Source organism: Papaver somniferum, chromosome 5, assembly GCF_003573695.1.
Source record: "Papaver somniferum cultivar HN1 chromosome 5, ASM357369v1, whole genome shotgun sequence".
Classification (NCBI taxonomy): Eukaryota; Viridiplantae; Streptophyta; class Magnoliopsida; order Ranunculales; family Papaveraceae; genus Papaver; species Papaver somniferum.
Window position 1 is genome coordinate 94,377,716 of NC_039362.1, and position 72,089 is coordinate 94,449,804.

Below are 72,089 nucleotides of genomic sequence, written 5' to 3' on the forward strand. Positions count from 1 at the left end.
TGTAATGTAGGAGTGGGTAACCGATTAATTAAGTATACTGCAGCTTCAAATGCATGATCCCAAAACTGAGTTGGTACTTTAGCATGAGACATTAATGTAAGTCCAGTATCAACAACATGTCGATGCTTTCTCTCAACAGCACCGTTTTGTTCGTGTGTGTGAGGACACGATACCCTGTGCTCAATCCCAAACCAAGCAAAATATTTTTCTAGTTTCTGAAATTCTCCTCCCCAATCAGACTGAACAACCTTAGTGGTGCACGAAAACATGTTTTCTACCATTGCTTTGAACTGCTCAAAAATTCGAAAACATCTTATTTGAAAGTAATCGAGTAAATCCAAAAATACTTAGAATAATCATCAATAAATATAACGTAATACTTAGAACCAGACATTGAGATAGTAGGTGAAGGTCCCCAAACGTATGTAAAAATTAAATCAAGAGGATCTTGAGAGATGGATTGAGTCATTCTTAATGTTTGTCGATGACTTTTACCCAACTGAAAAGCTTCACAAAACTCTGATTTCCTACTGTTACTCACAGGTAACTTATTCTTATTTAAAACTTATTGAACTATTTTGTAGGTCGGATTCCCCAACCGGCGATGCCAAACTTCTTGTGTTGTTCTCTCCCCAACTCCTATGAATACCTTCCTTGATTGACTAGATGATACTGATGTAGGAAGGTGATATAAACCATCTTTACTCTTGCCTGCTAGTAGAACTTTCCATGATGTACGATCCTGTATATAGAAAACATCAGGATGAAACTCAAAGTAAGCATCATTATCTCGAGTAAATTGTCGAACCGATAATAAATTTTTCTTTAACATAGAAACATGAAGCATATTATTGAGCTTGAAAGAACATGATGATGTATCGAAAGAGGAAGACCCAATGTGAGTAATTTGCAAACCTGTTCCATTCCCAACAGTGACAACATCATTGCCATTGTATTCGGCTCGGTTCTGGATGTTTCTTAAATCATGAGTTACATGATGGGTCGCGCCAGAGTCAGGGTACCACGACGGATCCGCGTAGTTATATGTAGGAGCAGGACCATGAGTAGTTATGTTGGCTGTAGCTTGGTCATTGCGGTAACATTCACCGTATCGGTTGTAGAACTGTGCAGCAATATGACCATATCGATTGCATATCTGACATACAACTGCAGAGGAAGTTGAAGGATGATAACCACCATAGTTTCCAGCACGTCCGCGTCCGCGTCCACGTCCACGACCATTGTGATGACCTCCACGGTTGTTTGTAAAGTTCTGGTTCCGATTCTGTGACTGGACAGCAGCAACTGCAGGTGGTTGTCGTTGAGTGTTGTTAGCAGCAGGAGATGCTAACTCAGCTATATACTGATCTGCCAAACGAATCAGCAAACAAGACCGGTTCAGATCGAGTAGTCATAGCAGTAACGAATGGACCATATTCGGTACCAAGTCCATTGAGAACATACAAGACAAGTTGTGAATCATAAATAGGTTGTCCAATAGCAGCTAGACTATCAGCAAAAAATTTCATTTTTGTTAGATAATCAAGGATATTCAAGGCTCCCTTCTTGGTGTTCACCAACTGCATCTGGAGCTGCATCATACGGGCCTGCGATTTTGAAGCAAATATCTTTTCCAGTCGTTCCCACGCCTCTTGAGAGGTCTTCACTCCAAGCATCTGAGTGTGTACACTTTGTGACAGAGAAGATATGATACCGCTGAGCAGCAGTTGATCCTTTTGCTGCCAGGTTAAGAACGATGGATTAGGACTTTGAATGGTTTCTTTTGAACCTTGTACCGTTGTTGTAATTGTTGCAGGAGGACAGGAATGGGTTCCATCGAGAAAACCTGTGTAGTCATGACCTCAGACAAAGGCCATCATTTGTGACTTCCATAGCAGATGATTGGTATCATCCAACTTGATAGTTAGAACATGATTGAAGTTGAAGGAGGAAGCCATTTGACAGAAAAGAAAAAAAAAACTTAAAAAACAATGGATCTCAAAAGTTTAAACCCCTGGCTATCTGGATACCATATCAAAGTAAAGACACAGCTAATTGTTCTCCCTTGGATAAATGGGAGAGAAGCAAGATTCTCTATTTATATTACAGTAGGATACAAAGCTATAGAAAAATGCATTTACACATAATTACATGGAATGGGAAACAAGAATATTTTCCTTAATATCAGCATAATCTTGTTTCCATATCTCGGCTAGGTTTCCTGTTGTGGTTTGGATCTCTTAACTGTAGATGTCGACACAATATCCTTGACCTGTGCCTTAGCTGTAGATGTCGACATAATATCCTTGACCCGTGCCTTAGCTGTAGATGTCGACATAATATCTTTGACATCCACTACCATAAAGGCAAAGATAAGGAAGGCAACAACTACTACTTATAGAGTTTGGCACTTCCACAGTCCTACTCAAAAATAATGCTACGTTTACCGGGAGGAAATCCTGCGGTTCCTCCCGCGTGAAACAAAAAATTGATGGGCTCCACCACTAAGCCTGAACCCCTGCCGCAGGCTCACCAGAAGTTTTGTTTCATGCCGGAGGAACTGCAGGCGGTAAACGTAGCATCACTCCCTACTCAATACTATAATCAAGTGTTCCTTTTATGGACTTGACAATCATGACTGTCTCGATCAAACTTCAAACAGTTAGTCAGGAACAAAGAGTTTCACTTGAGAAAGGGCTCTCCTTGTTTGAGGAACCAAGTTTAGTTCTGTGCTTCATACTTTGAGACGTGTGCTCATTTAAATTACCATTTGTTCTGCACAGCAAGGTCCTACTACTTTGGTACAATAGTTGTAAACACGGGGAATCAACAGCCACTGTGGGATATGAACCAAGGTCTTGCACTTCCAAGATGTAATGATTCTCAAGCAACTACATGGCTACTACGAGGATAGGAAAAAAGTTGCTTGGATAAGAAAATTTAGAGATATCAAGATCAGCTCGATGTGTGAGATTCTAATGAAATTAACACTTAACAATTGGAACTGCAAGCAGTGTTAACTGAAATTCAGCATGTCTAAATATCTCTTACTGGTTCAATTTGAAGAAGCAAAATACAGCTACGAATTTCTGTGACTAAACGTCGAGCTCTAGAGATACAGATGGCTTAAGAATTAAAGCTCGTAAAAAAACGCTGGTCAAGCATGTCAACTATCACATCGAGGGGTAAATACAGACAACATGACTATGTTTGGATCGTAAAGAAATTCAGCGAGAGACAAGACATTCATTAAAGAATACCACGTGGAGGTCTTGTTAACACTTTTTGGTTGTTGGTCATTTACATGACAAAAAAAAGATAAAAAAAATAAATAAAAAGATTTCATGCCTAAATTTCATCTCCCATCTCCAAGGTCTTATCAAACACTTTTTGTTTAAATTAAGATACAAAAGACAATGTGGACTTAGACATGGGGTCGTGAAGAAAGTCTTATTTAGACTTTCTCCTTTACCCCAATTTAGGCATGCCATCTTTATAGTGGGAATTTTATAAATATTCTTTGCATTTATTTATGGCATCCACCCTTACATTGGGTATGAAAATTTGGTGGACAACGTCTTAAATCCTAGACCCCTTGCATTGGAAATGCTCTTATAAGATAAAAACCGAATGTGTAACTCAACCTAGGTTCTCAAAAATATAATCTATTTTTCTTTGCCAATCTCCATAAAGAAAGAGGAGATATATTTTACCAAAGCAAAGGTCATAATCTCCATGTTCTTGCACATTGGTAACATCAAAATTGTATTTCTAAGGCCAAACACTATGGTGTCCTATTTCTCTATCCTATCCCTCAAATGTAGGGCAAAAACTCAAAACCCAACCACTATGGTCTCCCATATCCATACTTGAGTAGGGATATTCCTTCCCTACTTGGCAAAGTGGATCAGATCTGATCTGCCTTGTAGGGAGTTTCCGTGTAAAAAAACCTTTTACGGAAACTCAGTAACCGTTGGGCAGTTGATACAGCTATTGAGTTTCCGTAGCATTTTACACGGAAACTGATTTTCCGTTTTCGATACATTTATTTGTTTGACCTTTTTTATTTTACACCTCTCTCATATCCCATCCTAACCATCCCTCATTCACAACGGCTCTATCTTCTCCACCGTCGGATCCCAACGATCATTTTTCAAAATCCTCTATAAATACAACTCTAATTCTCTATTCAAATCACCCCAAATCAATTGATTTCTTATTTCTCTTCTTCTTACTATACTTCTTTGATTTTTATCTTTATCTTCTACTACTCAAGTTCTTACATTTTAGTTTGATTCAAAATGGTTAATAATTTTGTGCAACGGGAAGGGATTGATCTTACTAATGCATTTATTTACGTGAGTTGTGATGAAATTGTGGGTGCGCAACAAAAAACATCTTTATTTTGGATGCGTATTCACCAAGTTTTTTCGAACGCAATGGGAATCCTAATGGAAGAGATTGGGGTGCCTTAAAAACAAAGATGAAATCAATCAAAAAAGATGTCAGAGAATTCGTGTCTATTCTTAACGCTATATATCGGCAAACCAACAACGGTGCGTCACACGAAGATTTGTTAAGTTCTATTAATTTGTTAAGTTTTTCCATATACTTGGTGATACTAGTAATAAACTTAATTTTTCTTACATAATATTTCAGACAAAAGATGGTCGAGAGCAATTTCAGGAACAAACATGACAACCATAAGTATGATGCATGTTATGAAATGTTCAGAGAAAAGGTCCCTGGATTTAGTTATGAACTCACTGTTGCCCAAAATAGTGAGTTTTTTAATAATCATCGTAACTTTGTATCGGTTGAAGATGGTACGAAAGTTCTGGATAACAGAGAGACTCATTGGAATTACAAGTATAATGCCCGTCCTATAGGAACGCAAAAAGCAAAAATGCAAGCTAGACAGAAGAAAGATCTCGAGCAAGGTATATTTAGAGAAGGTGATGAAGGAACATCTTCGGTTAAGATGGAAGAAGATTAGATCTATCAACATAGTGCAAATATTTTGGAGTATCTTAAGAAAATAAGATCAAGGAAGGAAGAAATGAGAGTGGAACAAGAATCCCAATACCAAACAATTTGGACGTCTACTCAACAACCGAGTTATCAAATGGAAGAGCAACTCAATTTGCAAAATCTCCAACAACAAACTTATCAAATGCATCAACAACAAATGCATTTTGATCAAGATAATGCAATAATGTCTATGGACTTTAGTAAGTTTGCTCCCAACGAAAAAAAATATTATCGACGCATGCAAAATGATATTTTGAAGAGGATGAATATAGTCCGCATTGAAGATTCCGAAGATGATGATGTAATCCATCCCTAATTGTTTTATCTTTTATCGAGTTTAATTTTTTAATTTCTAGTCTAGGTTTAAATTAAAAGTGTTGTCATAAATTTCTAGTTAGTAAAGTTGTTAATTTAATTAAAAAAGTGTTATCTAAATTAATTTAGTTGTTATTTGAATTAAAGAAAGGTTTGAATTTTGAGTAATCAACGGTTCAATTTTCAAATTAATATTTTTTAATTAATAGAGCCGTTATATTTTTTTGTCTATATAATGGCTTTGTATTCATTATCTATAAAACACAAAACCAATTCTACTTATATTTCTTCCTTCCTTCTAAAAATCTAACCATGCATCCACCAAACCTACCGTACACACTAAAGGAGGATACCGATTTGATATGCACTCTTTGCAGAGTTATGAGGATTCGTCGAACAACCTTAGTAGAAACTGGGAATCATTTTTGGTCACATGTATGGAGAATGTTCGTATTGCGTTTTAACGGTAATAATAATAGTAGAATGTATCCGAGTTTACGATGTCAAGCACAGACAATTATAAACAATTGCAAGACATTCAGGAGGTGTTTATAAAATAACAATAACGACAGAGATGGCGCGATGAATGAATTTATCCAAATAAGAAGGTATTTGTTCATCCATTTCGAAGCTAATCAAATGTTAATATTGAAATCCCTGCAGTTAGTTTGAATCGATATTTGTTATACTAATTTATCACCTGCGGTATGTTGAGGTTTAATGTAATACTATAGTTTTATAATTAATAATTTATTTTAATTAAACTAATATCATTAATAACTTGAAATAGAAATTACAAATGATCATTCGATTAAAGCGTGTAGGCCGGAACACGTTACATGTTATTATTTTTCCTGGTGCAAGATTCAACGATCAATGCCGCTTCAAATGATAAAACGGCTCTCCTCTCCAAGATTTATATGCATCCTGTGCCGCGAACATGTCTCCTCCATGTCTAGCGAGAAACTCATTGTATTTGAGCCATAATTTCTTAACATGATTCGTCCTTGAATAAACGTGGGCTGATTCATAATTATAGCGTGGTTGCTTGGACTTATCACACGTCTGTTTAACGAAAGGACCCCAACCAACTTGAGTCCCAAAAATAATTTCATGTTGTTAATCTTCAGGAAGATCCTTGAAAATGTAATAATTTCTAACCCATTCGGTCTCTTCCTCAACATCCTTATCTTTCTCTCGGTTGGAACTGTTCTTGACCTCGTTTCTTTCCCTTAAGTTTCTCTTCATAATTTGTTGCAGCTGATGACGATGAAATGCTTTCTTTTGTAATCTTTTGTTCGCTTATTTTCTGTATCTCTTCCCATTGAAGCAATTGATTTGGTTTTTCGCTTGCATATTCTAAGAATCTCCTCGATTGAATTGGTTGTTGATGATGGAGTTGCCATTGTTGATGATTGAATTGGTTGTTTAACTTTGATTTTCACCTCAAATATTTTGGGTTATCTTCCTTATATAGGAAAAATTCCAACCTTTATGTTGCACTTAACGGATATATTTCTTAGAACTCGAGCCCAACAGCTATATTTCTTAGAACCCGCGCCCAACGGCTATATTTATTAGAACTCGCGCCCAACGGCTTTTCCTATAAAAATATACTAATTGAAAACATTTTGACTTACTAACAACAAACTCAAATCATTCTCAAATATAAAACTGAATCATGTATTCTAACAGTTCGAGTAGAAACAAAAAACAAATTGTACGTGTCGAAGAAAAAGAGGTTTGTCTATGTTGTTTCATGGATAACCATAGTCTGCTTCAATGCCCATGGTTATATACAAAATATCCACAACGAGGTTGCACCGGCACTAGGAAGGTAAAGGAGTCTATACCGGAGAAGATAGGGTATTTGGAATGTGAGTACGCTAACTGTCCGGGAGAAGCACAATGCTTGGAGGAAGCAATGAAAGATGCAATCAAACAAGAAAAAGTTGACAATCTCTGCAAGAACTTTAAACTAAAAGGAAAGGTGGAGTCTGAATGCACCAAGGGGATTCCATGTCATACTCAGGGTTGTAATTTCTTTATGGAAATACACTGTCTAGTGCAAAGAAAACATATGAAAAAAGTCACTGGAATGCCCTGAATGTCAGACGGTGGAATGGGATGAATAGGTGTTGTTTATGTTCTAGTTTAATCAAGAGTTTGAATATGAATTGATGTAATGTGCTTTTTGATAATTAGTATGTGTTGTTGTTCTTATAAGAGTTTAAATTTGATGAACATGATGTAATGTGATTATAAAATAATTGATAATACTTATTTTCATATTCGTATGATTCACGATTACATTGAGCACGTGCAACAATCATTTAAACCAATAGGCGACTGTATTGGACGAGTTATGTCTCGTGAGGGTATATAGAGAGATATACCCACAAAACCTATCATTATTTAAATTGTTTACTCTTCATCTGAATCTTAAGATGATGAATCTTCAAAGGGGGACGGGTTATACTCTGCGAATTCGTTTTTCAACATCACATAGCAGTCATAAAATCTAAAAATATTCCCTTCTTTTTTTCGTAAAACTCCAAAGCCGCTTGCTCCTACAACAAAAGAAAACAATATCAATTTTATAATTAAATTATTCAACAATTCAGTACACATACACATACTTGGTAGGTAGGTAAGTTTCTTACGATTTCCGAAGGTACTGGAGCCCCTAATAGGTATAAGGTTCTTTGTATCGTTACATATTCTTTCACGTCAGTAGTGATAATGTCTAATCTCGTTTTCAGAGACTTAGTTGTTCGTTCATTCGGATTCCCGGTATGTATAGTAAACCTTTGTAGCAACTTCTCCCATATGTTTGTGTTATTTGCTTGTTCATCTTATTCTTCATTCTCTAGATTAACATCGACCCATAAACTAACAATCAATTCATCATCCGCCGGATTATAACCCACCATAATTAAGAAAAAAAAGTGTTGTTTTGTAAATAATAATTTGGACGAAAGAAGTTTTTATTTTTGTAGATGGAGAAGAGAGTTGGTCGAACTAATATATTCATTGGTAAACCATATGTGATCTATTTATACATGGTCATTATACATATCCATATATTGTACAAAGAGATTTCACGGATAAATATACATATCCATATACTGTACAAAGAGATTTAACGGATAAGTATACATATCCATATACTTTACAAAAATATTTAAATGATTTCACTTGTAATCTTAATTGTAAAAGAAATAACCATCAAATAAAAACGTATTCATTGGCACACATAATTGAAACCCAAAAATAATTTAAAGTCCCTCTTACATATGCATGTAGCATTCGAACTTTTAAACCCAACAGTGAAAGGCTTATCATACATCCTCTGACTCAACATCATCATCATCATACAAATCCTCATCATCGTACGTAGCCTCCTCGTCATCGTCCTCATCATCGTCCTCATTGTCATCTCCATCAAGTTCATATTCGTCTTCTACATGTTCGTCTCCATAAACATGTTCAGCTGCATGTTCAAAGTCATCTGGGATTTGATCATTGTAATCTCCATAATAATCAAATGCACCATCCTCGTTTTGACCAGAAACAACTTCTTCTTCTAAATCTGTATCATCATAATCTCCATCTGATGATCGAAGTACCACGTATTCCATATCTGTACCCTCGAAACTATACAAGTCCGCTTTCTGGCCTCCTCTACCAGGATGCGCAGCAATGTGCTTGACAAGATCCGTTCTTAGTTGTAGGTGCATTTCTAGGTTTTTCAGAGTTGACATAAATACACGATCGTTATTGGTAGGTTCCGAAATCGGAAAAGGAACAACTCTGCCCCAATCCGCATCCCGACTGTTTAGGTTCAAGTCAGATTGTGTCCAATACTTACACGGTGATCCGAAAATTCTGAACTTACCTTGAAGCACACCAAAAGAACGCTCGACATCCTTTATTTTAGTCATTTGATACTTGTTGAATCTCATATACTCGAGAATGTCCAATGTCTGACTGAAATCTTGTACAATTGTAGTCAACTTTGGATAGATACCATCGGCTAAGAAATAACCCATATTGTATTGGTGACTATTGATGATATAATTGCATGGAGGTGCTACACCCTTTAGAAAGTTATCAAAAAGGGGTGAGTGTTCCAACACATTCAAATCGTTGTTTGATCCAGGCATTCCATAAAAACATGCCAAAACCACAAATCGTATAATGCCACCACCTCTAATACCAGACTACTATGTTTCTCTTTAACCCGGTAAGTTCCTTTCCAAGCTATCAGAAAATTCTTCCATGACCATTGCATATAATCAACACTACCAAGCATTCCAGGAAAACCTCGTTCTGCATTCTCCGCTAGAAACTTCTGAACATCTTCAGGAGTGGGTTCTGTTAGAGCATTGCTCGGTCGAACTCGCATGCGTTGCTATCTCAATCATGTTTGTCAATGTTAGTGATCAAATTATATGTCTTGATTTCTAGCATACTTATGACTTAGTCTCGGTCTACGATAGTTAGGAACAGTTGAGCTCCATACTCTATGGCGATTATCTTGCAAAGACGAAGAACTACTCAAGGAACCAGTGGAACTTCATCCGACTAAAAGGTATGTGGAGACTTGAACTCATCTTGTCACTCAAAAGTCTATCTACTGTATCTCTTACTCTTGAGACATAAGTCGTATAAGTACGATAGTTTTCATACATACACATTTGCTATTTCGAGACGAGTTTACTCGCCTATCTTTTTCTCGAAATACGTGTTTCAATCTTGAAAATAGCTTTGATGATGATAGTCGATTCTTTATGTCTAACGACTGTTATAACATTATAGGAGAATGTTTCAATATTGAAATGTAGAGTTGAGAATATGTAACCACCTACGGATGTAAGCATACAGTGTGTTCGCACATTAGTGTATAAATCCATGTTCCGGAAACCAAGTGCGTGCATATGTGAGCATGTGGTATTGGTGAAGGACACAGGTTGGGTACACGTACTCGTACGCGTACTGGCGGAAGTTCACGTCCGTGAATTTCTGCTGAGTTTGGAGTTTAGGAACTCAAAACCAGTCACCTTAGGTACGCGTACCCGTACCCATTCCCGCGGAACTTTTCACCCGAAATATTCTGGTGAATTTGGAAACTAAAACCAACTCAAAATCCGGTTGATAAGGTATGCATACCCGTACGCGTACCCAAGCTGGTTATTTCTCAAATCGGTAGTTCATGGATTTAAAACAATAAATTATAAGGAATGCAATCTTTGCAAACCGTGGCTATATTGTGCATGAATTGATTCAAATGAATCAAACCGATGTTGTTTCAATTGTGTCTATGTATAAAGACCTAAGCAATTAAACAACTCTTGAACTAGTTCTTATGAGTCATTTGAACTAGTTATGAGAAAGATGAATACGATTAATATGAAAGCACTCATATGGCTAACCATTGGTCAACCATTTGTGAACCAACCAATGTACACGTTTAGGTATGGTTACTCAAACCTAAATGAATACATTTCATTTGTGTGTGTGACAAGCTAAGTTTCGATCTAGCGGTTGAAAGATATTAGCTTGGATAAATCAGTTTTTTCATCTAACGATGATTATTGAATGCTTTGTTACCAAGGTAATAACTTAGATTGCAAACCCTGATTTGAAAACTATATAAGGAGACGTCTAGCAACTGTGCAAAAATAATCCCCACATCTCCTGTGTGATACTAGTTGGTTTGATAGAGTCGATTCTCCTTTAATCGTAGGTTTCTTCTCGAGACCCTGTCGATTAACGACTTAAAGACTTCATTGGGATTGTGAAGCCAGATGAAACTACTTCTTTTGTAGTTGAGCGATCTGATCTTGCCATTTTCTATCGTACGAGTTCAATTGAATAATTGACTTGAGATTATATCACCGATAGGGAAATAAAAAGAAATCACAAACAAAACTTTTATCAATTGGTTATTGTTCACCTTGATTTTTATCAAAAGACAGAACAAAAATTTTAGGTTTATCTGTTGGAGACAGATTTATCTATCCTTGTAGACTTTTCTGTGTGATACATATTTGTCTATTAAATTCTTCGAATTCGAGTCGTAGCAACTCTTGGTTGTGGGTGAGATCAACTAAGGGAATCAAGTGTGTAGTATCCTGCTGGGATCAGAGACGTAAATAGCGCAATTGTACCTTGAATCAGTGTAAGGGTTCAACTACAGTCCAGGCCAAAGTTAATTTGTAGTAGGCTAGTGTCTGTAGCGGCTTAATACAGTGTGGTGTTCAATCTGGACTAGGTCCCGAGGTTTCTATTCCGTATTATATTTTTTTATCTAATTGAAATATCACAGGTTGTGCGTTGTATCGATCAATAGTGAAATCCAACCTTTGGTTGTTGATTGGAAATTGATTGATCCTTGGATATTGGTCTTTGGTACCATCCAAGTTTATCTCTATTGTATTTAATCGAGACTCGCAGTTTGCTTGAGTAAGATTTAAATCAAGAGATAAAGATATTAAATCCTTGATATACTTTTTATTAAGATTGAGTCTGAATGTCTAGTTGACTCTCTTAAAAGTATATTAGAGTTAGTCCATACATATTGCTAACCGAAATATTGGGTGAGGTTGTTTGACCCCTGCTTTTTCAGGTTCATGCAAATATGTTTCTCCAAAAGTCATACAAATGGTGTGGAAAAATCTTTTTAGATAATAATATATTGTAGTGGTACCCAAGTGTAATAATCAACAATATCATCTACCATACTTTTGCATAAACATTTCATCACGACAACTAATTTCATATGCGGAGAATGCCCTATGGTACCGGTTGCATCCGGACGTTGATGCCATTCTGGATCCACTTCAAGCAATTTTCCTAACAATTTCTCGAATAATTCTTCCCTCATGCCTAGACGTTGTTTGAATTGTCTCGAGGTATAACCAGTTCCAGGTGTAAAATAATCATTCATCTTTTTCGCATCATGCCACACTCGATCACAAGTTATTACACTACGTGTCTATACCTCCCTAGGCACCGGTTGTCGAATAACATGTAACAATCATCCAAACAAAGTTGTGTTAACATTATTAAAGCTTCCTCTTATTCATCACTATAAGTATCCAAATAGATTTCATATTTAACTCTCGCATAAGCACGCATTAGACTCATTATGTACCTTTGCAAACAACAAACATAGTATCAATTTGTCTATACAATACATACATACGAGTCAATAAATGTAATACATCGATAAAATCACAAACAACAAACATAGTTTACAAACATTTCCTGCAACATAAATCAAGACGCGCAATAAGTAATAATAATGGATTTTTCACTAAATCTATGTTTTAATTATATTATTGATTGAATAGCATACTACATACCTAACCAACCTTATATCAACAATTTCATCAAAATCAAAATCACATTAATTTTAAACTCTAAGATATCACCTTTGATGATTTAATGGATGAAATTCAAATTACCTAAGAGTAATGATCAAACCCTTTTAATTTAAGCCAAAGAATCGCAATGAATCACTATGAAAATCGAAAGGGGATAAAATAGGTTTGAAAGGGTTTTGAAAGGTGGAAAAAATAGAGAAGAAGGTGAAATGGGAAATCCATGTGGTTGCTGGATACTTATGTTTATAAAACGGAAAATCAGTAGCCATTTTCGTCAACTCGGTGACTTGACTTATACGGAAACTCAGTAGTTGTATATCACTATTCATATGCAAACTGAGTTTCCGTGTCATGTAGGGAAGGGATAAAAGGGAACCATATTGAGGTTTCCTTCCGTGTGATTTCTCTTCCCTTTATTTGAGGGATAAGGAAGGTATGCCTTGCACCATAATGCTTGGCCTAAGGATAATGGGAAACACCCAACACCACCACCACCTCACACATTTTCCTGTGAATACTCTAATATCAAATGAATTGAGTGGATTCAAAACTATGAGCTTAATAGTAAACTAATGCCAAAACTGGTACTTATTACCAAGGGACACCGTGCCGTCCCTGACCTAGTAGAGCAACATTTTGACCATGCTATGTTACACTTTCTCCCAACATTTAGTCCATCCTAAAACCTAAGAAATTGATTTCCTTCTTAATATTTCTAGGATAATTTTGAAAGAGCATACTAAGTAAGACCAAAACTACTAGTTTATTCCCAAAGATTAGAAAAATTAATCATATATTTTGCATCACTGATGTTAAGAATCCTCGAGCCTAACTAACCTCGAAAAACCGGCCTGCAAGGATAGGATTGTCCAAAGCTCATTAAGCACACGACCTAGGTTACCCTAGGCGATGTGAGACTATTTAACAACTGACACTTCATTCATCAAATAGATTCAAATTTGAAATTTTGAAATTTGCAATTTTTCCAATCACCTCAAAAAAATCAAAGAGGTTTAACATAAAATGAAAAAAGAAAATCTGGGTATAACTTGAAATGGAGATCTAAGCAAACCCAGAAGATGAACATGTATCACAGAAAGAAGGGAAAGAGAGTACCTTTTTGGGGGAAAGAGATAAATGTTTTACTGTCACAATCTTTTGCACAACGGAAAGCTCGATTTTGAAGAACATATCAGCAGCTCTAACTTTGATATTCATACTTGGGTCATGTTGTGGTTATTGTTGTTCGCCAATCAACATCCCGCATAATTTCAACTAACCTAATATTTTTTAAACAAAGTTTTAGAATCCTTCTAGATATTTTGAACAAAAAATCTTCATCAAAAACATTTCCACAACAATTTTCTCTTCTCAACAAAAACTGTAGCCGACTTTTTTTTTCTTCTAAAAAAACCTTTCATTCTTTTTTTCCCACTAGAAATCCTTGTTTTCTTAGGACCCAATCAGTAGTTTTTTTTTTCTTCATCACATTTTTATTTTAACATTGGAAACACTTTCAAAATACACAATTTTTTTCCCTTTTTCATTTGAAGAACCCTTGTTTGCCATATACACAAAAATCTCTCTTCTTTTTCAGAATTTCTCTTCTTCACCAAATACACCCAAGGTTTTTGTTATTTCTTTATGCCGACTGAAATAATTTTTTCTCATCAGATAAATCAAAACTTTCTTCTTAAAATTATCAAAATAATCTTTCTTAACTCACAAGAAACAAATATTTTTTTTTCATTCTTTATCATTGCCTGAGGATCACCTGACTCTTGATGCCAAAATCATGGGGTGTCCTAATTTTACCTCCTAAAATATTACCCACTATTATGGATGTAAGGGTTAAATGCATAACTAAACTAATAAAGTGATATGGATAGAAGGGCATGTGTCATTTTTTCATGTAAAAAAAGAAGGCATGGAAATAAAACTAACAAGAAACACCTAGGGTATGTAGGAGATTGACATTTGACATCAAATTCGTTTAAAAGTAAGTAAATCCAACTAAACATGTGCTTGGAAGGAAGACTTAATTCAAGCTCTAGATTCATCTCAGTAAGCACAAGCCTATGTTCAATATATATATATCCTTTAAAAAAAGGGGGTGTCAAAAACACATCACAATCAAGAAGAATAAAAAATGATAAACTTACAAAGTAAAGATCATAACCAGATTTGGATGGAATGGCTATCCAAGATGAAGCTCTTTGGTTCAACTCTTGATCTTCAGGTTCAGGTTCAAGATTTAGATCCTACAAGCACACACCATATATGAGTCTTCCCTAAGAGATGTCTCCTTGCATAAGACCCTAATCATGATGCTTCAGGAACCTGGATTATTAGAATTATAATTCATTTTGCTTAAATCAACGTTATGATCCATATGACAAGAAATGACAGATTGTACATATTGGTTTTTCAGTAGAAAAAAATATATACAATAAAAGAGATACCAAAACTCTGATTGTATTTCATCAACAAATTAAAACTGCCTATTGTAGGCTACAAAGTATAAACCTGAAAGACCACTATAACTCATACATGCATAATGCACTTACATAATTCTAGCACACCAGTAAGACTCCTAAGTTATATGGACCACTTCCCACAACAACATTAAACATGCTTAATGTTTGCAATCCTAAATATTAGGAATATACCAACACTTTGTTAAAGACAAAATCTTTAACAGATAGCATTAATATTTTGAATTATATCTAACATCTTCCAGCAATTCAAAATATCTTCATAATCATCATTTTCAAAATCAACAACATCTTTAGTTGTTAGTCACCATCATCATCATCATCGTGATCATCACGGTCACCATTATCATCATTGTTAGCCAATCAACATCCCACATAAATTCGACTACGTAATATTTTTGAACAAAATTTTAGAGTCCCTCTAAATATTTTTGAACGAAAAATGAAGTTTTTCTAAGAAACCTTTTTTTTTCCTACTTTTTTTTTCCCGAAAATAAATATCAGTGCATCCACTGAAATATTCGTTTGCAAATAAATATCAAGCAATTATTGAATCTATATGGGACAATTCGATACAAATATCTGAAATGGTACATTCTTGAAGCAAATTTGAAATCTACCTCAATCAATAACAAAAGTTACGTTCGCATCAAACAGAGATGACGATTTCATTGAAATCTAAAAAGTCATTATATAATCATTAAGAAGCAGAACAAAAAAAAAGAAGTAGGCACAAGTCGAAATTGCTTCTTCTCCTATTAAAAACCCCATTTACAACTTCCTTTGCAATGAGAGCCAAGCAAGCTCTTTCCCCCAGATCCATTAAGAGTTCATGATTGTCTTTTGAGGAAAGTGTAAACAACCTCCACAACAGTGACAGTCTTGCTTCAGGCAGGCTCAGTATAAATATCAGCAACACCAATAACATGTTCATAATTCTCTAAGAAGATCTTAAACGTACTCTACTTCTTCATACAGTCGAACCTCGATAAACGAATGTTCGATAAATGAATAACCTCGCCAAATGAATAATTTTCTCCGGTCCCGACTTGGGCCAAGGGGATAAATGAATAACCTCGCTTAACGCGTTAATGAATAAAAAAAATCGAATCCTTAAAGGCCCTATAGAATATAAACGAGTAATTGCTAAATGTCATATAATATATATATATATATGAGAATAAAATAATATACATAATTAGTAAATTTTACATAAAAATATATATAAAATAAACTAAAATGTGAAGTTAATTCTTCACCTGTGGTTGATTGTTTTTCTCTTTCACCCAAACCAAAATGCACCGCATCCTTAATTTTATGTAATGCTTGCATAATTTCTGGAATATTTTGCTCACGTTGTAGCAATTAATTTTTTATGGTGATCATCACTTGAAAGGCATCTCTGAATGACATATTTGTTATGATGTTACTATCATTTGGTTCAGGATCATTCTCATCATATACTACTGACTCAATAATTCTTCGTCTATTGGAGATTCAATAATTGCATCATTTTCGTTAGGATAGTTTAAAAGATGTTCGACGTCCATCACATTTTTATAACTTAAATTAAAAATGACACCAGTTAATCCGTGGTTATTTTTATTCTATGACCATTGGATTATTGATAAGAATTTTGACTAATACCCTTTAGGTAAATTTGTAGATCTTCCCTTATATGTTTTAACTTCTTAGTTAAGAAAATACCGTCTAAATAAATAAATATTCATTTATCGATAAGTGAATAATATATTCATTTATCGATAAATAAATAACCCCGCTAAACGAATATTTTTTTTGAGTCCCGATGGCATTCATTTATCGAGGTTTAACTGTAAATCAAGCCGCTAATACGTTTAAAAATACTCTGTTCTCTTCTTTCTAATCTTCTTATTGCTTGTATGTATTACTATCTCTCAATAATTTTCTACATCTCTTTGTTGTTCCCTTTATCTCTTCCTTTCTCTAGCTAGTATTTCTTTCTATTTTGGATGTTTGAGTCTTTTTTTTCCCTACTGGAAACCCTTGTTTTCCTAAAACCCAATTAGTTTCTCTTCAACACATTTTTGTTTTCTCACTGGAAACCCTTGTCTTCCAAATTTTTTTCTTGTCACTTGAGAAACCCTTGTTTTCCATATACACGAAAATCTTTTTTCTTTGTCAAACTTTTTCTTGTTCACCAAATAAACCCAATGTTTTTCTTGTTTGTTTTTTTACACTCTTTGAAACAATTTTTATAAACATCACTTTTGCTCACCAAATAAATCAAAACTTTCGTCTAAAATAAAATTTTCGAAAGAATTTTTCTTAACTAAAAAAGAAAAGAGTAAACATTTTTTTCAATATTGCCCGAGGTCTTGAATAAAGTATGATTCCGTAAATTTTTGAAAATACTTGGCTGATAGCCCATGTATTCAATACATCTTGAATCAAGTCTGATACGCCTATTGGTTATGCACAAAAAAAAAAGTCCACAAACTTTTTGACAAGCCTCAACGTCGGGAACTGATACAAGTACAAACTGAAAATAAATCGGTTATCTTCCTTTTGCTTTGTTTAGATTTCCCCCCACATATTTATGTATGTATATCTAACTGATATAAAAGAAGCATTACTAGTAATAATAATAACTAAATAACTAATATAAATGAAAGAGGCATTATTTGAATGGGTTACTGAAAATGTGTGGCTAGATATTTGGTGGATTCAACCATCTTTTCCATCAAGTTTTATGAAACTTTATTGAGGTATTTGTAGAATTACAATATATAGTCGCACATCAAGTTTTATGAAACTTAATTGAGGTATTTGTAGGATTTCAAAATATAATTGTACGTAGCCTTTAAGTAAAATACTTATTTATATGCTTGGGCCAGGTAGCACATACAATATGTGAGGCCTTATAAAACAATGGTGATAAATAACTTAGGGAAGGGACGGTAAGATGATGGTCTGTTTAGTGCAACTCAGTTGAGCCTGGTAGAATTAGCCATAAACTATAGTAGATCAAATACATTGGCTACATGAAAATGTTTAGTAAACAACTCTTACTTTCATTGTTACGTACTTTACCAATTTGGTCACTTTTACTCTGATAAAAAGTTTAATTCAACCACTAAGATAAATCCTCCTGACATCTTTTTTTATACATTTTAGTTATCCGACGAAACTGATGTGTATTATTTTGTAACAAAAAAACCAAATGTTTTACATTTTGGTTGTATGTGCAACACCGAATACATGTTGTGGATTTATTGCATGAAACTTTTGATGTTACAGGTTAATGTACTTTTGTGTTTTAGAAGCGAAGATACATTGATAGAAGTTAGTTGGTGGGTATTTGGTGCGTGGATATATAATGTGCAGTGCTTTCAAAGTCATGATTTTTCCACAATAAATATCTTAGTGTGTACATGAATCAGATGCTTACATCGGTTCAAAATTATTCGGTGGATTTTGAGGTTTTTGAACGGAGCACCAGGTGCATCCGAATTGTTGCACAACTGAAACATGACTAAAAAGCAGATAGAATGTGTTGGCTGACCCGTATGCAATTCGTGTCTGCCGCAAGCACGGAAGAAAAGGGTGGTATTATGATTAAAACAGTTGGTACGAAAACTAGCGTTGCCCAACGAAAAGATGTCTCTGCTTCTATATAAATAACTTACTTTGTATATATGTACTACATCCTTTTGAGTAGGTAGATTTTTTACTCAATTTTCTCAAGTCTTGACCTTGAGAACGTTATTAGGTAACACTTCCAAATTTACTTTGAATGCACTCCAACCTTGTAAATAAGAGTTATATTTGAATTGAATTGTATTAAAATACAACAAAGTTTTTGTTTTGATATAAAATTTTACTTTATGTGATCGACAATAGATGTTTTGGTCGAGTATTTGTTGGTTGACTCATCGTTCGACTGTTAGAACGGCAGGGTAATAACGCGTGCATCTAGACTAGTTTGTATAACATGGTTCGATCTTTTTCAAACTGATACGCAAATCAACATGTAGAAAGAGGTTACTTGGCTATCATGACCTTTTATTTATTCTACTTTTTTAAAAAGCATTAAAATATCATACACGACCTTATTAACTCGTGACTAAGAATGACTCAGATTTGGACGGGACTCTACGAGTGATAAACGCATTTATGTGTCTGATTAGTCTCATATTTATATATTGTTAGTTCTCAATTTTGTACTCAATTTGTGTTTTTAATTCTACCTTGTTTGGATTTTGATTGAAACTCACTTCTCCATTCTAGGTTGTTGTGGGTATTGTTGTGTTAGATACAAGAACAACGGGGGAATTGAGTTTTTTCTTTCGAATCTCATTTTGTTTCGATTTGTTTTTGAATTGCTTTGATGTTTTGAGCTACCCCCCTAGGTTGTTGGTTGGTATTGTTGTTCTAGATACAACAACAATTGTGGTTTTGAAGTTTGCTTCTTTCTTAATCCTGCTGTCCCCTCTAGTTTGCGTTTTTAATTTGGTGTGTCCCGAAATTTAATCGTTTAATAAGTTGCTTGTTATCCAATAATGATCGGGTCTGTGGATTTGTGTTTGACAATCCGTTTTTTTTTTCCAGTATCCCATTGTTGATTGGGTTTGGTTAAGCCTGTCTTTAATTAGTATACTGTTAATGTCCATCTATTGCTTAATCTTGGATTTTGATCCAAGTGAATGATTCTTAGTAAATTTGTTGTACCCCAATGACGATTGGGTTTGTGATTTTGTGTTTGTCAGTTCAATATCTTGTCTTTGCTTCCAAATGTTAAATTGGTTTGGTTTCTTGCCCATTTTAGTAGTGCTTTTAAAGTGTTTGATGATAGTCCTGAACTATAAGTTGTTGCTGTTTGACCTGCATCCCAATGATTAATTGGGTTTTCCTATATTTTCCAATAGTCCTTGTTGGCTGTCCCTTTCCTTTTAGAAATCCTAATTTCAAGTTAATCCTTTGATTTAAAAACCAATATAAATCCATTTTTGGCTCATTTTCTTCACTTTGTGTTGTGGAGTTCTAGGGCCTTTGTTTTTTAAAATTATTAATCGGAAACCTAGAGAGGTTGGTAATCTTCAGTATTTTTAGGTATGATAATGTATGTTCAAGTGTGTGTGCACTCGTTCACTTTTTTAAAGAAAAATCTTAAAACCAGGCTAATTCCTTTTGGTGTATTTTATGAAACAAGAGTATGTGCACTTGTTTAAAGGAAGAAACCGTTAAAATTTAAAACTTGATTTATCTGTCTCTGTCCATTGATTAGTTGGGTCTCCTGCCATGGAGATTGGTCGTGCTTCTTTAGGAAATTCTTAGGAATGGGTTGTTGATATGGGCATGTTCCAAGTATACATGCTCTCTATCTTATCTTTCTTGAGTTTTTATCTTCTTGGTTATCTTTGAATTGAGGGGTATCTCCCTAGCTTCCTTAGTGTATGGAATCCGCCGTTCTATCTTTTAATCAATCTCAGTATTTATCTCCTTTGGCCTCTCAGAAGGATGGTTTGGTAACCTATAAATAGTGATCCTTGGCTCTCTTCCTATAGGCTCGTATTTGTTGTTTGTTTCAGATATGGTTGGATTATATGTCAAAAGAGTTGAAGGAGTCTTAATAGGGCTTCTCTCTGTGTTTAAAGGTTACATGGAGGATTTTTTGAAAGTCAGTGGAATGTATTTGGTCATCTTAGCTCCGTTAATTGTTGGTGTTATTGGTTCAGAATTTAACATGTCTGCTTTAGGCTACTGTAACTGTAAGCGTTCCTTTTTAATATCTAGGCTAATTAGAGATTGATTTATTTTGATTTTTTCTTATGCCCATTTGTGCTTAAATAGAAATATTCATATTTTGTCTGTAGAGCTAGTTTTCTTTTTTTTTTGACCGAAAAGGGCAAGATTTATTGAGAAAATGCTCAATTCACTAAAAAGGTGACTAGTGATAAGTACATAATTCATAAGATTTTAGTGTCCATTCCATACTTGTTTAAGCTATTATTCTTGCATGTATTCGTATTATTACTCTTGTTTTCTCTTATTTGCCTCCAATAGGTGAATCATCCAAAAAGGAGCTACAAAGTGCTGAAAATAGCTAGAAGAGAAGTGTTCCAAGTATCCAAGTGCCAAAGTCCAAGAGAAGTGGAAGAAAAGCGACGAAAAGGAGCAAAACACTCATAATCAAGAGAAGGGCCAAATACCGATATTAACTCATTCAAATTAGGAATTTCTCATCACCATCTTGAAGAGAATTGAAAGATAAAAAGAATGCAAAAATAATGAGGTCATTCCGAGTTCGGATGAAGAAGTTGTGGCCAAAACAGTTTTGATTGAATACCGAAGATAGTGCAGTCCGCGAACTGGGTTTACGGACGGGTTTCGCAGACTTAATTCCGAAAATTTCTGCTGGATTTTGAAGTTTGCGGACTGGGTTCGCGCACTTAGCAAATGGGAAACGTGTATTCACACCTTGGAAGGTCTAAGGGCACGTTTGGAGTCGTTAGTTCGTGTTTTCGGGTCGGGTTCTTAAACCTAACTAAATACTTGGAGACCAAGCAATGTAAACCTATAAAAAGGGTATTAGGTTATGTAATCGATCATCGAATCTCATATCACAAGTTCTACATCAAAACCTAGGGTTTACCCCTTTAGGGGGAAACCACCATGATTCCTCTTCTTTGTAATATGAGTAGCTAAATCCTTTGTTGATTAAGGATGAATTCAATGTTCTAAGCGTGAAGCTATATTAATAATACAAATCTATTGAGAGTTTTTATCATCATCGTTTGTCTTTACCATATCTAGGGTTTATGAATGATTCTTAGATTAATTTGGGTGTGCAACTAGATTAATCTATTGATTGTTTTATTGATAGTAGAAGTTATGAGATAAGTAATCGTCGATTAACTTTCAACACAAGTAGAAATTGCGAGACCTTACAAAAGGATTCTGTGGAGCAATCGTGTGTGAAGACAACACCAGCAAGTAAACCTTTATCTAAGAGTTTAACTACTGGGATCAACTTAAATTCACAAAGCTTAAAGCGTTCGATTGGATTACACCTTGAGTGATCTAATACTTAGTGGTTCGTTGGATAGAATCTGATAGTCGAGAACTTCCGTATCCAATGATAGAAGGAGTTTTGGGGATACCACTGATCTAGATGTCATTCTACGGTTGGTGATGAATGGTTCTTACGAACAATAGATAAGTATTCTAATTATGTTAACGCTTGGTAACGGCGAAGGATTCCTTAATCATCCATTTCTTTATTATTGTCTCTTTATTCATCTTATAAACCAAAACCCCCTTTGTTATTTACTTTATCTTGCTATTTCAAATAACCTATCAATTACAAAGCTCTATGTGGGAACGATCTCTTACTACCGCTATATTACCAGTTAATTTGTGGGAAATATATTTACTAATTTGATTGCACTTACGACACGCATCAAATTTTGGCGCCGTTGCCGGGGAGGAGTTGCTAATTGATTTGTTATTTGTTTTGCTTTTGTTTTTAGATTTTTCTCCTTCTTGTGAGACGTCATGTTTCCTTACAGAAATAACATGTACAAAGCACAAGATCAATCATATAATAGTGGTAACCAATATGGTTTTCAATCTCATTCATATGACAACTACCAACCATCCTATGGGTATAATCAAAACCAATCTTTTGGATATGATCAATATCCCATGGAACCTTATGGATATTCTCTTACATGTCAACAACCTTATGACGGGCATGTAAGTGAACAATCACAAGGATGGGAGGATAGTTATGCTTCTAATCATATTTCTTCAAGTGTTGCAGAACAAATGTGTAGCATGATAGAAGATATTCATGTGCAAATAGAAAATTATTATGAAGGATTAGGGCAACGTCTACAAAGTATTGATCAACGTCAACAAAGTGTTGTTCAATCACTCCAAGAACTTCAAGAGGGCATTAACAACTTAAAAAGAGATGTGAATCGCATCAAGGAAGAAATGGAAAAGATGAGCCGCCTTTGGAGAATCGTTATAACAGTGATGAAGTTATACCAGCTCCGGATCGTAATTATAATCATTCGCCTTTTCAAAAGGAGGAGCCTTGGTATGACCGAACCATTGTTATGAACGGTGTGACGTACTCGAATGCATATCAACGTTACAATGAACATCCATATTATAATGTTTTTAGGCCGGTTGATTTGCAAGAAGTAGACCCGATTATTCCCTCGACGGATACTCATACAGAATACCCAAAAATTTATACTAAATAAGAGTTCATGAGAGCGGAATTTGATTCGGATGACGAGAGTGTCGAAGAGATTGAGATTGAGATTGAGAATGAAACCAAATTGATTGAAGTCATGGAAGACCCAATTGAGCTAAATAATAATAGTTCGATAGAGGACCACGATATACTTGAGGTAAATAATTCACTGTTAATTACGAATGAGGATCCGAAACAAGGTTTGTCTAATCCTTTGCATAATTCTATATCTATTGATCATTTTCCTCTAATTGAAGTAGATTTTAAAAGAGTTGTTAACCCAACTTTTAAGAAAATACCTCACTTAGGATTGGAGTTGTGTGCTTCTAAAGTTTTAACGGATATTTTGCGTCTAAGTATCCACCACTTGATGTGTTTGAATCGAGTATTGTGCAGGTTCAACAAGCTGAGGAACCTTTTGAAGTTCCCGAATTCTATGTTCTCTACCCACTTCTGAGTGTAGAAAGAACTAAGTGTGGGGGAAACTTCAATGAAGTGATATCTTGAATATTTATATTTTGTGGTAATGTTTTGTGAAGCTGTTATTTGCATTGCAGTTTGTTATTTGGAAGGATTACCAAATTTTCAGATTATTGGTGTACGGACGATAACAATAACGTCGGGGTTTGACGACGTTAAACCAAGCGCTTCTTGGGAGGCAACCATCGGTTTTGTATATATATACCTTTGTTTTTAGTTTTTTCTTAGTTTTTCATATCATATCTTGCATTCCCATCTTAGATTTTACAAAGTCCTATATCTATAATGAAAGTTTTGACGAAACAATTCTCGTCAGAAAATTCTGAGTGCGCACTTGTCACGAAAATAGCTCTCAAGACTCCATACGGAGTCCTATTTGAGTGGTTGACCCCAACTTTTAAATAGGACAGACACACCTTTCTTTTCCAAAAATAAAATCTGAATTAGGAGTCTGTTAAGTTGGAGCGATAGGCCTGGACATTTGAGTTCTGGTATTTTTCCAGAACTTTTTCAGATTGCATGTCAGTCAGTCCGGAGGCCGTAAAAGTCAGACCGTTTATCGAAACACTGTCAAATTTTGACACGCTATATAAAAGACGTAGGTGAAAACTTTTGTTTAGGATGTTTTTCCTAGTTACCTACCCATTGGTACAGGTGTTGAGTTTTTCAGGACTGTTATGTCAGATTTCAGAATTTTCGGTTTTGATCATTGAGGACAATGTTGAGTTTAAGTGTGGGGGAGTAGTTAAACATGTTTGGCTTGCATAAAATAAATAAATAATACTCTTTGATTTCTTGCATTCTTGAGACTTCATCTTTTGGAGTTAATTATGAGCTATTTAGGATGACACTCTAAACTTTTTTAGGTTGAAACAAGTTCTTACGGCTATAGATTGAGTTCCACTTTATCTTTCCACAATCCTTAAATATTTACGTTCATAATTGAATGCAAAACTAATCTATGGTAGTCGTTTGCAAGAGTCATCCTCGCAATTAATTATTACTGAATCACTTTCTTTTTATTTTTTGCAGTTTTATGTTTATCTAAAGTGATTTGGTGGGATCCTGATACTACCGTGGATGTTGTAGCAAGGTAATCATTGGTTGAGTATTTGAAAGCCCCATAAACAATTGTCTCATAAAGAGTGAGCCGGAAAAGAAAAAAAAAGAAAAAAAAAGAAAAAAATAATATATATAAGACTCCTCTTCATTTATTGACACTAATAAATGATAGGTCCGGAATTTCGGACTAATCATAGACGATGAAAACAAAAACCATATCATCATTATATAGCAAGTAAAAGAAGACTATTGATGAGGTTATTGACACTTTGATAGCAGTATGTGTGAAAAGTTGTCCCTGTCTCCGTCGCCTAAACAAGCGTGGAATGCAGGATCCAAGGAAACTATCATGTACTTGCTGAAAAGGAACATGCGCTTAGAGTATCTAATCATGTGGTCAAGTTAAATGGGTGCTTCTCTCAACTAGTGCGCTATAAATATATATCCTTTGACGACATTCATACAAGTATTGTGGGTAACATCTTTCACTTAAGTCAACATTTGCACACTTCACTTTTCTATTTCCATTTTCTTATCTATCCATGTGATTTCAGTATGCGAGTGTTGTGAAAAACGTTGCAACAAGTACGATGACTATCTTAGTAGAGTTTTTAAATTAGGTTGAATGACATACGTAAATAATTACTTATGTTTGCGGATTGGAATGTATGTGTGATTCTCACAGCTAAAGAACATATGCAAGCTAATTATTTGGCTTTCTGATTTGTGTATATCCTTAGTAGTTCTTCCAAGGTGAGAAATTGGAGTAGATTTGTGGGTATACCTCTTGTAAGCCCTCACGAGACTATAACTCGTCCACTAGGGACACCTAGGGGTTTAAAGGCCTGTTATTCATGCTAAGAGTAACCATATCCTCAACGAGATGGAGTTGTTGTATTTAGGACTAGTTTTATTTAGTTTTCTCGAGGACTATAAAAAGCTAAGTGTGGGGAATTTGATAAGTGCATAATTCATATGATTTTAGTGTCCATTCCATACTTGTTTAAGCTATTATTCTTGCATGTATTCGTATTATTACTCTTGTTTTCTCTTATTTGCCTCCAATATGTGAATCATCCAAAAAGGAGCTACAAAGTGCTGAAAAGAGCTATGAATAGAAGTGTTCCAAGTATCCAAGTGCCAAAGTCCAAGAGAAGTGGAAGAAAAGCGATGAAAATGAGCAAAATGCTCATAATCAAGAAAAGGGCCAAAGACCGATCTTAACTCATTCAAATTAGGGATTTCTCATCACCATCTTGAAGAGAATTGAAAGATAAAAAAAATGCAAAAATAATGAGGTCATTCCGAGTTCGGATGAAGAAGTTGTGGCCAAAACAGTTTTGATTGAATACCGAAGATAGTGCAGTCCGCGAACTGGGTTTACGGACGGGTTTCGCAGACTTAATTCCGAAAATTTCTGCTGGATTTTGAAGTTTGCGGACTGGGTTCGCGCACTTAGCAAATGGGAAACGTGTATTCACACCTTGGAAGGTCTAAGGGCACGTTTGGAGTCGTTAGTTCGTGTTTTCGGGTCGGGTTCTTAAACCTAACTAAATACTTGGAGACCAAGCAATGTAAACCTATAAAAAGGGTATTAGGTTATGTAATCGATCATCGAATCTCATATCACAAGTTCTACATCAAAACCTAGGGTTTACCCCTTTAGGGGGAAACCACCATGATTCCTCTTCTTTGTAATATGAGTAGCTAAATCCTTTGTTGATTAAGGATGAATTCAATGTTCTAAGCGTGAAGCTATATTAATAATACAAATCTATTGAGAGTTTTTATCATCATCGTTTGTCTTTACCATATCTAGGGTTTATGAATGATTCTTAGATTAATTTGGGTGTGCAACTAGATTAATCTATTGATTGTTTTATTGATAGTAGAAGTTATGAGATAAGTAATCGTCGATTAACTTTCAACACAAGTAGAAATTGCGAGACCTTACAAAAGGATTCTGTGGAGCAATCGTGTGTGAAGACAACACCAGCAAGTAAACCTTTATCTAAGAGTTTAACTACTGGGATCAACTTAAATTCACAAAGCTTAAAGCGTTCGATTGGATTACACCTTGAGTGATCTAATACTTAGTGGTTCGTTGGATAGAATCTGATAGTCGAGAACTTCCGTATCCAATGATAGAAGGAGTTTTGGGGATACCACTGATCTAGATGTCATTCTACGGTTGGTGATGAATGGTTCTTACGAACAATAGATAAGTATTCTAATTATGTTAACGCTTGGTAACGGCGAAGGATTCCTTAATCATCCCTTTCTTTATTATTGTCTATTTATTCATCTTATAAACCAAAACCCCCTTTGTTATTTACTTTATCTTGCTATTTCAAATAACCTATCAATTACACAGCTCTCTGTGGGAACAATCTCTTACTACCGCTATATTACCAGTTAATTAGTGGGAAATATATTTATTAATTTGATTGCACTTACGACACGCATCAACTAGAAGCAAAGAAATGGAATCAGTGAATCACTGCATCCCAGTTACAAATGAGTGTAGAAAGTGAAAAGCCTGAAAAAATGTCAGATTTTACAGCCCAAGAATACAACAAGCATTTAACTGCAATTATTAATTGGTTAATATTTCTAGAATGATTGTTGTAGAGACGGTTGTTACGCTCCTTCCAAATAGTCCACCATATTGCAAACGATAATAAGCTCCAAATCTCTTTTAATCTTGAAGAATTTTTCTTTGCCCCCCATTCCCATAAATTCATCCTCACATCACCTGCTAGAGCCCAGCCAACACAAAAACTGTGTAGAAAATAGGACCAGATGCTAGCAACTGAAGTACAATGAAGAAACAGGTGATCATTTGTTTCAGCAAAATGATTGCAAAACAAACAGTTTGTATCCTTCACTAAACCAGCTCTGAACAACATGTCCAAAGTTGGAGCACCTTTGTAACATAAATTCCACACTAAAAATGACACCTTCAGTGGCACCGTGGAGTTCCATAATTGTTTATCTGGAAATCTCAAAAGGCCCCCCTCTTCCAAAGTAGTATAAGGATTAGCTACTGAAAAAGTATCCCCATATCTCCAGACTCTAACATCTTCACCAGCATTCTGTGGAGGTTCACCAATCACCTGCAAGAGATTTGCTACATCCAAAATCTCATTATCCTGCAGATTTCTTCAGAACTTTAAATCTCAGGCTCCATTAGAAGAAACCAATTATTTTACCATCATATGCTTAGTTCTTGAAATCCTGTTCAAAATAATCTTTTGAGACAAGAAACACCTACCCATACATCCTCCCAAAAATGAATGTTGTTACCATTTCTCACAGTAAGCAATGTACCTTCCTTAACAAACTCTATGGATTTTAAAATTCCAAGCCAAAGATTATGACAAACTGCTCTATTGTGCTGATTTGGAAATAATGCCTCAACATCACCCCCAAATTTTTTATTGATAATCTTTCTCCAAAGAGCTTGTTTTTCAGAGCCATATATCCAAATCCATTTAGCATGTAAAGCCTTGTTTACAATTTGCAATTTCTTAATGCCTACTCCTCCCTTGGATTTAGGTAGATTTAACTAAGACCAAGCTACCCAACTTTTTTCTTCTTCACAGAATTATTTGATCCCCAAAGAAATCTTCTCATTATTCTTTCCAGATCATTTGAAAATGATATAGGCATTTGAAACATTGATAGATAGTAAACTGGTAAGCTAGCAATAACACTTTGAATCATTATTAGTCTTTGACCTTTAGATAAATAAACTTTTTTCCAAGCTGCCAATTTCTATTGAACTCTAATGAAGATATCAGACCACACCACTTTACTCTTATACTTATTGCCTATGGGGATACCAAGATAATTCATTGGTAATTGAGAACTTGAACATCCAAAAGAATCAGCAAAAACTTCTCCATTATGCAACTGGCCTAGGCCTACCATAGTGCTCTTCCTATAATTTACTTTTAGACCAGAAATCATCTCAAACACAGTCAAAATATGCTTCAAATTTTGAACCTGCAACTCATCATCATTGAGAAAAACCACAAGATCATCTGCAAATTGTAAGTGACTTATTGTGGTTCCATTTTGAGAAACTTTGAAACCAGAGATTAAATTATCAGAAGCAGCTTTCTTGAGCATGAGTGAAAGAATCTTAGCAACTAAAATGAATATAAAAGGGGAGATAGGATCATCCTGTCTTATGCCTTTTTGACTCTTGAATAAATCAGTTGTTTTACCTTTCAATAAGACTGCAAATCTAGGAGTAGAAATACACCATTTTATCCAGCTCCTCCACCTCATACCAAAACCAAACCTTCCCAGAGTGATGTCTATGCACAGTTCAGATAGTCAAAAGCCTTCTCAAAATCAACCTTACAAATCAAACCAGTTTCTTGCATTCTCAACTTTGAATCAATAAGATCAAAGGCTATTAAAATTCCATCTTGAATTTGCCTGCCATGCACAAAAGCCCCTTGAAATTCAGATATGATAGAAGGAACAACTAGTTTCATTCTTTCAGCCAATAGTTTTGATATAATTTTCAAATGCATATTTTGTCTTTTCGCTTGTTTGATATTTCGATAAAAGTCTACAATAATTAGTTTATTTTTATTTTGAGTTTGAGAAAAAAATAAATTGAGTAATTTCATCACATTTTTGGCTGCCATAAACCTCACATCTAAACCTCCGCTCATCTGATCCGATAAAACTCAAAGGTATGCCGATCTCTTTCTTTGATTTCAATCCTTAAAGTATCTATTCTTTTTTTATCTCTTAAAATATTTCTCCGGTTTGTGGTTGTGCTAATCAGAGACTCTCAGAGTCAGGTTTGCGTAGTGGCTACACAGGGGCCGGTTTTCCCTCTCTTGTGATTTTCAACTTTTAATTTTTTCTTGAAGTTTCTGTTTTTATTGTTTGGTTCCTATTCTGCGGGTTCACTAGTTTTGGTACTAATTTTTTCACTTCATTTAACGTTCTTATTTTCTATTATAAAATTTCAAAAATGAAAATTCTTTCTTGAAATGTCCAAGGAATTGGTAATAAGTTTAAAAAAGAGCGGTTGCAAAATCTTGTTAAAACTCAAAATCCCGATTTTGTTTTTCTTTGTGAAACTAAAATTGATAAAAATAGGATGATCTCTATTGCCCAGTCTTTACATTATCATAATTATGACTGTATTGATAGGATAGGCGACGCTGGTGGTCTTATCCTAATGTGGAAGGATGAAATTAGTTGTGATATTGTTTATGTTGCTGATAATATCATTCATGTTGTTGTTAGGATAGATCCTAGTAAGCCTGAAGTCTTGATATCTTTTATGTATGGTTCAACCTATCCTGACCCAAAGAAAAAGCAATGCAATTTTATGCATGAACTTAGCGAAGAGGTTTTTCAGCCTTGCTGAATCATAGGTGACCTAAATTTTCATTTAGATAAGAATGATAATAGCACTGATTCTTAGGTCCATAATAAAGTTAGGGATTCGGGTGTTATGGATATTGGTTTTAAAGGAAAAGACTATACTTGGACTAGTAATAGCTTTGGCACTGGAAGTAAAAGAGCCAGAATTGATTTGGATCTATGTAATAATGATTGGTTCATATATTTTTTCTCAAGCTAATCTTTTACACTTGAATTTTATTGGGTCTGATCATTGTCCTATTTTCTTGATTACCGATCCTTTTCTTATAAATCTTTGAAGACCTTTTAAGTTTTTCAGTACTTGGATAAATCATGACTCTTTTAGAGTTACTATGGATTATGATTGGAATGTAAATGTGCATGGTGGCCCTGCATATAAAATTAAGCTTAAACAACAAAGTTCTAGGTTAAATTTATCTCAATGAAAAAAGATGTAGTTTGGTGATATCCATCAGAACATCAAAAATATTCAGATTCAGCTAGAGAATGCTTAAGGAAATATGGATGACAGCTGCCTTCATTACACTGAGAGAACTCTGGTTTAGGAGAAATAAATGTGTATTTGAAGATGTAAGATTCAATGCTCAAAATATTCAGAATAAAATTCTTAAACATACTACAGAGAGTGAAGTAAGAATGAAGGGCAAAATGTGGAAGATAGCATATGACTTACAAATTCTGAAGGGTTTTAATATGAACTGTAGAAGAACTTCTTATGCAAGTATACAAGAAATCTATTTTTCTCTCCTAGTGAACAATCAGATTTTACTCTGCTGTGATGGTGCATCAAAAGGAAACCCAGGAATGTCATGGTATGGTTTTGTAGGAAGATCTTCAAATGGTGAATGTATTATTGCTATGGAAGGAGGCTTGGGAGTAGCTACAAACTACTTTGCAGAAGTAATGGCATTGTTGTGTGCTGGAGAATGGGCTATCAAGAATGGAAAACTGGAGGTTATATTTAGAATAGACTCAAAAGCTGTAATTACAACATTTTCATCAGGGCACATTCCTTGGTTTGCAATCACAAGATGGAAAAAAATTATGGAAGGATTGCTGTCATGGAATTTTGTCCACAGTTACAGAGAAGTAAACTTCTCTGCAGATTCTATGGCAAAAAAGGGGGCAAATATGGCAAGAGGAGAAAGTTTACTTTTCACAGGGAGGCCTCCATTTTTACACAGTATGGAAGTAGAGTTTCAGCCTTATTACATATTTAGCTAAAAGTTTGTTCCCAACTAGTTAATTTTTGTTTTTCTGTAAAGAAGTAGTGTAATCAGTTTTGTTATAAAACTGGCCCGTTAAGCCTAATGGGCTCTGATTGTACCCGTTGATCATTTTAGTTTAATACAATTTATATTACTGAGCAAAAAAAAAGCTAGAGAATGCTCAAAATGATTCTATTTCTAGTGATCAAATTAGTAGAGTGAAAGCTCTCACTAATGACTTGGAAAATTGGTATAGTATCCAAACCGAATTTTATAAATTAAAATCTAAGGATAAGAATATTTCTTATTTGGGTAACAACACTAGATATTTTCACTCCCTTGTGAATAAAAGGCTGCATATCAATAACATTAATACTACATGTGATTGTGCTGGTACTTGGTATAGTGACAGGTCTGATATTAGTAACATTCTCACTGCTCATTTTAAAAATGTTAGTATTACCTCTAAGCCATGCTTAATTGATGATGCATTTGATATTATTCCTTCTATACTTGTTGATGTATATAATGAGTTTTTGATTGCAATGCCTACTGATGATGAAATTGAAAATGTTGTGAAGAGTATGCCTGCTTGGAGCTCTCCATGTCCTGATGGGTTTCAAGCTGGATTCTATCAATCCCAATGGGATCTGGTACATAGAGATATCATTGATGTGGTTAAAAAATTCTTTAAATGTGGTTTTATGCGTAAAAGCTTGAACAAAACTTACATTTCTCTCATTCCTAAGACCAAGGATCCTAAATTTCCTTGTGATTTTAGACCAATAGGACTCTGTAATGTTTCTTATAAGATTGTGTCTAAAATTCTAGCTAACAGGATGAGGCCTTTATTGAAGAAACTTATTTCTTCTTATTAAGTTGCGTTTGTTCCAGGTAGGGATATTCATGAGAATATTGTCATTGCTCATGAAATGATTCATACCATGAAACGTAAGAAAGGAGTTTCTAGCACTATGGATTTAAAACTTGATCTTTCAAAGACATTTGACAGGCTTGAATGAGACTTTCTTATTAAAGTCCTTGAAAATTTTGGTTTTGGTAAAACTTTTTACAACTTGATTTTCCAGTGTGTGTCTACCATTAGTATTAGTGTTCTTCTCAATGGTTCTCCTTGTGAACATTTAATCCTACTAGGGGTATAAGACAAGGAGATCCCCTGTCTCCTTACCTTTTCATCATTTCCATGGAGTTTTTATCTAGAAGTTTTATGCATGCTGAGAGAAATGGTGTCATTCGTGGTGTGAAAGTTGCTAAGAGAGCTCCTCTTATAACCCATTTACTTTTTGCAGATGATATCTTCATTTTTGGGGATGCTAGTATGAATCATATTGATGGTTTTCTGGATATTTTGCATAATTTTGGTAAGTATTCTGATCAACTGTTAAATTTTAATAAATCTTGTGTGCATTTTAGCAGTAATCTTAGTCCTAAAGCTTGTGCTGATCTAGCCAAAGCACTTAATATGACTATTATTAATGATTCTGAAAAATGTTTAGGAGCTCCTCTTTTACTTGGTCGCTCTAAACTGAAATCTTTTGATCCTATTGCCCAGTGATTTGAAGCTAGACTTAAAAACTGGGTAAGTGTTTCTTTAAACCAGGCTGGTAGGTCCACTATGATCAAATCTATCCTCAACTCCCTGCCAACTTATCAAATGGGATGTTTTAAAATTCCTTCTACTCTCATCAAGAAATTGAATTCTCTCCAGATGAATTTCTGGTGGGGTCATAGTGCTAATAAATGTATTAAGTTCATTGCTTGGTCTAATATGTATAAACCTAAGAATTTAGGTGGTCTTGAATTTATAAATCTAGAATTGTTTAACCAAGCTCGTATCTGTAAGCTGACCTGGAAGCTCAGTACTAAAAGAGATGAGTTGTGGGTTCAAATTCTGGAGGCTAAATATTTCAGAGATGTTAGTTTCCTAAATCAAGACAAGATTAGCAACATAATTTCTTGGATCAGGAAGGGTATACATAATTGCAGAGACATTATCAAAAATAATAGTTTTTGGTGTGTTAGATGTGGCACCAAAATCCATATTTGGTTAGACTGTTGGATTGTCGGGTTGTTGGGCTGGACTTTCCTCCTATTCCAATTGCAGGTTTGGCTCTGATTGTGGTTTCTGATACCTTTATAGCTGGTACAAGAACTTGGAATGTTGTTTTGATCAATAATGTTTTTCCTGTTGAAACTGCTTCTAAAATTCGTTTTATGCATGTCCCCCAGATGGTTGTTGATACTCTTATATGGACTCCAGATAAAAAGGGAGTTTTCTCTGTTAAGAGTGCCTATAACATCCTTAGTAGTAGAACTAATGAAATTGTTAGAAATCAATTGATTCTTAACTCTGTGTGGTTAGTTTTATGGAGAACTAAGCTCCCACATAAGGTTAAATTGTTTGTCTGGAAATGCTTGAAAGACATTATTCCCACTAGGAGTAAGATTTCTAGATATAAAAATGATATTGATCTTCATTGTGAATTTTGTAATTCCACTTTAGAAACATCTAATCATTTATTTATGGAATGTCGATATGCTAAATCTGTTTGGATAGGCATTAATGTGAATATGCATAATTTTATGACTACGCATGATAATCTATTAAGCTGGATTTTGAGTTGGTTCGATACTACTTCTCAGCAGCAGGTAGGTGGAAATGGTGATGTTGTGAAAAAGCTTTACCATCTGATGATAACTATCTGGTTTATATGGAAAGATAGGTATAGCCTAGTTATTCAAAATGTTAAGCCTAATAGGAATCTCTCTATTGAAAGAATCGTGAATTTAAGTAGTCATTGCTTATCTCTAAATAATTGTATTGTGTCTTCTAGACCCTCTGATTTGCAGATACCATCTTGGAGTCCCCCAACCGGAGATTGCTTCAAGATTAACATGAAAGCCTCTTTTGTCAAGGAAACTCTTAAGAGTGGCACTGGACTGATTATGAGAGATTTTGTTGATGATTGCAAATGGGCAAAAGGAAAATGCTTCGATGGAGGGTTGCTCGAGGACTATGAAGTGGAACAGCTGGAATGTCTTGCGATGCACGATGCAGTTTGTTGGGCTGTAAGCCAAGGATTAGCATCTGTAGTCTTTGAGTCCGATAATGAGGCTTTAGTTAAATCTATCAATGTACAAACATCATATGTTCATTGGAGGAATCACGGTTTAATTCTCGACATAAAACTTATCTTGGAAAGTCATGTTGGTTGGTCTTTTAGTCTTGTTAGGAGATTTAAAAATGGTGTAGCAGATTTTCTGGCAAAAAAAAGCCAGAACTACTATGACTGTTTTTGAGTATGAAGAGAGGATTCCTCCTTACGTTGAAAATGTAATCTTTAGGGAAAAATCAATTGTAACTATTCATTCTCTATAAATAAATTTCTTCTTGTATAAAAAAAAAACGACTAATGGTTTTGTTTCAAGATGTATTTTTGCTGGAACTTTTTCCAGAAACAGGGGCGGAGGCAACATGTTGCAACCGTGTGCAGTTGCACCCCTCAGTTTTTCATAATCAATAGATACCCTAGAATTTCCAAGCCGAAAAAGAAGAAAAAAAAAGTTTGCACCCCCTAAAATCTCATATTTTGCATCCCTAAGCCCAAGATAAAGCAATCCCAAAAGAAAAGTCCAATAGACTTTCTTTCTCCCATGATGGTTCACAATTGTTCCCGGTAGCATAGGCTTACATTAGGATCGTTCACAAATTTTTTTCTATAGCTTTTTTTTTTTTTGCACCCCTCTCTTAAAATCCTGGCTCCGCCTCTGGTTAGAAGTGTGTATTTAAAGTATGTGCACTTAAGGCTAAAAAGAAATTGAGCCGGGACCGTAAGACCCGGGTGGTACCTAGTTGGATTATAAAGTTAGAATTCCAACCATGTATTATGCCCATATTATTTTTATATCAACCACCAAGCATTGAATGACATATTTTTTTACAACTACATGTAAGTGACAATGTCATGCATTGTTAACGTTAGCATGCGAAGCGGACCATAGGTGAAAATGCCTAAAAACGTGTACACGAAACCTATCTGGTTGAATCTTTTCATATTTTCTGTTGGGGTTCTGTTGGGCTGACCAAAAGACGTATCTATTTTTCAGTCGGTGGTGCCATGTGGCAATTTCATAGTTTAACAAACCTCAAAATTGAATTTGTTATGATACTGGATTTTGCTTTATACTGTTACCAGTATTGATAAGAGTTTGATGGTAATTTCCTTGATAAAAAAGTGGATCCCTTCCTCACACGGAATTAACCACGGATCTACTCACGGTAGGTTAAGCATTTTTGTTTCGTTTTTTTCGAGCTTCGTAAAGTCTGTTATAGTAACAGAGTAGAATAAGTAGTCCAGGATTCTAGTTTCTTGATAGAGAAGAACTCTCTTTTTATGTGATATATATATACATAAACCAAGGTAAGATTGAAGGTTGAAAAACCCAAGTGGAAACATGGGAATACAAACTGACAAGGTTAGGTTTAATGTTGGAGATAAAATCTTTGAAACAAGTGCAATTACTCTTGCAAGTGGACGCAGAAGTTCGATGTTTGGAGCTATGTTTGATGATGAATGGAACCTCCAACCAAGACGAGTTAATGAAGAGTATTTTATCGATCGAAATCCGGATTGTTTTTCTGTTCTTCTCGATCTTCTAAGAACTGGTGAGCTTTGTGTCCCTCCTCACGTACCTGATAAATTATTTTACAAAGAAGTGTTGGAAAACGATTAATAAAAAAATAATTTTTTAAAGTTTTAATAAAAAATTATAATTTATTGTTTTATTTTGTGAATGAAACTTTTTAGTCCCACATCGTGGAGTTTCCAATTTTTAGTAGTTTTAAGAAACTATATAAACCTTTTAGTCCCACATCGGAGAGTTTTTCTTCTTAAGTTGTATTTGTCAATTATATAAACAAATTCACTATTTTTGTAAAATTTAGGGGAAAGGGGTTGCTCTATATTTTAGAGGGACCCCTAAGGGAAAATATTTTTATTGCGTTTCTTAAGAGTTCGCGATTCCTTAATGGTTTTTTCGGAGTTGCCAAGCTCAAGTTGAGCATCTACTACATATGCTAGTAGTAGGTGTAGTAGGCTGTTTTATCCTGGAGATATCCGCCCTGTGAGGGCTATAACATCACTCTTGAGCGTAGCCGGGCGCTAATGTCTTAATGGCAACGTGTTGAACACGTGACTCACTCTGTTTTTTACAAAGGTTTGTCTTGTTGCTGTTGTGGAGATATGAGAAGCTCGTTCGTTTCGTCAATCGATCAATTCCATTATAAAGGAGATAAGTATCAATAACTTTTGATTGTTTGATTTTTTTCTTTATTTTAATTATTGCACCCAACAATCTTAAGACATTATAATTTGTAATAATCGAAAATGGTTGGTTGGTTTGTGAATCATGGATGTTAATTGTGGAGTGAAAAACAAAAATAATTTTTTGGTCAGCTGTAGAGTTTCAAGATTATCTCTCAACCTAGAAGGAATTTCGATAAACACTTTTGACACAACGTAATAGACATCCTGATAGTTACCCACGTAAAATTTCAGAATTTTTGGAGTTGTAAAAGTATTTTTTTGATATTTTACAAAACAGACAAATGTTTCTGAAAAATTCTGACGGGCAAACTTTTGTTGTTAACTAAAGTATTTTTTATGGGGTCATCATGAGTTTTTTGATATGGAGGTTCAAACGAAGTTTGTAAATCTAGATATTATCTTCAAAACTCATATTTTATCTTCCGTTTCGGAACTAAGGTTTGTGAGATGTGGTGTATTAGGTGATTGGGAAATTACCGTGTCCGTGGTCAGAGTATAAACGAAGATTGTGACATGAAATTGAAAAGGAACATGGCTACCAGGCGCATGTGGATGAACACAAGTCTTCCAAAGCTGACAAAGGTGGGAATATCAAACATAACTCTAACCGTAGTCTTCATAAGAAAGGTATGTTTCGTAAAACTGAATCCGACGTTACTTTAATTAAGGGTGATTGTTATGTTTGTAAAATTTCGGGCCATACGGTAGTAAAGTGTAGACAACATAAAACCTTAATAAGTATAAATTTAATGATAATTTAGTTGAAACAAATTAGAACGAGTTCATTGACATGATGTCGGAAGTTATTTTAACAACCAATGTGAGAGACCAGAAGGTGGACTCTGGAGCCACCAAGATGGACTCTGGAGCCACCAAGAATGTTTGTTGAAACAGAGACCTGTTCACCTCCTATCAGAGGATAGGGGATGTCGAGAAACTCTTTTTGAGTAACTCATCTGCAATAGAGGTTGCATAAAAGGAAAAGGTCGAGCAGAAGCTCATATCTGTAATACTCTCGCATTGAATGAAGTTTTTATGTTCCAAGCATATGAAAGAATCTTATATCTTGTTCTATTGTAGATGGAAAAAGATTTAAGATCTTAATTTTTCTGGAAAACTTGTTGTAACAAGGCAGTTATTTTTTAAGCAAGAGTTATAGGACTTTGGGTCTATATAAGCTTAACGGAAAAAACTGATGATGTGAACATAGTTGATTCTTGTGCTTTCTTTATGTGATTGATTGTTTTATGTGGTAAGCTTGTTACCTTAAACTTATAAGTCAATGCTTAACTGGATAGCATAGGCTGCGTACCCAAATTTAGTTTGGACTTTGAACACAAAAGTGAAATCTGTGAAGAATCAAATTTTCTTTAAAACCTTTTAGCACAAATGTTCAGAGTAATTCTAAGCCTTTAGAATTAATTCAGTTAGGCCTAGATGACATGAGTTCAACCTAAAATCACTGTGGTAAAAGACGGTTTATCACTTCCGTAGATGATTGTACGAGGTACTGTCTTGTATACTTGCTTAGGGATAAGGATGATGCCTTGGAAGCCTTAATATGTATAAACTTGAAGTTCAAAACCAATTAGAAGCCTTGAACATAACAACTGTATCCTTAAGAAGATGATAATTGTCATGTTGATTAGTTCAGGATTACCTGCGGCCTTGTAGGGGGAGGCAGTCATGTTAACTAGTATATCCTGAATAGAGTACCCTTAAGGATCAGATAAAACTCCATATGATTTATGGATAGGTAGATGACCTTCTTATGAATGCGTCGAAGTGTGGGGGTGTTTGACTAAGTTTTCCATTCGTCTTCCTAAAAGAAGTAGATAGAAACCAAAAATGTTGATTGTGTCTTCATATAAGGTATGCTGAGTATACTTCTACATATAGATTTTTGGTTGTGTGTTCTGATTTTTCAGACTTTGGTGTGATTTTTTCTGACTTTGGTGTGATTACTATTACATAATCTAGGGATGCTGAGTTCTTTGAAGATGTTTATTCTTAAACCTGTACCTCATTAGAGATGTGTTGTTGATCCCTAGATTTATTTTCAAATAGTCAGAACTTATCTTAAAGGAAGATGAAGTTACGGTTGAGCCTAAGAGAAAAAAATAAAAAAAAATAGACTTGAGACTTCTTATGAAGCCGACTTCATAACATGCCTAGCTTAGTCTAAGCCCTGTACTTGTAAAGAAGACTTGATATCTACTGAAACCCCATTCTGGTAAGAAGCTTCATTTAGTGAAATGGACTCAGTCCGTCGGAACCTGACTTGGGAGGTTTATAGTTTACCTCCAGAGAGTAAGACCATGAGATGTAAATGAGTATTTAAGAGGAAACATTAGGTATATATAACTGTAGAAAAATATTAGGCTAAGTTGGTAGCTAAAGGCTATAAATTAAAAGAAGGTGTATATTTCCTTGATTCTTATTCACATGTGACGAGATTTACTTACGTTGAGATGCTAATTGTTATTGCTTTCATAAACAAATTAGAGATACATCAGATGGATGTTAAGACAGCTTTTCTAAAATCGTGAATTAGATAAAGAAATTTAAATAGACCAACCTGAGGACTTTGTAGTGAAAGGTTATGATGACAAAGTTTGTAAGTTGAACAAAATTTTGTATGGTTTATAAAATAAGCACGTAAACAGTGACATGGAAAATTTGATCATGTGATAACGTGTAGTGGATTTAAGTTAATGAATCTGACAAGTATATTTACAAGTAACTTGTTAAGGATGCTTGTGTGATTGTATGCTCGTATGTTGATGATATGCTTATACTTGATACAAACATAGATGTGATTAATTCCACTAAAAACATGCGTTGAATGAGAACGTTGACTTGAAAGACTTAGGCCCTGTTGATGTAATCTTAGGGATGAGGATTAGAAAATAATCTAACATATGTAGTCTTAGTCATTCTCATTATTTTGAATTTGTGCTTAAGAGATACAATCAGTGTGATTGTAAGCCTTCTTGTACTCCGTACGATTATTCTTGTAGACTTAAGAAAAAAGGGTAATGGAGTATCTTAACTTGAATACTCAAGAGTTATAGGATGTCTGATGAATTTAATGAACTGTAAGAGTCCAGACATTGCCTATATTGTGAGTAAGTTAAGTAGATATAATTATAGTCCAGAGCAATAGCATTCAGATGCACTGAGTAGAGTATTATGGTACCTAAAATACTCTATTACCTTTTATTTGATTTATCAAAGGTATCTTGCTGTCCTTGAGGGACTTTGTGATGTAAACTGGATAGTTGACTCAGAGGAGTCTAAGTCTACGAGTGGATATGTTTCACTCTAGCATCAGGGTTTGTTTTTGGAAGATTTACAAACAAACATATATTGCTCAATTCATTATGGAATCTGAGAGTATTGAGTTAGATAAAGCACGAGAGGGGCCCGAGTGCCTAAGATGTTCTTTAGAATACATTCCTCTCTGGCATAGGCCTGTGCCAGCTATATCTATACATTGTGTTAGCCAAGATATAATAGCTAAAGCTGAAAATAACTAATCTCAATCGGCATTATTTCCATTGATTGGATAAAGTCCAAGGAGAATATCGCGCAATCTTTGACGAAAGGTTTATCCCAAGAGATAGTTAGAAATGCATCGAGGAGGAAGGGGCTTAAGCTCACAAATTAAACTTGCCATGAAGGATACTCAACCTTGATGACTGGATATCCCAAGATCAAGGTTTTGAATGAGACAACTAATTTGTGGTGGGTAAAGGTAAACACTATCAGAGAATTTTATTGTCTGTCCCTTCCTTATGGTGTAGACGTGATAGTGTGACTGCATGTGAAGGATGACTTTTAAGAAGTCTTAATGAGTTATATAGTTTCGATTTAAGATTGAAGTAGGGTGTAGCAGTAACACTCTTTATGGGAAACTCACCTATCTGAATGACGAAGTGGGCCGCTTCCTATGAGAATTTGAGCTTTGATTCTCTAGAGCATTCTGAGAAACAGGATATGTCCAGGGCCAAATTGGACAAAACGGCACGAGCTTGGCAGCAATCTTGGAGATATCACCCGTGGTTGTTATCACGAATTACATCAAATGCTAGCAGTTCAAGAAATAGTTCACTGTCTCTAGCAAGTAATTCCGGTAATATCTCACTAAGCAAAGGTTCAAGACCTCATGGACACCTCTGCCTAAAATGGTATTTCCTGCGCTTTTTATGTGATTTTCGTTTTGATGGTTTTGGTATTACTGGAACTTAGGACCTAAAGGTCACTAAGGGTTCACTAGTTCATGCTTTTTCACTTTGGTGAAAGATACCTATAGTCTCACCATGTGAGAACTAAAGATGAAAGCTCTCAATACTATTATGATTTATGCAATCCATAGTATGACCCTGGGGTCAACACACTTTTGTGTGAGGGAGAGGACGTAGAAATGACTAGTATGATTTCAACACTTGCACGATCAGTCTGTTTGGATCGTGAGGTTGGGATGTTGATTTACCAAGATCTATCTGTGTTTTCATGTTTTATTGAGTTTTCATTCATGTGGGGGATTGTTGGAAAACGATTAATAAAAAAATATTTTTTTAAAGTTTTAATAAAAAATTATAATTTATTGTTTTATTTTGTGAATGAAACTTTTTAGTCCCACATCGTGGAGTTTCCAATTTTTAGTAGTTTTAAGAAACTATATAAACCTTTTAGTCCCACATCGGAGAGTTTTTCTTCTTAAGTTGTATTTGTCAATTATATAAAAAAATTCACTATTTTTGTAAAATCTAGGGGAAAGGGGTTGCTCTATATTTTAGAGGGACCCCTCTAAGGGAAAATATTTTTATTGCGTTTCTTAAGAGTTCGCGATTTTCCTTAACGGTTTTTTCGGAGTTGCCAAGCTCAAGTTGAGCATCTACTACATATGTAGTAGTAGGTGTAGTAGGCTGTTTTATTAACATCACTCTTGAGTGTAGACGGGCGCTAATGTCTTAAGGGCAACGTGTTGAACACGTGACTCACTCTGTTTTTTTTCCAAAGTTTTGCCTTGTTGCTGTTGTGGAGATATGAGAAGCTCGTTCGTTTCGTCAATCGATCAATTCCATTATAAAGGAGATAAGTATCAATAACTTTTGATTATTTGATTTTTTCTTTATTTTAATTATTGCACCCAACAAGAAGCTCTTTATTATGGTCTTCTAGATCATATTAGAGCGGCAAGGTTTCGCGAATTGGATGCCAACCAATTAAGACTAACGAGTTCGGTTAGGGGTCAAGCTTCTGGCGGTTCTAATGCCATTAGAGCAAGTCCTGATGGCGGTTGTGCTGTAGCTCATAGCAGGATTGTCCGTACATACGATTGGATGCTTGAAGAATATCCACCAACAAATCTCAATTATCAAAAAGTTAACGATATTGGCTGGATCGATTCAGAGAATATTGTCATCAGTGCTTGCAAAAGATCCGGACGACGACTCTGGTATTGGTCTTTTCAGTTCGTCAAGCGGTAACCTAAAGCATACATTTCAGCTAAACCAGGTGAAGGGCTTTACTGCTGGAGCTTCATCTTTCAACTCTGATGGTAAGATATTTGCTGTTTGTAGCGGAACAGGTATTAACGGAATTGGAGTTTGGGACCAAGTTACTGGAGAACAAACGGATTTTTTCCATAAAACAGTAGGTAAGCCTCTCTGTAAAGCAAACAAGATTCAATGCTTCGATGGAAGTAACTGCTTGTTGCTTTTTGATTTGTCAATAGAGACTCATAAGCAATATATCAGTCTTTTGGATTTTAGAGATAAAAGTATGGTTTGGTATAATACCACAGTAAACGAGCATAAACCATTTGGTCCACGAATAAATGATTATGTTCAAGATGGAGTTGCAATGGAAGAAAGTAACTCTAAATGTGTGGTTGATCCGGATGAAAATCTGGGTTTTATGGATATTAGAAGTACCGATGGTAACATTAGATGGATTTCGAATAATACGAAAGCACGAGTTGGACCTCGTTATCCTAAATTAACATTACATGGAGGGCAGCTTTTTTCTTGTATATATGACCGTATCTCTATGTTTTGCAGTCCTGACTGGTTTTTAACGTCTAGTATTGGAAGAAGTTGCGGTGGTGGTGCAATTCGTGACTTCTCAATTGGTGGTGATCGACTTTTCGCTCTTCATAGTGAGGAAAATGTGTTTGATGTGTGGGAGACTCCATCTCCTCCTTCTAATTGCTCTGTGTAATGACATAAAACACTCTGCACTTCCGAGAATCCACGCGAGGAACCACTATTTTGCTCGTCCTACATATCAAAAGTTTATCTTCAAGGAATAATGTATGCACACATTATGCAGTATGATCCTTGACCTTTATTTATCTTGTTTTTATGATTGTTAGTCTGCATTCTGTTCGTGAGCCACTCTGTTGGTAAATCTAGATTGTGGGGTCTTCAAATTTTAATTTAATTTCTATATATTAAATATTTCTTTGTTTATTTTCGGGTTTATTATCTTAAGGTTCTTCTTCTTCTCTTATGGCTACCCTTCTTTCAATTTACTCACATTTAGGATTCTTACATGAATCACTTATCATTTTCAACACTTTTACTTCTCTTCCTACCATTATTGCATGGAAGTCAATCATTAGATGTTACACTTATCATGGTTTGTTCAAAGATTCATTAACTTGTTTCTCTAATATGAGAGCTTGAAAATACCCAGATCATAATGTATTCCCTTCTGTTCTCAAATCTTGCACTTCTTTAATGGATTTTAAGCTTGGTGAGTCTGTTCATGGGTGTATTATTCGACTCGGAGTTGATGCTGATTTGTATACAGGTAATGCTATTATGAACATGTATTGTAAATTCCAAAGTATGGATAAAGGTTTTGATAGTCAGAGGTTTCGTCCTGGCAATGCAGACTTAGTGTATGAGGAAATTCCTGAAAGAAATTTTGGGAGGAGTCTAGAAAAGGACCCTCATTCTAGGTCCTTAAAAGTTCTTGGAAAAAATCAGAATCAACTCTTGGTAACTGGTGGAGTTACTCCGAAGGAGAGATATGGTTTATATGGAAAGTGTAAAGAAAGTTTTTGATATGATGCCCTGTAAGGATATTGTGTCTTGGAATACTGTAATTGCAGGGTATGTACATAATGGAATGTGTGAAGAAGCTTTAAGAACGGTTAGGGAAATATGGAGGGCTAATTTAATGCCAGATTCCTTCACATTGTCTAGCATCCTTCCTATATTCGCTGAGTACGTAGACATCTCTAGAGGAAATGAGATTCACGGGTACACACTTAGGCATGGATTTGATTCCGATGATTTTATAGCTAGTAGTTTGATTGACATGTATGCGAAGTGCACTAGAGTGGATGATTCACTTCGAATTTTTCATTTGTTACCTCAGCTTGATGTGATCTCGTGGGATTCCATTATTGCTGGATGTGTGCAGAATGGCTTGTTTGATGAAGGTCTGAAATTGTTTCGGCAGATGCTAACAGCAAAGGTGAAGCCTAGTAATCTAACATTTTCAAGTATAATGCCAGCATGTGCTCACTTGATGACCCTGCACCTTGGAAAGCAACTTCATGGGTGCATAACTCGGAATGGGTTTGATAAAAACGTGTTTATTGCAAGTGCTTTAGTGGACATGTATGCCAAATGTGGGAATATTAGAATTGCTCGAAGTATTTTTGATAAGATGGATTCACCTGATATGGTTTCATGGACGGCCATGATTATGGGGTATGCGTTACATGGGCATGCAAATGAAGCCTGCTTTTATTCCACAAGATGAAGATGGAGAACGTGAGACCAAATTATGTTGCATTTGTAGCTGCTTTGACTGCTTGTAGCCATGGTGGATTAGTGGATGAAGCTCGGGTGCTATTTAATTGCATGATTGAAGATTATGGCATTTCTCCTGGTTTAGAGCACTATGCAGCAGTTGCGGATCTCCTTGGACGTGCCGGAAAGTTGGAGGAAGCCTATGAGTTCATTCTAAAATGCATATAAAACCAACTGGTTCGGTCTGGGCAACACTACTATCTGCTTGTAGAGTCCACAAGAACATTGAGCTGGCTGAAAAGGTTGGAGAAAAAGTGTTCCAGATTGATCCTGAGAATATCGGAGCTGATATACTTATGTCAAATATATATTGATCTGCTGGAAGATGGAAAGAGGCAGCAAAAATGAGGGTGGCTATGAAGGGCAGAGGGATGACAAAGAAACCAGCTTGTACCTGGATAGAAGTTAAGAATAAGATACACGCATTTGTGGCAGGAGACAAATCACATCCATATTATGATAGAATAAATGAGGCTTTGAAAGTTATGCTGGAGCAAATGGAGTGTAATGGGTATGTGCTTAACACTGATGACGTGCTCCATGATGTTGAAGAGGAGCAAACAAGAAACTTATTGCGTAGTCATAGTGAGAGGTTGGCAATTGCTTTCAGAATCATAAGTACACCTTCTGGAACAACTATTAGGGTTACGAAGAACCTTCGAGTATGTGTAGATTGTCACACGGCTACTAAGATTATATCAGAAATTGTTGGGAGAGAGATAGTTATGAGGGATGTTAGCAGATTTCACCATTTCAAGGATGGAAAGTGTTCTTGTGGAGATTACTGGTGAAAGTTGTGCAAGATGAGATTATGTTACAGAATGAAACTAAAACCACCAGTCCTTGAATAGTGCATGGAGATAGCCGTCTTCAGCTCTCCTGAATTTCACAGTGGGAAGTAAACAAGTTTTGTGATGGATCAGTGTATTCTTCATCTTTGGGAAAGAAAACTTTCTTAATGTTGATCAGTTAACCTGCAGTTCCTGCTTATTATTCGAAGCCCAGGTACTTGAGCATTTATTTGAATCCAGAATATCTAAAAAAACTCATAAAAGGAGACAATACTTAATACAGTTTATGTTCCACCAACAGTTTCTTTTTTGTTTAGTCAGAAATACAAATACAAATACTCAGATGAATTCTGTTTTCTCAAAGGTGTTCATACTGGAAAGGAGTCACAATGCAAGTCCCTTTCACCTACAGCTGCTGCTCTTTCTCTATTGAATCAGGTGCATCTCTATCCTCCTGGCATGGTCCCTGGCTTTCTGACTTTCCCCTCGAAGATTATTTTTAATTTCTTATTCTCTCTTTAGAATAGCCTGTCTCAAAAATGGCTCATCAAAACAAAACTCAACTGATGATAGTTCTCACTGAAAAAATCTGTACAAAAGACTCCTTAGAGGTGAGCTTAAGTCCTTGCTACTTTCTTAAACACTCACCTCTCTTCCCACGCACTTTCACCAATTTACCTGATACCATGTCCTGGTCACATCACCCAAAGGTTGATTTTCAGTTCAAACTGCCTACCTTTTTCTTCTCACCCACCTTCAACAAACCCTCAACCTCAACCCTCCCTTCAAAAATTCATCTGGAACAACCTCATCCCACCAAAAGATAAATTTCTTCATGTGGACTGCATCCCACAATAGCACCCTTCCCCAAAACCACCTTCACCTGCCCTTTCTCAGAAGCTGTTTGGGCTCTCAACCTTCCTCTACATTGACCTAGGTGCTCTTACGTTCCTGTCGTATTTGTTGATGATAACTGATTTAGTATTTTTCTTTGTTTTATGACTTCTCACCCTTTCTCGTTGATATCACCTGTACTTGATTGGTTTTTTTCTTTTGCACTTAAAAAAAAAGTCTTGACTACCTGGGTTTTCCAAAAAATTGTTGAACGAAATACAGCTTTTATGTTATTTACTTTCTAATTTTTGGTTTTTGATATAGTTCTGGTGTTTAAGTGTAAGTCAGCTTAAAAGATGCTCTGTCTCCACCGGTAGACAGTGGAAATCGATATCGAGTGCAATTAAAGGACCGACCTTCTAACTGGGAGTCACTCAATTTGTGGTTCACATTGTCGCAAGTAGCGTTTAATAGTTGCCCAAGTTTTGGGCATGATTTGTAACTTAGTTTCTTGTAGTATCTTTCTAGTTGTTCAGAAATGGAGTTAGTTGTCTAACTTGTCTATACTTTCAAATTGAATTGCAGAGTAAAGTAAAGCTAGAGTTATGTAGCCTAGCGGCCATAGAAAGGCTATGGAAAGGGATCCTGTTGTTCGAGATAGAGAGGTGAATGTACAAGTAGTTGTTATGGAGTTCAATCTCTTTATCCATGGACAGCATGGGAGAAAAAGCCTCGTACCATGTCTTTCCTTATTATTGGTGCCTGATTACTCATGTGAGTTCCCAATTCCCTGGAAAACAAAATTGAAAATTCATATCTTGATGTCAACCATTTTCTGGATATCTGCTGGTACATTGTCTTCGATCATCTTTGTCATTTTTTCATATATTACGAGGAGTTGATTTAGCTGTCTTGACAGAAGTGTAACTGATATATCAAACCTCAGGTTTTTAACTTGTATGGCTGGAGGTTCACAATTGAAACATTACCAGCCATAAAGCTAAATCTATCACACAAGAAGTTATGAATTTGCTTAATGGTGCGCTGGACTGGACATCTTGGTCAGTTGGTTTCAAAACCTATTATATATGATCTACATTTATATACAATAAAGCCCGTTTCGCTAAGGTAGTGTTTTATGGTTTTAAAGTTTATTATACATTGACGAAGTTAACTAGCGACAAAGTTGGCATTGCCAACTTTGGCTTGTAGCTCACGGTTTACCAACTCACAATTGTAGTATAGATCACCTATTACCTTTCCTTGAGCCCTCCAGTTCAAGAACTTGATGCATTAACACCAAAACTTTCGTTAGCTTCATCTGTTGATTCTACCATGGTACATAGTACAAGTCTCCTTAATTATATTAGATACAATTTTGCTGTGCTTATAGAAATAAATGCCTACCTAGAGTATGTATATCCTGAATGGTCTTCAGCATATTTTCATGATGACTGTGGAGCAGTCAGAGGGCGCTAGAGGACGGAGACTTGTGACCTTACTTTTGGGAAGGTCTTATGTTCCTGTGTTCGCTAGAGAGTGGCAGAATTATATATGTTATTGTTTTTAAATTTCCCAAGATCTTAAATCCTTAGAAACTATTAGTTTGTGCCTCAAGCATGGGTGACTAGGAGGTCCTCATTTGACCCCTTTCGCTATAATGGCATCGTGATGCAATTATGAGTTATCACACATTTTGGCTCCCATCAGAAAGGTTAAAGGATCCTTGTTGTTCTCTCTCCTACTCATGTTCTTTGATAGAGAACTCGTTTTTCTTTTTTGGCCTGTAGATGCAGTTAGGGGGATATTCATAAAGCGGCTAGGGGGATGACCTTAACAATGTCCATGATCCATATATAATTATGTATGGTTTCTCCAATGCATTAGATCCCAAGATTGGCTTTCACTTGGTCTATTTTAACACTAACATATTGCTTTTGGACAGTTTCAACACTATCAAGTGCATAACTTATAGGAGTAATTCTTTCTTACTGCAGAGGATAAAGATTGCGCTGAAAGAGGTTCTTGTTGAGGTAGACATGCATAAGGTCCGGCATGGTGCCGCAGTAAAATTGATGCTATGTGCTTCATTTGTACTTCCAGATATTATAGCAATTGCAGATCATTGTTAATACAGGTAAGAAATACTTCCTTTGGTGTCTCTACTCCCTATAAAATGCAAATTTATGAGTAAATATTAAGCTTTTCTTAGGTTTTGTGAAAAACTCGAGATACCTTTTCTATTTACAAATCTTCTAGTGTGTCCACAGGACTAATGTCTGCAAATGAGAACATTGAGTTGTTTATTTGACGTTTTGCGAAGTGAGTTCATTGAGCTGTTACTTTGACTACGGGACAACACATAGAAATTGCTTATCTGCAGCACTTGATGTCCATATATTAACCGTTCTACCAGTGTATTTATGTAAAGGTTCTGATTTTGTAACTTACTGGTAATAACAATGTCCCATCATCGAAAGTAGACTCTATAACACTTATGATGTTGCATACTTTGATTGAGACAGATGGAACAAACTTGACCAAGTTTCGTACTATATTGGAAACACTAGCATGATGATACCCAATTGTGGAATAGGGATGTGATCACCTCAACTTGTATTTTTGAACAAAATAACATATCCTTAGACAAGTGATTTATTAGGTTTTAATGTGCAAATGTAAAACAATGAACAATTAGGTTACTAAGTTTGGATACCATAGCTATTATTCTTAGAGCTTGTTCTTACATCATAGGACCACAGACACAGAAAACTTTGGATCTTATTAAACATCTCATACTTCTCTAGTGTTGGTGATCTCATCAATCTTCTTCATGGTGCTAGCTTAGAGAGTAAAATGTGTTTGAATTATTGAACTTATATCTATCTGGGACATCTATATATTATGAATCCAAAGGACTCTTTGTACACAGATTTGGACCACATTTTCTGTGGTTCCCAATCTACTTGTACACCAAGGATTTATTCGAAATCTCTGGACGTGCCATTCCATGCAAGTTATAAATTATAGAAAATGCTCCCTTATGGATAGTTTCCAATTTGTTTTTCCGAGTTTTTTCACTTTTTTCCCATACATAGCTATGGTAAAAGTCAAGTTATTCTGATTATTTTTTCACTACACTAATATTTTAGTACTCTAGGTGACATGCAAGGAGTATGACTCAATCAATCAATCAATGCATGCGAGAAAGTACAATTAGTTAGCCGAGTTCTATCAACACCCAGATGAAGATTTTTTGTTGATAAATTCGTTATGTATGGTTAGATAGATAACTATGTAGTCTGTAAGATCTCAATTTAAATCATTTTTATGATTACTCAATATATTTTTGCAAGATATTGTGATCTTATTGTGTACAACCACTCTTGCGGAATCTTTGTGGACCAGAGAGGAAAAATCTGTCTGACCACCAAGTAGGCATAAATTTAGTGATACCGACGCTATATTTTATACATGCACGCAATTGTAGCAATTCTTCTGGTATCCAATATTGATGATAACAATTCCTTCCAGCATAAGAGTTTGCTACTCTTCCTCTCCCTCAAAAGAAAAGGCGTAACTGGTAAGATTTCTATATTGAGCATTCCATGCACTCGAGTAGGTCTTTCCGGTTTTGTTTCTTTTCTGGATTTAACATTTACCACCCTGCACAAACAAGAGTAAAACAAATAGACATTTATACCTCTTAATTTTGGAAATTCTATCATGTATTTGAATTATTGAACTCTGTATCAAAAATGTATTTGGGATCCCCACTAGGCAGATTGACTACTCTTGTTATCAAAATGAGAAATGAACAACAATGGAAGTCTGACTGGCTAACTCTGACTGGTTCTATATATTTGTCTGATCATTATCATTTTTCTCTTTTAATGGTGTGCCACATTTTTATTGTTGTGGCGTGGGTATTTCTCTAACTTGCTCATTCATATTCCAGGTTCAGGACACTTGCAGAGAAACAGAGAGAGAGAGAGAGAGAGATAGTGAGTTATGATGATGATTATTAGAGGCCGTATCTCATTTCCCTGATCCAAAAATCGTGTCTCTCAAGGGTTCTCTTTCTTTCTCTGTCTCTCTCAAGTACAGACTCTTACTTTGTCTCTTCTCCATTTTCTACAAATCAATCCTTCAATACAAAAACAGTTTCTCTGGTGTTTTCCCATTTTAAGGTCATCTACTTAGGTCTCCTCCCCTCCTAATGTCCCTTTTACTTTCAGTGGTCCTACTAGCTAAGAGAAAAACATGGTAAAAGCTGAAGGGTGTACAGGTCTTTTGCGATTTTAACCCTGAAAGTAGATCAAAGGTTTTGCAACAACTTGCATAAAAACAGACCTAAACAGTTACTCTTAGGTCCCCTTACCTCTAGGTTCTTTATAGCAATTTACCCAGGATTATAGACACACACACCCCCCCATTAGGAAAACAACTTACAACTTACTACACCTCCCCTGTTTTACCAAAACTATCCCTACCTCCTCTTTTCCCATAGCTGCTTAAATAGGGTGGTTTTTTATAGTGATTTTCCCTCACCTAAAAGAACACCTGGTACAGGATTATTAGTTTCACTTCACAACATCAAGGGGCACTATGGTCATTGACAGACAGTGTAGGAGACAGAGGAGTGTAAGAGACTTGGCAGAAGGTGTTCCGGAATCCCATCACGTGTGCGGGTCCCGCTAATTTTTTCTTCTTCCGCCTCTGAAGTCTGAAGTCCTTTCTTTTTTTTGATGGTAAAAATAATTTTATTAACTAGCAAATATAGTACAAAAGATTTACAATTTCATTGTTATCAAAAACGTTAGAGAGAATGCTAGTTTTTTGAATTTTTTGTTGCAATCTGGAGGACATATGTTGGAGGTTTTTTATCCTTGCTTCTTTAGCCATGTAGTCCGCTGCTGAGTTGTGCTTCGGCTATAAACTTTACCTGTGCTTGAGGGAGGTCTTTCAAAATTACCTTGATCTCCTGTAAAGTGTTTTCGGCTGGCCAAGAGAAGCTTGTGCTCACCATGTTTATATTGTCAACTAGAGTTTTGCAATCGGAGACTATTGAGACGCTTGACAATATATTTTCTTTCAGCCAAGTAGCTGCCTTTAACAAGGCTATTGATTCCGCATGAAGAACCGATGACGCCTTCTCTGAACCCGCTGAAATGTGCATAAATGACTCGTGGTCCACTGAGTAAAGAGTAAAAACATAACTCATAGACAGGTCTTCTTTCATAAAAGAAGCATCTATAAATATTATCCAATCTGTATTTAAGTCGGACCATTTATAATTGACCGGCTTCACCTTTTGGTTGTTAATTCCTTTTTGAATTGTTTTTGAGGGAATAGAGTGCAGAAATCTGTTTATCTGGCCGATCAATTTAACTGGGTCAGGAGATATTTTCTCGAAGACTACCGAGCATCTATATTTCCATATGAACCAAAGAATGGTTGCCATTTTTTTCCACTAGGTTAGTTGAATCTTTTTCTAAAATCCACCCTTTAATCCAATGATCCATGGCAAAAGTGTTTTCTGTTGAATTGAGCCTGTCAAGCGAAAAACCAAACCAGATAGCTCTAGCGAATGGGCAAGATCTAAAAAGATGATTGTCTGTTTCATGAACTTGTGCGTCACACAGCTGACAGTGAGGATCAATATCTGTGTTATGTGCTCCAAGTCGCGCAGAGGTAGGTAGAGCTTTCTGAATTAATTTCCAAATAAATAATTTTATTCTCGGAATCGCCTGAATTTTCCAAATTTTTTCCCACGGGAAATCGATTGGGGTATTGTTATCTTGAACTTGATTGATCAAGAAATTATAGGTGTTTTTGGCAGAGAAATTTTCAGAGTGATGGTGTTTCCATCTCATTTTGTCTTGTTCATGTACCCTTGGAGTTATGGCTTGTATTTTTCTTTTGTCTTCTGGGTTGAAAAATTTGTTCAGTTTTTCCTGATCCCATTTGTTTTCTTTCGTTATCAACTCTTGAACCATTTCTGGGACCTGTTCTTGAAGGTTGGTAGGTTGAGTGATTAATTCCTCATTTGGAATCCATTTGTCTTCCCAAATTTTTGCAGATTTACCATCTTTAACTTGCCAGACAAAATTTCCTCTAATTAGGTTTAATCCTTTCTGTATGCTTGTCCAGATCCACGATAAATTAGAGGTTCTAGAGGCTTCTAAAGGGTGAGGGTTTCGAAAGTATTTCGCTCTGAGGAGTTTGACCCATAATTGATCTTGATCTGAGATAAGGCGACTGACAAGTTTGGTGAGGAGAGCAATGCTGAAGTTGTAGGGATTTTTTATTCCTAATCCTCCTTGCGGGACAGGCTTACATATGCTGGCCCAAGCTCTGATGAACCCTCCCTGTCTTTTCTGCCCTTCTTTTTTCCACCAGAAGTTTCTCTGGATTTGGTCCATTTGATCAAGGGTCTCTTTTGGAAGGGCGATCACTTGCATTTGATACGTTGGGAAAGCTTGCATAATAGATTTTATTAGGACTGTTCTACCTGCTTGGGAGAGGAGTTTCGATTTCCAACCTTGCAGAGTGGAATAGTATTTTTGAAGAAGTAGCTCAAAATTTGCTTTTCTATTTTTGTCAAAAAATAGAGGGGTGCCAAGATATCTATCGTTTTTAGTCATCAAAGGGACTTTATAAATTTTAGCTATGATTTTCCCGTGTTTGGGATGCAACCGAGGACTAAAATAGACACTGGATTTTTGAAGATTTACCATTTGCCCGGTGATATCTCCAAATAAGGATAAAATATCTAGCAGATTTTTTGCCTGTACTAAATTGGCTTTTGTGAATAGAAAACAATCGTCAGCAAAGAAGAGATGGGGAATGTTTGGCGCGTTTTTGTTGATTTTGAGATCAGAAATTTTGCTATCAACAATTGCTTTGGTAAGGAGTCTAGATAAGATTTTCATGCAGATGAGAAAAAGGTAAGGGGATAGGGGGTCCCCCTGCCTTAAACCTCTCGAAGTATGGAATTTTGAACCGGGTGAGCCATTTAGGAGAATAGAAAAAGAGGTTGTAGATATGCATTGCAAGATGAGGTGCACCCAATTTTCATTAAATCCAAAACTAAGAAGGCTTTTGAAATGAATGTCCACTCCACCCTATCGAACGCCTTAGAGAGATCTAATTTAAGAGCTAGATATCTTTTTTTTTTCGCTTTAGAAGTTTTCATTAAGTGGATAAGTTCATGAGCGATTATGATATTATCTGTGATTTGTCTCCCCAACAGAAAGGCAGATTGATTTGGAGAGATTATTTTATTGAGGATGGGTTTTATTCTGTTCGCCATGATTTTTGAGATTAATTTATAGACCGTATTGCTTAAGCTGATGGGCCTAAAATCGCTTGGAATTTGAGGGGTGGATATTTTCGGAATAAGGGTGATGAAAGAATAATTAAGATCCGTGTTGAGAGTGCCAGATTTAAAAAACTCCTGGATTGTGTTGATAATGTCAGGCCCAAAAATTTCCCAATTGGCTTTAAAGAAACCAGGTTGGAATCCATCAGGACCCGGAGCACCCCATTGGTTCATTTTAGATAAGGTAAGCCAAATTTCATCTCTTGTGGGGATTTGTAGAAGAGTATGATTTTCTGTTTCGGAAATACAAGGCTCAATGATGCTGGAAAAATCAAAGTTGTTATTGCTGATTTGGGAGGTACCAATTTGGGAAAAATGATTGACTAAGAGAGAGTTTATTTGATCCCTATCAGAAAGCCAAAGACCAGGTGGTTCTCTAAGAGAGTTGATAGAATTTATTCTTTTTCTACTGGAAGCAGTAGCATGGAAGTACTCTGTGTTCTGGTCATATTCTTTGAAAAATTTATCTCTAGAGAGTTGATGATAAAAATCATTTTTAATCTCGTACCACCTTCCTAATTCTGATTGAAGATTTTTCAACTTCTCTATGTCCTTTGAGATGTTTCCAAGTCTATGAATACTATCTATTTTGTTATTTAAATTCCTGATGTTTTTATGAATGCTACCGAATATTTCGGAATTCCAATGATCTAGGTCAGAGGATAGAAGTTGAAGCTTTAAGGGTAAGTTCATGTCTGTCGAACTATTAAAGTGCAGGTCCCAGACAGATTTTACTATTGTAGTGAGTGTTGGATGAGAAAGCCACGACCTAATACATATAAAGGGTTTATGAACTTTGATTTACAAAATGAAGCTACAAAAAAACCAATCATTCTATGCAGTGATACGATCTGTTCACAGAAAACAAAGAATCCTCTACTGTCTGCTCATAACAAGAAAACCAATAAACTATGAAAAATATTCCTCCTCCCCCCTAATCCCTTGAAATCCAACGGTGTGGAATTCAAACTGTCGCTTTGCTTAGCCGCCATAAAACCACTTATCCGTACACTCTAGCTAGAGCTAAATTCACTTTTGAATAGCCACTTCCATTGGGTACCCCGTAGAGGAGGAGAGTGGTGGAAACGGTAGTAGATTGTGGCGGTGGTGGTGGTGGTTTTAAAATAGAAAAATCTAGGAGAGGGGATTTTATGCGTTTGTGTATTGAAATTCATGCTAGTTGTTAGAGCAGTTTCTATGATAATGCTCAAACTCAAAATTTTGTTGAGCCGCGTGGATGGTCAAACGTGTTTTCTCCACTATGATAAAGCAGGACAAAATGAATAGATTTGGTTTTTTAGGGCCCCACTAGTATTTCTTTTTAATATAAAATGTTTTGTAGGGTAAAGATGAAAAATAAAATAAAATATTTAAGTGAGATAAAATAGGATGAAGTGAGATAAAATAGGATAAAGTGAGATAAAATAAGGTTAAAAAGTAGTAAAATAATCAGGGATTGTACTTGGCGTCAATCCAAGAGTCGCGGGCGTCAATCCGAGTGTCGCTGGCATTTTCTGCATGAACGCGCGTCATTTCTTCTGACGCCAGCGTTAGTAGGGATGTTGCGCGTCCTTACAATAGACGCGTGCCTGATGTTCCGACTTGAAGTGTTCATATGAATATAACTAAGCTAGAAGTGTTCATATGGCTAACTTCGGTTAACGGATATTGAGCCAACTTGTTATACACTTTTGGTATGGTTCATCCATATCTAAATATACGTATATTTCACTTGTATGTATCAAGTTAAACCATTTAAAGGTGGAGATTGATTGGTTATTTTCTAAGCAAACTTAGCTTGAATCTTAAACCAGATGTTTATCTAAAGGTGGATATTAATTAATTGCTTTGTTACTAAGCTATCTTAGCTCTGATTGTAAGCAACCCATGTTTTGAAAGACTATATAAGGAGGAACTCTAGAATCTGGGAAACCTAATCCCGACAATCTCGTGTGTCCTAGTTACAAACTAGATTCATTTCTCCATTAACCTAGGTTTCCAGTTCTTCTGAAAAGCATTGCTAGGTTTAACAACATAAAGACTTCTCTTGGAATTCGTGAAGCCAGGTCGAACTATTTTCTCTGTAGTTGCATATCCTGATCTTACTTTTTCTATCATATTGAGTTTAATATTCTCTAAGATTTTCTCGAGATCTTACTCTGATAGGTAAGATATAAAAAGTAATCACAACAGTTTCTTCGTCCCAGAATCTTGTGATTCTGCAATAACTTCTTCTGTTAACCAGTTAGGTTATTTTGAGATGACTAATATTTCTAGGCTGCTCTTTGGAAGTATAAGACCGGATTATTAGTTGAGTTTCATGTTCACCTTTATCTTTATCTTAAAACGGAAACAACAAATAGAATAGACTTATTTGTGGGAGACAGATTTGTTTATAAGTCTTCGATTTTGGGTCGTAGTTACTTCTAGGCTGTAAAAGACGTCAACTAGAGAAATCAAGTGCGTAGGGTCTCGCGAGATTCAAGAGGCATAAGGAATGCGACTGTACCTTAATCGATTAAGTTGTAGTAGGCTCGTATCTGTAGCGACTTAATACAGTGTGGTGTTCAAGTCTGGACTAGGTCCCGGGTTTTTTTTGCATTTGCGGTTTCCTTGTTAACAAAATTTTTGGTGTCTGTGTTATTTCTTTTACGTATTATATTTTCTTTATATAATTGAAATATAACATGTTGTGCATTGTTCAATCATAGTTGATAAATCCGACTATGTTTGTTGGATATGTCTTGATTGACACTCGGACATTGGTCTTTGGTACCATCCAAGTTATTGTCATAACAATTAGGTTCATAGATTTCTATCTGTTTGATTTATTGATTGTGTTAAGAAAGAGTTAAAGCTCTTTGATATATTTCTTGATTGATACTCATTAACTTGGTGTTCTCGGAATTATATTGGAATTTAGTCCATACAAATTGTCGAACGAAATAGTTGGGTGTGGTTGTTGTACCTCCGCGTTTTCAATGATCAAAAGATATTTAATGATCAAATTTGTCTTAGTAGTGTTAGGAGCGTTTTTGTAATTCCAAACATATTATAGAAATAGTTTGTATGCATCTGAAAATATTTGGCAGGAACCTGACCCTAAATTATGAAAGAAAGACTTAAAAGATAGTTCGTGAATTTTAGGCTTCATGGTACACATACCAGTTTGTATACCATCTTTTTAAAATAGTGTTCAGGAAATTTTTGGTATGCAAACCAGTATGCAAACTCTTCAATACATGAAATCATGATATACGTACCTGTATGTGTACCCTCCTGTAGACGTCGATATTTGATAAGCTTGTTTTGCCCATAACTTCTTCGTACGAACTCGGAATGACCTCATTCTTTTTGCATTATCTTTGTAATTGAATTATCTTCAAGCTGTTTATGATAAATCCTTAATTGAATGAGTTAAGCATGGTATTTGTCCTATATTTTGATTTAAGCATCTTCCCTCCTTTTCGACACATTTCTTCCACTACTTTTTGACTTGGGCACTTGGATACTTGCAATACTTCTCTTATTAGATGTTTAGCGCTTTGTAGATTCCTTTTCACCTAATAGAGATAAATAAGATAAAAAAAAGAGTAATAACAAGAATACATGCAAGAATAATAGCCAACATGATATATGCACCCTAATTTTGTTGCCTTCCTCATCGTATTCATAATAGGGATTTCTTGGTGAGGATGCACTTTCAACACAATCAAGTTGTGTTGGGGTGAACAATGTATTGATCACTACATGTGGTTAAAACAAACTTTTCCGCATCTATGTATTTTCCATCATCTACAGTATTTGGCTTATTTCGTTTCTTCTTCCACCAATTCTTGCGTTTCACTTTTGGATTATCATGAAAGAGATCACTTTTAGACCCATTCATATCTAAATCAATCTTTCCCAAAAAAATTTTGACTTCCAATATCATGGATTTTTCCTTTTCCATAGTTATGGAATTTTCTGGGAGATCATTCCTTTTCACACTCAATGCATCATTGACTTTCTTTGGTACCCACTTCTAAGTGTATTTAGGAACAACCAAAACCATCTTCCCATTATTCGTTTCAAGGTTTTTCGAAAGAGAGTTGGATTACAAGTTAGTCCTTGTCCAATTGGGAGCATCATATCTTGTCTTCATCTTTACAAAGTTAATCTTTTGATAATAATTACAATTGTCAAAAGGCTTTGTATGACGTTTATAGGAAAATCTTGGTTTATCACAACACTGATTCCTTTGCCTAAAGGTTGGACAGTTGCAACCTGTAATATTAAGGGGATTAACCTTAACATATAATATAGGTTTCATAACTTCTTGTGGTACCAAAACAAGAACATCATGAAGTTTATCATTCCTTATACGAAAACGACATCCCCTTTGCAGGTGACCGTTATTTCCGCAATAATAGCAAACATAAGAAATGTTCTTACCTGGATTCGTGTGTGCTGGATTTGGAGGTTGATATACTTTGATTTTCCGGACCTTAACTTCCGGTGTAGGTGTCTCACTTTTGCCATCAGTGGAAACCTTTGGTTGAGAAGAATCACCAGCATTGACAAATTTACCACTTTGTGGAGCATTTATTCCCTTATAGCCCAATCCTCGTGTATCACGATGATTTTTACTTGCTCCAAGCATAGTGGTTTTTTTTTTTTTGAACTAGTCTTGAACCTTTTCAAGTCCTCTTCCAACATCTTGATTTCATCAAAAACATAAGCTAAATCAGCCTAAAGGCGTTTTTCTCTGTCTTCAAAACTAATTGCTTGAGAGTTAATCCTTTCTTCAGATTCTGCAAGTTTCTCTTCCAACGAAAAATATTTTTGATAAAGATTATCACATTCAAGTGACTTCTTACGTAGATCTTCCTCAGAATATATGAGGATCAAATCGTTAGAGCATGAAATAAAAAGACCTACGTAAATCCTTCTCAATTTCTTGTTTCCTCGACGGAGATGGGTCAACAAAGGAGTGACACAAGGAGTCGTCAACTTTTCAACCGGTTCCAGCAACTTAACATACTCTGATATTTCCTCATCAATGTTTCTATCAATATCCGAGTAAACTTCATCTGAAAGTTCTTTCAACTGTTCTTCTAGGCGTGTTTCCCAGTTATTAACAGTTTCTACATCCATAGGATGTTTATATATTGATCTAGATGTGACATTTTCCTCAAGTGTTGGATCCAAACTTTGATCAAAATCAACTGGTTGATTCTGAACTAATGATACGTTATTAGAGATTGCACTCTTTTCCATATAGTCAGACTGCTTCAAACACAGACTTGTTAGGTCTTAACGTGTTTGCCTGCTCTGATACCAATTGAAAACACTGGGGGTACCAAAATACACCACCAACTTTTTCGCAAGCAATCTGTATAGACAAACTCAACATAACTCCGAGAGTTAAAACTCAATCAAGAAAAGTGTCTAGAGTTATATCTCAATCTCTCTTGTGATTAGAACGTTTACAGAATTGAATCCGTGAACCTAATCTCAAAGAGAGTTCTTTGACGGTACTGTTGTGCTGAGAGGTTCATATCGTTCCTCAAGGCTTCACAAGATCTGGCATCAGAAACGAAAAACTACACAATCAACGGAAGGTAATGCACATAGAACACACAAGACACGGAGATTTACGTGGTTCGGCAATGTGCCTACGTCCACTGGCAGAAATTCACTTACTTCATATATCAGAGAATACACAATGCACATGACACTCAACATCCCTTCTTCTTCTTCACATTCTCAACTCACCTTCAACTCTCTCAGCCCTAGAGCTATGGGAGGATCTACATCTCTCTAATGAAGAGATTACTTCTTTTCTTTGTGAGGAGATGTCTACAACCTAAGGGTTTACACAATATTGATGTAGATGATGTAGATGCCTATAACCTAAAGGTTATGCATTTATTTATAGGCTTACAATACTTCGATTAGGAAACTAAGCTTTACTTAATATAGGAAACCTAAACTAGCTAAGATAGGAAACCCTTGTTTAGATAGAAGTCTAAACATAATTCTAAAAATCAGTCAAAACCGATTTAAGAAATCACACTGATGTTTCCTAAAATCTAGCCAATATCCAACAATTCTCCACCTTGGCAAGATTTCTAGGACAATTTCAACTTCATTATTCTCCGATTTCTCCACCTTGGCATGAAATATCGACATTCACCTTCCACGCCTTTGTATTCTACTTCCTTCAATCACCCAGAGGTGCCAATCATCCGTAGATGCTTCAATTCCACTAAAGGACTTCAATCACCCATAGGTGCCAACCATCAGAAGATGTTTCACTTCCATAAAAGTACTTCAATACTTCACTCACCGGTAGGTGCCACCAATCCGAAGATGTTTTAATCCCTCATAGGGCTTCAATTCTCCAATCATCTAATGATGCTTTCATACTTCAGTCATCCTAAAGATGCTGCACTCCCACAAATGGGATTCAATTTTTCATTCATCCGAAGACGTTGTTGCACTGGTACAATATCCAAAATGCTTGTCTAAGGTTCAAAAGTGTACACCGACACAAATACACCAAATGGTGTTTCAAATTCCTTTTAAGATGCAATGTGCTTCAACACGTGCTTCACAAATTCGATCTCATAACATGGCTGCAACTGTGTCTAAAGACACCAATACACCTGAATGGTGTAGCAAACTCAAAAGACATGATTAGGTCTAGGAAGGCCTTACCCGAATTCCACCACTTCTTTTGCTACTTTTCTAATTTCTCAGCAGATCCACTTATCTATGAATTCTTGACGCATCTTCAGCTTCATAGATTTTCACATGCACATATTCTTCAAACTTGCAAGATTCAATTCTTTGCACATTTGCTTCAACTTGTAGGATATAGTCTTTGACTTCAACTCACCACTTCACTTGTCAAATTTGAGCTCTTTCTCCATCCTACTTCTTCAAATTCCAACAATTCGTCTTTCAATGCGGAGTTCAACATTTCATCACATGCAAATGTATGGTGTACCCCCATACCGACGAAGTTTTCTTCAAAAGATGAAATAATTCGTACCTTACAAAGATGCAGTCTTTGCAAGTTCCCAAACATTTGTGTGAACACATTCCAGTATTCCATATGTGGTGATATTTATGATATTTTCATATCTTCAAAAACTGAAAATTTCTCCTCTAAGCTTAATTCTTTCTCCACCTTCACACAATGTTCGCAAAATCCTAAACTGCATGATTCTGCTTTCTTCAACTTCATGCCTTAACTGCATGAAGTAGTCTTCAACCGTATTAGATTGCGCATTATCTAACACTTTTACTTCCACATTCAACAATCCTTTCATCACTTCAACTGCATTGGAAAAACTTTTCCAACACTCCAAATGGATCTAATAATTTCAGATTCTTCTTCAAACTTCGGTGCATACCGAACAACTTCAAGCTTCTCGATTTACAGCTAAGTACTTCAACTGAATGCTTAACATCTACAACTTCAAACTCCAACTCTTAAAAGTCAGAAAACCATTCTCTAGAGAATACCTATGATAAAAGCATTCAAACACTCGAAATTTCCACATATTACTAGATTTGCGTTTTTCAACGTTCACGTCTGAACTTGAAACTTCTTTCCTTGTTTTCCAATGCACCACAAAAGGCAATTCAATTCAATTCACATCAATTCACATACCGCATTCTTCAAATAACTTGCGATTTCTTAGCTTAACTATATACTTCACATGTAGTATTGTACCTTACAATTGTGAAATGCTACAATGGTACCTTGTTCCTTGCAACCGAGTTTTCACCTCAAAAACGGAGCATATCCATATAACCATTCTGTTTTTTTCAACACGGTCTTGCACTTCTTCAACTTGATGACTTCAAAAGGTAAACACCTTAATTCTCATATTTGCGGTGTTCAACGTCACGAGAAACTCTGCTCCTACAATGTGTGTAAACAACAAAAGCTTGCAGAAATTCAATCCTCGTACGTTTACTCTTCAGGTAAGTTACTCACTCAACACATTCAAATAAACCATTCTTCAATTATATACCCAAGGTGTATATGCCAAAAATTGTGTCGACTTCATCTTCAATCGCTTCTCTTCAAAACAGAACAAGAAACTACAGCTCCACCACACACAATATCTCCATATATGAAATCTATTACCGCGTCCTCAATCGATCATTAACAATGCAATATGCTTATAACTACCAGCTTCAAGCACTTCTTCATGAAATTAAACTCTTCACCTAGAATTTATCAACCTTCCACTAGTGCCCTCGCAACACTAATACATTCAAACGATCAATAATTCTCACATGAAACCAACTAATAGGTTTCTGCAATCCTCGCTACACCATGCAACTGAGGCAAACTTGAGTTTTAATTTCTTCAATTCCTTTGACTACGTCAAGGAAAACATGATCAAACTAATGAAAACCGGTAACATTCACAATTGTTTCCCTTGGTACTTCGAACAATTCTAAGGATCTTTTACGAATTTCAATTTTTGCATCTTTACCTCTTCCAACGTACAAACCATTCAACTTGTACTTCAAACATGATTCTCTTGTTTCCTTGCAACTTGGCTTGCAAAGCAAGCACATTCAAACGGAGAACCAACTAGGTATTCCCTATAGTCCACAAAAGTCTCAAACAAACGAGGTAAAGAACAAAAAACAACCAAACACCTTTATCAAACTAGTTAATAAGGTTATGGAATTACTCACCCGAAGCTATGCAAAATACATAGGGTTTAAGCCTCAAGAAGTATACCAACGTCAAATCCTTCTTTCATGTAGGGATTCAACTTCAAAATTGTATCAATCAACAATCAACGAATGTGAAACACTTCAAATGCATTCGTTTATGAGTAAATGATACTTCAAACGGTGCTTGTCAAATCAGAAAAAAATCCACCTCTTCACCTTGATGCAATTCAAACGACCTTGTCTCCAAGAATCTTCACATGAGGCTATACAATGATTTTCTGAATTCCAAAGTAACTCTGTTTTCAAATCGATATAACTTGATTCTAAAACATGCCTATTGATGCATCTTCTTCTAGGCTTTTACTTCAATCTCCAACATGCCTATTTTACTCTGTTTTCTGACGAAACTGTTACCACTTTCCACCATAGTTCTAAAACTGTCACCAATCTTCACCACAAGTTTTAAGAACTATCATGATTCTTCTACCACGAATTTCAGTTAAAAAATGTCACCTTGTCTTTGTGTTCTTCTTCAAATTTAATATCTTCTTTGATATCTTCACATACCGTTTCTGACCCAATTCAAACGAGCAAACCCTAGATTTGAAGAACCTAGACCTAAGCTCTGATACCAGTTTGTTGTGCCGAGAGGTTCATATCGTTCCTCAAGGCTTCACAGGATCTGGCATCATAAACGAAAAACTACACAATCAACGGAAGCTAATGCACATAGAACACACATGACACAGAGATTTACGTGGTTCGACAATGTGCCTACGTCCACGGGCAGAAATTCACTTACTTCATATATCAGAGAATACACAATGCACATGACACTCAACACCCCTTCTTCTTCTTCACATTCTCAACTCACCTTCAACTCTCTCAGCCCTAGAGCTATGAGAGGATCTACATCTCTCTAATGAAGAGATTACTTCTTTTCTTTGTGAGGAGATGTCTACAACCTAAGGCTTTACACAATATTGGTGTAGATGATGCAGATGCCTATAACCTAAAGGTTGTGCCTTTATTTATAGGCTTACAATACTTCGATTAGGAAACCAAGCTTTACTCTAATCTAGGAAACCTAAACTAGCTAAGATAGGAAACCCTTGTTTAGATAGAAGTCTAAACATAATTCTAAAAATCAGTCAAAACCGATTTAAGAAATCATACTGATGTTTCCTAAAATCTAGCCAATATCCAACAGGTACCATAGAACAATATCCAAGTATCAATCAAGTCTTATCCAACAAACAAGGTCAGACCTATTTACTGTAATTGATTGACGCAAAATATATGATATTTCAATTATAAAGATAAACAATATAATGCAGAAAAATATATAACACAGATACCGGAAATTTTTGTTATCGAGGAAATCGTAAATGCAGAAAAACCCCGGGACCTTGTCCAGATTGAAAAACAAACAGCATTAAGACGCTTCAGACACTATCCTACTACCAATTAACTTCCATCTGGAATGTAGTTGAGCCCGAACTCAGTCTCCTACTGATATGGGTACAGTCGCGTTCCTTATGCCTCTTGAATCCCAGCAAGACTCCACGCAATTGATTCTCTAAGATGATTTCACACCAACTAAGAGTTGCTTCAACTCAGTTGAAGACTTTAAACCAAATCTGCCTCCCACAGATTAAGCCTATATAATTGATTTCCTGATTTATGATCGAAACAGATGATCATATCAAAATGTAACATCCAGGTGATGGAATCGATAACAATTTGACAGAAGTCTGGCTATCCTCAAAATCCGGACTTATGCAACCCGAAGTGCAGCCTAGATTATTATTCACCTCACAAGTATAAAACTGGTGGAATGACAAAGTTTGAGACGAAGAGAACTTTGAGATTTCTATCTATCTTATTCAAGTGATAAATCAACAATCGAACAAGATCAGGATACTCACGTTATCAAGATAAAAGATAACTAGTCATGGCTTTACGAATCCCAATGAAGTATTTGATAGTCGCTAAACCCTAAAAATATTCTGGAGAGGACGACTCTAGATACAACTAGGACACACCAAAAGGTAGTGTCAAGATTCAAAGATCCCATTTTCCAAGAGTTCCTCTTATATAGACTTCAAATCCTAGGTTATTTTAGGTTTAAGCTAAGATAGCTTTGGAACCAAGCAAACAATATTCACGGTTAGATGAAAGCTCTGAATTTTATTCACATAAACAAGATATACACTTTGGTTAGGTAAACCGTAATTGAACCGTGTACAAATACTATGTCCAATATGGTTAGCTGAAACTAGTCGGTTTGAACTTAAAAGCTTAACTCTCATTTCCATGAACACAACGGCATTGATCTTGAGTCACAATCATGTGATCAAATAAGTCTAGTATTAATTAGAGAATTGATCAAATACAAATTATCTCGGCGATATAATTTAATCGCAATTGAATCACAGTCGACATAGTTGGTAAATGCACAAAGTCCAAATACTTGAGTAGTTCGTGAATCAGCTGAGTCAAGGTACGTGTACCGGTTTGAAAACTTACAAGCAAAACCGAGTTCCGGAGTTGACAGAACTTTTTCAGTTTACGTACCGGTTTGCAAATGACAGAACTTTTTCAGCTCAAGTACCGGTTTGAAAACTTATGACCTTTACCGGTTCCGGAGTTCACAGAACCTTTTCAGTTTGCGTACCGGTTTGGGTACTAAACTAGTTCTAGAACATAGAACTATATTGGTTCGCATACCGGTTTGAATACTTTAACCTGTTTTCCTTAACACAGTTCCAAAATGGTTTGTATGCGAAAATACATACCTATCCGGATCACGAAACAAATTGATTTTCCCATGATGTGCATACGAATATGCGTATCACGTAAATCTAAAAGTCGATATATATATATAGCTAATCCGCTACGTGTATGAGTACATGTATTATGACTTCAGACATATAATCGTTTTCCCAGTTTGTAAGACTGATAACATTGTCTTGTATTCCGAATATAGTAGTTCTATATTTCTCTAATTCAATTTGAGACATTCCTGAATAACATCAATGACACATACACTGTTCCAGGCTATTTTCGAATGATAAACTTGAATCAAAAAATGGTTCCGAATGATAAAATATTCTCCACCGAATTTTATCAAGTATGAATGAATGTTCATTATGCTTAGTCATTAATTTCGAGAGATTCGTAAAATAAGTAATTAATTCTCGACTCGAAATTCTTGTCTATGCAATCTAGTCTAATTACTTATCCGACAAACGTCTCAAGGATAGAAAGCTGAATATAAATTGATAAATAGGTGGTTCAGTCTTTACTTACCTTTTGTTGATGAAGTGCTCAAAAAGCTTCTATTGATCTTTGCTTTCAAATGGTAAACCACAAATGATGACTGGTTCGTTTCTGAACTACCTCTATCCTAGACCGAGAGTTAAGTAATTGTAGACTAGAAATCAAGATATAGTTTTGACAACTAAATTTGACAACAAGCTTGATATAGAAACACTTGTGAGTTCGACCGAGCAATGCTCTAACAAATCCTTTATAAACCTTGAAGGATATTTTTTATACTTCGGAAAATATAATGTTCCTAAAGATACGAATATTTTTAAATATATTTCAATTACTATATTTAATTCCCATAATCTACACATAAGTTCCTTGATTAATTGGTTCCTCAAACACATTCGATACACAAAGTGAGGATGCAATCTAATACCGATTAGGCGGTATGAGTATGAGATTTTCTCTCATAATCGGATTTAGAACAAACAAAATGTTCTTGATCTAGTGAAATGTTGTTCATAAAATCTCCTCTTGTTTCCTTGATACATCAAGGTTTTCAGAGTTTAGTTGGAATTGCACTCATGCGTCTTAGCAATCCTTGCTTTCAAGAAAGTTTTGCACTGTCTTATTTTTCCTTGTATCATTAGATGATTTGTTAACGTCGGAAGACATGGCCATATTTAAAATGGTTAAATCACTAATGGAATACGAGGGAATTAAATTAACAACTAGTGCAATATTAATTGTTTCCTCTTCCTCAAAGTTATATGAATCAGAGGCTAAGGATGATATAAAATGGTTAGGACAGTCATTAGCCAAGTTGCGACTAGAGTCGATTGTCTTTTAACCTAGGTTTTTACAAAACCATATTAGGTTAACGACTTGAAGACTTCATTTGGGATTCGTGAAGCTAGATCCAACTATTTTCTCTGTAGTTGCGTATTCTGATCTTACTTGTTCTATCATATTGAGTACCATCTTCTCTAAGATTTTCTCGAGATTTATCTCTGATAAGTAAGATATAAAAAGTAATCACAAAGTTCTTCGTCTCAGAATTTGTGGTTCCGCAGTAAATTTTTCTACTACCATATAGTTAAGTTATTGTGAGGTGATTGATATTTCTAGGCTGCTCTTCGAGAGTATAATACCGGATTATCAATTGGTTCATGTTCACCTTGATTTATCATAAGACGGAACAAAACTTCGTAGGTACTTTTGTGGGAGACAAATCTATCTATCCGAATAGACTTATATGTGGGAGACAGGTTTGTTTATAAGTCTTTCACTTTGGGTGGTAATAACTCTTAGTTGTGGGTGAGATCAGCTAAGGGAATCAAGTGCGCAGAATCCGACGTGGTTCTAGAGGCGTAAGGAACACGAATGTACCTTAATCAGTGTGAGACTTGGTTAGGGATCAACTACATTCCAGTCTGAAGTTAACTTGTAGTAGGCTAGTGTCTGTAGCGGCTTAATACAATGTGGTTTTCAATGTTGGACAAGGTCCCGATGTTTTTCTGCATTTGCGGTTTCCTCTTTAACAAACTTTCTGGTGTTTGTGTTATTTTTTCTGCATTATATTTGTTTATATAATTGAAATATCACAGGTTGAGCTTAGTTCAATCAATTGGTAAATTCGACCATTGTTTGTTGGATATAAATTGATTGACACTTGGGCATTGGTCTTTGGTACCGTCCAAGTATTTCTCATATCAATCAGGCTCATAGATTTCTATTTGTTTGATTTGCTGACTGAATTGATAAAAAGAGATATAACTCTTTGATATCTTTCTTGATAGAGGTCGCTTTATAAGATGGTGCTCTCGGAATAATATTGGAATTAGTCCATACAGATTGTCGAACGAATTATTGGGTGTGGTTGTTATCAGAGCAGGCAAACACGATAAACCTGATAAGTTTGTGTTTGTTTGATCCTAAAGTCTGATCCTGATGGGAAATTACTTTGGGAAACTTGTTATGTGCATCTGTAACGTCAGAAATACTTAAAGATTATTCAAAGTTTATTTTCTTCAAGACCTATGGTCTTTCAAGATAATCTCGAGTCGTCTAAGACATTAGAAAATTAGATGATAGAAAACAATCTAAGGAAAAAGGTTCGTTTAAAAGGATTTGTTGCAGGAAACGTGTGAACAAAAACTCAAGGATATGGAACCTCACTAGACTGTTTTTCAATCTATTTGAGGAATACTGTCATCATGGATCAATTGACAAATATTTATTTAAGGCTTTTGAAAACGTTTTTAAATCGCTAGAACGACTAATTTCGATTATGGAAAAGGTTTGTACGGGTGATAATTCTGATTCTGTAAATTCATATATTCATGAAGTGCAATCGAGTCTTGTTAGCAACTCAGGTAAAATCGATAAAAAGGTTTCTTCTGATTTTGTAGAAAGTTCCAAATGTCGGAAAACTTCATTCCTTAATCGTAATAAAAAGGAGTTAAAAAGGACAATTAACCCTGAGTATCATCAGCACTATGATTATACTTCTGGTACATTTAACAAATATCGACCGGAGATGGTGTGCGAGGTTCCTTCTGCCTATCTAGCCTCTTGGTAACAAGATTTTCTTCACCCCATTTGTATATAACTTAAGATGGGGCAAGTAATGATTTGATTAGTTTTATGTTTTTGTATAATGGGTTAGTTTTGATTTTAAAATGAAAAATATTTTTCTTCAAAAAAATCTTCCTTGACAAGACAAAAATTTTCCTTTGTCCTTCTGAGGTTAAATAATGATTATGTAGTTTTCTACTACCTCATTTTACCACACTTTATTGTGATAAAAAAATATCAATCATTCTTGTGCTCTGAATGTTCTAAAACTATTTATTAAGCTATCGATATATGTGATTATCTTATCACACTGTTATGAAACACTCTCAGTGTGCGAACCTCATGGTTCAGGATTTGGTGTTGGAATCATGTTTCCTTTTAAGGGCGACCGTACCAGTACCGATCCAAGCCCTCTAAAATGGATATAAATGTTACATTACGCATACCTTCTTCTTCCTCACTTTGTCCGCGTACGTGAACATGGGTTATTCTAGGGTCGCGTACCAGCTCCTTTAAAGATCAAAATTTGGAGGTCTAAAAGGTGCACGGTTTTTCATCATCTACAAGGAGCTTATCAAGTAAGATTATCTTTTCTCTTGTTTTAGTTTTCTTGGGGAAATTCAATAATAATGGTGAGAATTTTAAGAAGTTGTCAAAAAATCTTGCTTCATCTACTCTTATGAGTATGAACATACCAAGTGACCAAAACTCTATTAGAATTAGATTCATCAATGATTCTAGTAGTAAGACCTTTGAAAAGATTTCTTCTAGTGGATTCATACTAGCGAAGAAATTGGTAAAGGAAAGTGGTCATGAAGAAGATTTAGTGTGTTTTGAGAAATATAATCTAGGGAACATCTTCATTGATCTTGGTGAAGGATTTGACACTCTCACAAGAATTTTTATGCTAACATCCATGATGTTGATCTTGATAACTTGAAGTTCAAGACTATGAAAAATAAGAAAAATATTCTAGTTGATAGAGAGTTGATTTCGAAGATTACCGAAATTCCATTAGGTAATTTTTGTCTTCCTAGACCAAGAGGAGAATGACCATCTCATGAAGCCATTTCTTTTGGTATTTGTCGCAATAAGTTTAATTGGATAGAAGGGAAATTTCCTACCCAAGATCTTAGTATTGCATTGAGGATATTCAGAAAACTTGGCATTTCTAATTTTTTTGCCTCCACGATCAAGAATTCTCGGTGGAGTGGTGAATTTGCGGAGTTGGTCTATTTCCTTAAAATGGGTGCTCAACGTCTTGATATTTGTGGATTTATCATTCTTCAAATGGTCTCGATGACGTTATACAACAAGAAGTTAGGCTTTCCATGCTTAATTGGGAAAATATGTAGTGAACATTCCATTTCTCCCGTTGGCGACTCTATTGGAACTCCCAAACTAGTTCTCCCTAGTATTTTCAAACGTATGAAGGTGAATTTCTACAAAAGACAAAGGTGTGATTCTCTTGATGGTTCTTGTGATCGTACCACCTTGGGTCTTCTTCAAAAAATTCACAAGGGTGCTCGTAACATCAATTCAAAGGTAAAATATGTGCAAGAACAATTATGTGTGACTGCTACAAAGTTTCCCGAAATCAAGGAAGAAATGGATAAAGTTCAAGCCTCTTGGATAGATTCTGATGATGAAGATAATGATTAGCTTCCCTATCTCTTGTCATTATATATTGTTTAGGAAACTTCTTATGAGAATTTATTCTTATGATTTAAGAAGGATAACTAGGGTTTGGAATAACAAATATTGTGATTACACATAACTATTGCCAACGATTTTTATCTTGCAATATTTTTAGATTTATTTAATTAAATTCTAAGTTATTTGGAAGATGATTTTGCAGTATTTAATCTATATTGGTTTTATATACTGCAAAAATATTTTATGGGATATGTTGTGTTTACGTCCGTGAACTATGATTATCTCATATATGCTCAACATAAGAGAACTTATGAAGCCACACAGTACTTTCACATAAAAGTCGATCATGGAAAGATCAATACTGCGGAATATTCAAAGATTCATTCTATTTTTCATCAATATTTGCATAAATACATATATTAAACTTAATATTTACAATCAAAAGTTCATCCTATCTTCCATCAATATTTGCATAATGACATTTTGACATATATGGGACAATCATAGTTCACGGACATAAACACACATATCCCATAACAATTTTTGCAATATATAAAACCAATAAAGATTAATATTGCAAAATCATCTTCCAAATAAACTTTAGAATTTAAATAAATAAATCTAATAACATTGCAAGATGAAAATCGTTGGAAATAGCTATGTGTACTCACAATAATTGTTATTCCAAACCCTAGTTATCCTTCTTAAAACACAAGAATAAATTCTCATAATAAGTTTGCTAGACAAACTAAAGACAATAAGCAAAAATCAAAAGACTCCTAATGAACTAAAATCAAGGATTACTTCCGGAGCCCCCACGAGTCTTGAGTCATTTGAGCTTGTGATTGACAGCATCCACTGCTTCTTCAGAGAAGATATCCTCATTGAGAAGATATTTAACATGTGTCTTCATGAGAACAAGGTCTGAATTAACCTTTTTCAACTCAATTCTTAACACATCAAGACCCTTCATAGTATCAACGAGTTGCAGTTTTGCTTTCTCAAAGTATTTAAGAAAATCATGAACCACTTCAGCAAAAACCATATCCTCATTCTCAACATCCCGATGAGTATAGGCATAGTAGCATGAGGCATCATGATTTTGATCATCATCTTCTACTAGGGTTCTTTTCTTACTCCCTTTGGACTCGAAACCAATACCTTTATCAAAAAAAATCTTGCAAAACCACCAGTGCGAGAAGGTGAAGACATTCTTGACAAAAAGAAAATAACCTAGAGTATGCGTACGTGACTCAATAGGTTTGGTATTTAAATGGTTTCTTAGGGACGGTAACTTTTAGGGTTTCTAAGACAGTGCGTGACAAGTAAGTCATGGGTACCCGTACGAACACAGCCTTGACCCACAAACAAAAAACACAAAAACGCTGAAAAGGAAAACCAGGAAAAACTGTTTGCAAATTAAAATATTGCTAAGCGAATATTTTCACAAATATTAGCTCAATAAATTTCATATTATCCCAAGAGGAAAATTTAGAGCCTAAGAGTAGCAGACAACTTGGTTGCAACAAGAAAAAAGATTTACAAAAAAATGAAGAGATTCACGAGACACAAACAATACACTTAGTTAAAGCTTATCTATAGACAATAGTTTAGCTATGAACAATAAGAAAATAGCTCAACTAAGCAGAAAGAGTTTTACCAATAAGTATACCTGAGCATATCTCAATCAACCAGGATTTTTTGTGAGTGAGATTTTAACCTTGTGATTAATTAGCATAAGTATGAGCCCTAAGCTCATCAAATGAATGGTGTTCACGGATGATCTCTTGTTGTCATCAAAATATGAGACTAAGTTCGAGCCCTTACTAGAAGAAGTTTGTATGGAGGATTTTGACAGCCTGTTGATAAGATCCTTGTATCCTTTAATTATTAGATTAAGGTTTTCCTTCATATCTCCACTGTTGTTTCCATATACAAAAGCCTTTTTCACATCTTGAACATCATTCTTCACATTAAGTTGAGAAGAACCTTTCTGAAATCTTCTTGACATTGAACTAACTTTCCTGGACGAATTCACAGGGGAAGTACTAA

The 72,089-nt window shown here is 35.4% G+C and overlaps 2 protein-coding genes and 1 pseudogene across 2 annotated transcripts; 2 read left to right on the forward strand and 1 right to left on the reverse strand.

Annotated features, from left to right (window-relative positions):
* Nucleotides 1-27,511: 27,511 nt before the first annotated feature.
* Nucleotides 27,512-29,530, reverse strand: LOC113279336. Its single transcript, XM_026528029.1, has 4 exons — nucleotides 29,356-29,530; nucleotides 28,868-29,266; nucleotides 28,297-28,367; nucleotides 27,512-28,174 (listed from the first exon to the last, which is right to left on the reverse strand). The coding sequence occupies exons 1-4, from the start codon at nucleotides 29,528-29,530 to the stop codon at nucleotides 27,512-27,514; spliced, it is 1,308 nt and encodes a 435-aa protein (XP_026383814.1).
* Nucleotides 29,531-36,124: 6,594 nt separating this feature from the next.
* On the forward strand, nucleotides 36,125-43,513 carry LOC113279337 (BTB/POZ domain-containing protein At2g24240-like). Its single transcript, XM_026528030.1, has 4 exons — nucleotides 36,125-36,335; nucleotides 42,160-42,487; nucleotides 42,585-42,661; nucleotides 43,065-43,513. Exons 1-4 carry the CDS (start codon nucleotides 36,125-36,127, stop codon nucleotides 43,079-43,081), a joined length of 633 nt encoding a protein of 210 aa, XP_026383815.1. The 3' UTR covers nucleotides 43,082-43,513.
* A 166-nt stretch (nucleotides 43,514-43,679) lies between these two features.
* Nucleotides 43,680-49,782, forward strand: LOC113282264 (annotated as a pseudogene).
* Nucleotides 49,783-72,089: the final 22,307 nt, after the last annotated feature.

Bases quoted from the DNA above. Each gene is read 5' to 3' on its own strand.
- LOC113279336 (XM_026528029.1), bottom strand. From the start codon at position 29,530: ATGAAACTAGTTGTTCCTTCTATCATATCTGAATTTCAAGGGGCTTTT. The intron at 29,267-29,355 runs GTGCATAGACAT...CTAGATTTGCAG, and splicing joins GGCTTTTGACTATCTGAACT to TCTTATTGAAAGGTAAAACA. The intron at 28,175-28,296 runs GTAGGTGTTTCT...AGAAATCTGCAG, and splicing joins ATTTTTGGGAGGATGTATGG to GATAATGAGATTTTGGATGT.
- LOC113279337 (XM_026528030.1), top strand. From the start codon at position 36,125: ATGGGAATACAAACTGACAAGGTTAGGTTTAATGTTGGAGATAAAATC. The intron at 36,336-42,159 runs GTGAGCTTTGTG...GCACCCAACAAG, and splicing joins TCTCGATCTTCTAAGAACTG to AAGCTCTTTATTATGGTCTT. The intron at 42,488-42,584 runs GTAACCTAAAGC...TGCTGTTTGTAG, and splicing joins TCTTTTCAGTTCGTCAAGCG to CGGAACAGGTATTAACGGAA.